We start from the raw sequence: 71,469 nt of genomic DNA, 5'->3' as shown, positions 1-71,469 counted from the left end.
TCTCTCTCTATTAAATGGAACACTTTCTGCTCTCTCTATTAAATGGAACACTTTCTGCACTCTCTCTCTCTATTAAATGGAACACTTTCAGCACTCTCGCCCTCTCCGTTAAATGGAACACTTTCTGCACTCTCTATTAAATGGAACACTTTCTGCACTCTCTATTAAATGAAACACTTTCAGCACTCTCGCCCTCTCCGTTAAATGGAACACTTTCTGCACTCTCTATTAAATGAAACACTTTCTGCACTCTCTCTCTCTCCGTTAAATGGAACACTTTCTGCACTCTCACCCTCTCCGTTAAATGGAACACTTTCTGCACTCTCTATTAAATGGAACACTTTCTGCACTCTCTCCCTCTCTATTAAATGGAACACTTTCTGCACTCTCTCCCTCTCCGTTAAATGGAACACTTTCTGCACTCTCTATTAAATGAAACACTTTCTGCACTCTCGCCCTCTCCGTTAAATGGAACACTTTCTGCACTCTCTCTCCCTCCGTTAAATGGAACACTTTCTGCACTCTCTATTAAATGGAACACTTTCTGCGCTCTCTATTAAATGGAACACCTTCTGCGCTCTCTCTCTCTCTCCGTTAAATGGAACACTTTCTGCACTCTCTCTCTCCCTGTTAAATGGAACACTTTCTGCACTCTCTCCCTCTCCGTTAAATGAAACACTTTCTGCACTCTCTATTAAATGAAACACTTTCTGCACTCTCTATTAAATGAAACACTTTCTGCACTCTCTATTAAATGAAACACTTTCTGCACTCTCTCTCTCCCTCTCTATTAAATGGAACACTTTCTGCACTCTCTCTCTCTATTAAATGGAACATTTTCTGCACTCTCTATTAAATGAAACACTTTCTGCACTCTCTATTAAATGAAACACTTTCTGCACTCTCTATTAAATGAAACACTTTCTGCACTCTCTCTCTCTCTCTATTAAATGGAACACTTTCTGCACTCTCTCTCTCTATTAAATGGAACACTTTCTGCACTCTCTCTCTCTATTAAATGAAACACTTTCTGCACTCTCTCTCTCTCTCTATTAAATGGAACACTTTCTGCACTCTCTATTAAATGAAACACTTTCTGCACTCTCTATTAAATGAAACACTTTCTGCACTCTCTATTAAATGAAACACTTTCTGCACTCTCTATTAAATGAAACACTTTCTGCACTCTCTCTCTCTATTAAATGGAACACTTTCTGCACTCTCCATTAAATGGAACACTTTCTGCGCTCTCTATTAAATGGAACACTTTCTGCGCTCTCTCTCTCCCTCTCCGTTAAATGAAACACTTTCTGCACTCTCTCTCTCTCTCTCCGTTAAATGAAACACTTTCTGCACTCTCTATTAAATGAAACACTTTCTGCACTCTCTATTAAATGAAACACTTTCTGCACTCTCTCTCTCCCTCTCTATTAAATGGAACACTTTCTGCACTCTCTCTCTCTCTATTAAATGAAACACTTTCTGCACTCTCTCTCTCTATTAAATGAAACACTTTCTGCACTCTCTATTAAATGAAACACTTTCTGCACTCTCTATTAAATGAAACACTTTCTGCACTCTCTATTAAATGAAACACTTTCTGCACTCTCTATTAAATGAAACACTTTCTGCACTCTCTATTAAATGAAACACTTTCTGCACTCTCTATTAAATGAAACACTTTCTGCACTCTCTCCCTCTCCGTTAAATGGAACACTTTCTGCACTCTCTCCCTCTCCGTTAAATGGAACACTTTCTGCACTCTCTATTAAATGAAACACTTTCTGCACTCTCGCCCTCTCCGTTAAATGGAACACTTTCTGCACTCTCTATTAAATGAAACACTTTCTGCACTCTCTATTAAATGAAACACTTTCTGCACTCTCTCTCTCTGTCTATTAAATGGAACACTTTCTGCACTCTCTCTCTCTATTAAATGAAACACTTTCTGCACTCTCTCTCTCTATTAAATGAAACACTTTCTGCACTCTCTATTAAATGAAACACTTTCTGCACTCTCTATTAAATGAAACACTTTCTGCACTCTCTATTAAATGAAACACTTTCTGCACTCTCTATTAAATGAAACACTTTCTGCACTCTCTCCCTCTCCGTTAAATGGAACACTTTCTGCACTCTCGCCCTCTCCGTTAAATGGAACACTTTCTGCACTCTCTCTCACTCCGTTAAATGGAACACTTTCTGCACTCTCTCTCTCTATTAAATGGAACACTTTCTGCACTCTCTATTAAATGGAACACTTTCTGCGCTCTCTATTAAATGGAACACTTTCTGCGCTCTCTCTCTCTCTCCGTTAAATGGAACACTTTCTGCACTCTCTCTCTCTCCCTCTCCGTTAAATGGAACACTTTCTGCACTCTCTCGCTCTATTAAATGGAACACTTTCTGCACTCTCTATTAAATGGAACACTTTCTGCACTCTCTATTAAATGGAACACTTTCTGCACTCTCTATTAAATGGAACACTTTCTGCACTCTCTATTAAATGGAACACTTTCTGCACTCTCTATTAAATGGAACACTTTCTGCACTCTCTATTAAATGGAACACTTTCTGCACTCTCTATTAAATGGAACACTTTCTGCACTCTATTAAATGGAACACTTTCTGCACTCTCTATTAAATGAAACACTTTCTGCACTCTCTCTCTCCCTCTCTATTAAATGGAACACTTTCTGCACTCTCTCGCTCTATTAAATGGAACACTTTCTGCACTCTCTATTAAATGGAACACTTTCTGCACTCTCTATTAAATGGAACACTTTCTGCGCTCTCTATTAAATGGAACACTTTCTGCGCTCTCTATTAAATGGAACAATTTCTGCGCTCTCTCTCTCTCTCCGTTAAATGGAACACTTTCTGCACTCTCTATTAAATGGAACACTTTCTGCGCTCTCTATTAAATGGAACACTTTCTGCACTCTCTATTAAATGGAACACTTTCTGCACTCTCTATTAAATGGAACACTTTCTGCACTCTCTCCCTGTTAATGGAACACTTTCTGCACTCTCTCTCTCTCCGTTAAATGGAACACTTTCTGCACTCTCTATTAAATGGAACACTTTCTGCGCTCTCTATTAAATGGAACACTTTCTGCGCTCTCTCTCTCTCTCTCCGTTAAATGGAACACTTTCTGCACTCTCTCTCTCTCTCTCCGTTAAATGGAACACTTTCTGCACTCTCTCTCTCTCTCTCCGTTAAATGGAACACTTTCTGCACTCACTCTCTCTATTAAATGGAACACTTTCTGCACTCTCTCTCTCTCTCTCCGTTAAATGGAACACTTTCTGCACTCTCTCTCTCTATTAAATGGAACACTTTCTGCACTCTCTATTAAATGGAACACTTTCGGCACTCTCTGTCTCTATTAAATGGAACACTTTCTGCACTCTCTCTCTCCCTGTTAATGGAACACTTTCTGCACACTCTCTCTCTATTAAATGGAACACTTTCTGCACTCTCTATTAAATGGAACACTTTCTGCACTCTCTATTAAATGGAACACTTTCTGCACTCTCTCTCTCTATTAAATGGAACACTTTCTGCACTCTCTATTAAATGGAACACTTTCGGCACTCTCTGTCTCTATTAAATGGAACACTTTCTGCACTCTCTCTCTCCCTGTTAATGGAACACTTTCTGCACACTCTCTCTCTATTAAATGGAACACTTTCTGCACTCTCTATTAAATGGAACACTTTCTGCACTCTCTCTCTCTATTAAATGGAACACTTTCTGCACTCTCTCTCTATTAAATGGAACACTTTCTGCACTCTCTATTAAATGGAACACTTTCTGCACTCTCTATTAAATGGAACACTTTCTGCACTCTCTATTAAATGGAACACTTTCTGCACTCTCTCTCTCTCTCTATTAAATGGAACACTTTCTGCTCTCTCTCTTAAATGGAACACTTTCTGCACTCTCTCTTAAATGGAACACTTTCTGCACTCTCTCTTAAATGGAACACTTTCTGCACTCTCTCTTAAATGAAACACTTTCTGCACTCTCTCTTAAATGAAACACTTTCTGCACTCTCTATTAAATGGAACACTTTCTGCACTCTCTATTAAATGGAACACTTTCTGCACTCTCTATTAAATGGAACACTTTCTGCACTCTCTCTCTCTCTCTCCGTTAAATGGAACACTTTCTGCACTCTCTCTCTCTATTAAATGGAACACTTTCTGCTCTCTCTATTAAATGGAACACTTTCTGCACTCTCTGTCTCTATTAAATGGAACACTTTCTGCACTCTCTCTCTCCCTGTTAATGGAACACTTTCTGCACACTCTCTCTCTATTAAATGGAACACTTTCTGCACTCTCTATTAAATGGAACACTTTCTGCACTCTCTATTAAATGGAACACTTTCTGCACTCTCTCTCTCTATTAAATGGAACACTTTCTGCACTCTCTCTCTCTATTAAATGGAACACTTTCTGCACTCTCTCTCTCTATTAAATGGAACACTTTCTGCACTCTCTATTAAATGGAACACTTTCTGCACTCTCTCTCTATTAAATGGAACACTTTCTGCACTCTCTCTCTCTATTAAATGGAACACTTTCTGCACTCTCTCTATTAAATGGAATACTTTCTGCACTCTCTATTAAATGGAACACTTTCTGCACTCTCTCTCTCTGTTAAATGGAACACTTTCTGCACTCTCTATTAAATGGAACACTTTCTGCACTCTCTATTAAATGGAACACTTTCTGCACTCTCTCTCTCTCTCCCTGTTAATGGAACACTTTCTGCACTCTCTCACTCTCCGTCAAATGGAACACTTTCTGCACTCTCTCTCTCTATTAAATGGAACACTTTCTGCTCTCTCTATTAAATGGAACACTTTCTGCACTCTCTCTCTCTATTAAATGGAACACTTTCTGCACTCTCTCTCTCTCTCTCCGTTAAATGGAACACTTTCTGCACTCTCTCTCAAATGGAACACTTTCTGCACTCTCTGTCTCTATTAAATGGAACACTTTCTGCACTCTCTCTCTCTATTAAATGGAACACTTTCTGCACTCTCTATTAAATGGAACACTTTCTGCACTCCCTTTCTCTATTAAATGGAACACTTTCTGCACTCTCTATTAAATGGAACACTTTCTGCACTCTCTCTCTCTATTAAATGGAACACTTTCTGCACTCTCTATTAAATGGAACACTTTCTGCACTCTCTCTCTCTATTAAATGGAACACTTTCTGCACTCTCTATTAAATGGAACACTTTCTGCACTCTCTCTCTCTATTAAATGGAACACTTTCTGCACTCTCTATTAAATGGAACACTTTCTGCACTCTATTAAATGGAACACTTTCTGCACTCTCTATTAAATGGAACACTTTCTGCACTCTCTCTCTCTATTAAATGGAACACTTTCTGCACTCTCTCTCTCCCTGTTAATGGAACACTTTCTGCACTCTCTCTATTAAATGGAACACTTTCTGCACTCTCTCTCTCTATTAAATGGAACACTTTCTGCACTCTCTATTAAATGGAACACTTTCTGCACTCTCTCTCTCTATTAAATGGAACACTTTCTGCACTCTCTCTCTCTATTAAATGGAACACTTTCTGCACTCTCTATTAAATGGAACACTTTCTGCACTCTCTCTCTCTATTAAATGGAACACTTTCTGCACTCTCTATTAAATGGAACACTTTCTGCACTCTCTATTAAATGGAACACTTTCTGCACTCTCTCTCTCTCTCCCTGTTAATGGAACACTTTCTGCACTCTCTCTCTCTATTAAATGGAACACTTTCTGCACTCTCTATTAAATGGAACACTTTCTGCACTCTCTCCCTCTCCGTTAAATGGAACACTTTCTGCACTCTCTCCCTCTCCGTTAAATGGAACACTTTCTGCACTCTCTCTCTCTCTCCCTGTTAATGGAACACTTTCTGCACTCTCTCCCTCTCCCGTTAAATGGAACACTTTCTGCACTCTCTCTCCGTCAAATGGAACACTTTCTGCACTCTCTATTAAATGGAACACTTTCTGCACTCTCTATTAAATGGAACACTTTCTGCACTCTCTATTAAATGGAACACTTTCTGCACTCTCTATTAAATGGAACACTTTCTGCGCTCTCTATTAAATGGAACACTTTCTGCATTCTCTCTCTCTCTCTATTAAATGGAACACTTTCTGCACTCTCTATTAAATGGAACACTTTCTGCACTCTCTATTAAATGGAACACTTTCTGCATTCTCTCTCTCTCTCTATTAAATGGAACACTTTCTGCACTCTCTATTAAATGGAACACTTTCTGCATTCTCTCTCTCTCTCTATTAAATGGAACACTTTCTGCACTCTCTATTAAATGGAACACTTTCTGCACTCTCTATTAAATGGAACACTTTCTGCATTCTCTCTCTCTCTCTATTAAATGGAACACTTTCTGCACTCTCTATTAAATGGAACACTTTCTGCGCTCTCTATTAAATGGAACACTTTCTGCACTCTCTCTCTCTCTATTAAATGGAACACTTTCTGCACTCTCTATTAAATGGAACACTTTCTGCACTCTCTATTAAATGGAACACTTTCTGCATTCTCTCTCTCTCTCTATTAAATGGAACACTTTCTGCACTCTCTATTAAATGGAACACTTTCTGCACTCTCTCTCTCTCTGTTAAATGGAACACTTTCTGCACTCTCTATTAAATGGAACACTTTCTGCACTCTCTCCCTGTTAATGGAACACTTTCTGCACTCTCTATTAAATGGAACACTTTCTGCACTCTCTATTAAATGGAACACTTTCTGCACTCTCTATTAAATGGAACACTTTCTGCACTCTCTATTAAATGGAACACTTTCTGCACTCTCTATTAAATGGAACACTTTCTGCACTCTCTATTAAATGGAACTCTTTCTGCACTCTCTATTAAATGGAACTCTTTCTGCACTCTCTATTAAATGGAACTCTTTCTGCACTCTCTCTCTCTCTCTGTTAAATGGAACACTTTCTGCACTCTCTATTAAATGGAACACTTTCTGCGCTCTCTATTAAATGGAACACTTTCTGCGCTCTCTATTAAATGGAACACTTTCTGCACTCTCTCCCTGTTAATGGAACACTTTCTGCACTCTCTCTCTCTCCGTTAAATGGAACACTTTCTGCGCTCTCTATTAAATGGAACACTTTCTGCGCTCTCTATTAAATGGAACACTTTCTGCGCTCTCTCTCTCTCTCTCCGTTAAATGGAACACTTTCTGCACTCTCTCTCTCTCTCTCCGTTAAGTGGAACACTTTCTGCACTCTCTCTCTCTATTAAATGGAACACTTTCTGCACTCTCTCTCTCTCTCTCCGTTAAATGGAACACTTTCTGCACTCTCTCTCTCTATTAAATGGAACACTTTCTGCACTCTCTATTAAACGGAACACTTTCGGCACTCTCTGTCTCTATTAAATGGAACACTTTCTGCACTCTCTCTCTCCCTGTTAATGGAACACTTTCTGCACACTCTCTCTCTATTAAATGGAACACTTTCTGCACTCTCTATTAAATGGAACACTTTCGGCACTCTCTGTCTCTATTAAATGGAACACTTTCTGCACTCTCTCTCTCCCTGTTAATGGAACACTTTCTGCACACTCTCTCTCTATTAAATGGAACACTTTCTGCACTCTCTCTCTCCCTGTTAATGGAACACTTTCTGCACACTCTCTCTCTATTAAATGGACACTTTCTGCACTCTCTATTAAATGGAACACTTTCTGCACTCTCTCTCTCTATTAAATGGAACACTTTCTGCACTCTCTCTCTCTATTAAATGGAACACTTTCTGCACTCTCTATTAAATGGAACACTTTCGGCACTCTCTGTCTCTATTAAATGGAACACTTTCTGCACTCTCTCTCTCCCTGTTAATGGAACACTTTCTGCACACTCTCTCTCTATTAAATGGAACACTTTCTGCACTCTCTATTAAATGGAACACTTCCTGCACTCTCTCTCTCTATTAAATGGAACACTTTCTGCACTCTCTCTCTCTATTAAATGGAACACTTTCTGCACTCTCTATTAAATGGAACACTTTCTGCACTCTCTATTAAATGGAACACTTTCTGCACTCTCTATTAAATGGAACACTTTCTGCACTCTCTATTAAATGGAACACTTTCTGCACTCTCTCTCTCTCTCTATTAAATGGAACACTTTCTGCACTCTCTCTCTCTCTTAAATGGAACACTTTCTGCACTCTCTCTTAAATGGAACACTTTCTGCACTCTCTCTTAAATGGAACACTTTCTGCACTCTCTATTAAATGGAACACTTTCTGCACTCTCTCTCTCTCTCTCCGTTAAATGGAACACTTTCTGCACTCTCTCTCTCTCTCTCCGTTAAATGGAACACTTTCTGCACTCTCTCTCTCTATTAAATGGAACACTTTCTGCACTCTCTCTCTGTCTCTCCGTTAAATGGAACACTTTCTGCACTCTCTCTCTCTATTAAATGGAACACTTTCTGCACTCTCTATTAAATGGAACACTTTCTGCACTCTCTCCATCTATTAAATGGAACACTTTCTGCACTCTCTCTCTCTATTAAATGGAACACTTTCTGCACTCTCTCTCTCTATTAAATGGAACACTTTCTGCACTCTCTCTCTCTCTCTATTAAATGGAACACTTTCTGCACTCTCTCTCTCTATTAAATGGAACACTTTCTGCACTCTCTATTAAATGGAACACTTTCTGCACTCTCTATTAAATGGAACACTTTCTGCACTCTCTCTATTAAATGGAACACTTTCTGCACTCTCTCTCTCTGTTAAATGGAACACTTTCTGCACTCTCTCTCTCTGTTAAATGGAACACTTTCTGCACTCTCTATTAAATGGAACACTTTCTGCACTCTCTATTAAATGGAACACTTTCTGCACTCTCTATTAAATGGAACACTTTCTGCACTCTCTATTAAATGGAACACTTTCTGCACTCTCTATTAAATGGAACACTTTCTGCACTCTCTCTCTCTCTCCCTGTTAATGGAACACTTTCTGCACTCTCTCACTCTCTGTCAAATGGAACACTTTCTGCACTCTCTCTCTCTATTAAATGGAACACTTTCTGCACTCTCTCTCTCTATTAAATGGAACACTTTCTGCACTCTCTCTCTCTATTAAATGGAACACTTTCTGCACTCTCTCTCTCTATTAAATGGAACACTTTCTGCACTCTCTCTCTCTCTCTCCGTTAAATGGAACACTTTCTGCACTCTCTATTAAATGGAACACTTTCTGCACTCTCTGTCTCTATTAAATGGAACACTTTCTGCACTCTCTCTCTCCCTGTTAATGGAACACTTTCTGCACTCTCTCTCTCTATTAAATGGAACACTTTCTGCACTCTCTATTAAATGGAACACTTTCTGCACTCTCTTTCTCTCTTAAATGGAACACTTTCTGCACTCTCTATTAAATGGAACACTTTCTGCACTCTCTCTCTCTCTCTCTCTCTCTATTAAATGGAACACTTTCTGCACTCTCTATTAAATGGAACACTTTCTGCACTCTCTCTCTCTATTAAATGGAACACTTTCTGCACTCTCTATTAAATGGAACACTTTCTGCACTCTCTCTCTCTATTAAATGGAACACTTTCTGCACTCTCTATTAAATGGAACACTTTCTGCACTCTATTAAATGGAACACTTTCTGCACTCTCTATTAAATGGAACACTTTCTGCACTCTCTGTCTCTATTAAATGGAACACTTTCTGCACTCTCTCTCTCTCTATTAAATGGAACACTTTCTGCACTCTCTCTCTCTATTAAATGGAACACTTTCTGCACTCTCTCTCTCTATTAAATGGAACACTTTCTGCACTCTCTCTATTAAATGGAACACTTTCTGCACTCTCTATTAAATGGAACACTTTCTGCACTCTCTATTAAATGGAACACTTTCTGCACTCTCTCTCTCTATTAAATGGAACACTTTCTGCACTCTCTCTCTCTATTAAATGGAACACTTTCTGCACTCTCTATTAAATGGAACACTTTCTGCACTCTCTCTCTCTATTAAATGGAACACTTTCTGCACTCTCTATTAAATGGAACACTTTCTGCACTCTCTATTAAATGGAACACTTTCTGCACTCTCTGGCTCTATTAAATGGAACACTTTCTGCACTCTCTCTCTCTCTATTAAATGGAACACTTTCTGCACTCTCTCTCTCTATTAAATGGAACACTTTCTGCACTCTCTCTCTATTAAATGGAACACTTTCTGCACTCTCTCTATTAAATGGAACACTTTCTGCACTCTCTATTAAATGGAACACTTTCTGCACTCTCTATTAAATGGAACACTTTCTGCACTCTCTCTCTCTATTAAATGGAACACTTTCTGCACTCTCTCTCTCTATTAAATGGAACACTTTCTGCACTCTCTATTAAATGGAACACTTTCTGCACTCTCTCTCTCTATTAAATGGAACACTTTCTGCACTCTCTATTAAATGGAACACTTTCTGCACTCTCTATTAAATGGAACACTTTCTGCACTCTCTATTAAATGGAACACTTTCTGCACTCTCTCTCTCTCTCCCTGTTAATGGAACACTTTCTGCACTCTCTCTCTCTATTAAATGGAACACTTTCTGCACTTTCTCTCTCTATTAAATGGAACACTTTCTGCACTCTCTATTAAATGGAACACTTTCTGCACTCTCTCCCTCTCCGTTAAATGGAACACTTTCTGCACTCTCTCTCAAATGGAACACTTTCTGCACTCTCTATTAAATGGAACACTTTCTGCACTCTCTGTCTCTATTAAATGGAACACTTTCTGCACTCTCTCTCTCCCTGTTAATGGAACACTTTCTGCACTCTCTCTCTCTATTAAATGGAACACTTTCTGCACTCTCTATTAAATGGAACACTTTCTGCACTCTCTTTCTCTATTAAATGGAACACTTTCTGCACTCTCTATTAAATGGAACACTTTCTGCACTCTCTCTCTCTATTAAATGGAACACTTTCTGCACTCTCTATTAAATGGAACACTTTCTGCACTCTCTCTCTCTATTAAATGGAACACTTTCTGCACTCTCTATTAAATGGAACACTTTCTGCACTCTCTATTAAATGGAACACTTTCTGCACTCTCTGTCTCTATTAAATGGAACACTTTCTGCACTCTCTCTCTCCCTGTTAATGGAACACTTTCTGCTCTCTCTCTCTCTATTAAATGGAACACTTTCTGCACTCTCTCTCTCTATTAAATGGAACACTTTCTGCACTCTCTATTAAATGGAACACTTTCTGCACTCTCTCTCTCTATTAAATGGAACACTTTCTGCACTCTCTCTCTCTATTAAATGGAACACTTTCTGCACTCTCTATTAAATGGAACACTTTCTGCACTCTCTATTAAATGGAACACTTTCTGCACTCTCTATTAAATGGAACACTTTCTGCACTCTCTCTCTCTCTCCCTGTTAATGGAACACTTTCTGCACTCTCTCTCTCTATTAAATGGAACACTTTCTGCACTCTCTCTCTCTATTAAATGGAACACTTTCTGCACTTTCTCTCTCTATTAAATGGAACACTTTCTGCACTCTCTATTAAATGGAACTCTTTCTGCACTCTCTATTAAATGGAACTCTTTCTGCACTCTCTATTAAATGGAACTCTTTCTGCACTCTCTATTAAATGGAACTCTTTCTGCACTCTCTATTAAATGGAACTCTTTCTGCACTCTCTCTCTCTCCCTGTTAATGGAACACTTTCTGCACTCTCTCTCTCTATTAAATGGAACACTTTCTGCACTCTCTATTAAACGGAACACTTTCTGCACTCTCTATTAAATGGAACACTTTCTGCACTCTCTATTAAATGGAACACTTTCTGCACTCTCTATTAAATGGAACACTTTCTGCACTCTCTCTCTCTCTGTTAAATGGAACACTTTCTGCACTCTCTCTCTGTTAAATGGAACACTTTCTGCACTCTCTATTAAATGGAACACTTTCTGCACTCTCTATTAAATGGAACTCTTTCTGCACTCTCTATTAAATGGAACTCTTTCTGCACTCTCTCTCTCTCTCTGTTAAATGGAACACTTTCTGCACTCTCTATTAAATGGAACACTTTCTGCGCTCTCTATTAAATGGAACACTTTCTGCGCTCTCTATTAAATGGAACACTTTCTGCGCTCTCTATTAAATGGAACACTTTCTGCGCTCTCTATTAAATGGAACACTTTCTGCGCTCTCTCTCTCTCTCTCCGTTAAATGGAACACTTTCTGCACTCTCTCTCTCTCTCTCCGTTAAATGGAACACTTTCTGCACTCTCTCTCTCTATTAAATGGAACACTTTCTGCACTCTCTCTCTCTCTCTCCGTTAAATGGAACACTTCCTGCACTCTCTCTCTCTATTAAATGGAACACTTTCTGCACTCTCTATTAAATGGAACACTTTCGGCACTCTCTGTCTCTATTAAATGGAACACTTTCTGCACTCTCTCTCTCCCTGTTAATGGAACACTTTCTGCACACTCTCTCTCTATTAAATGGAACACTTTCTGCACTCTCTCTCTCTATTAAATGGAACACTTTCTGCACTCTCTCTCTCTATTAAATGGAACACTTTCTGCACTCTCTCTCTCCCTGTTAATGGAACACTTTCTGCACACTCTCTCTCTATTAAATGGAACACTTTCTGCGCTCTCTATTAAATGGAACACTTTCTGCGCTCTCTATTAAATGGAACACTTTCTGCGCTCTCTATTAAATGGAACACTTTCTGCGCTCTCTATTAAATGGAACACTTTCTGCACTCTCTCTCTCTCTTAAATGGAACACTTTCTGCACTCTCTCTTAAATGGAACACTTTCTGCACTCTCTCTTAAATGGAACACTTTCTGCACTCTCTATTAAATGGAACACTTTCTGCACTCTCTCTCTCTCTCTCCGTTAAATGGAACACTTTCTGCACTCTCTCTCTCTCTCCGTTAAATGGAACACTTTCTGCACTCTCTCTCTCTATTAAATGGAACACTTTCTGCACTCTCTCTCTCTATTAAATGGAACACTTTCTGCACTCTCTCTCTGTCTCTCCGTTAAATGGAACACTTTCTGCACTCTCTCTCTCTATTAAATGGAACACTTTCTGCACTCTCTATTAAATGGAACACTTTCTGCACTCTATTAAATGGAACACTTTCTGCACTCTCTATTAAATGGAACACTTTCTGCACTCTCTCTCTCTCTCCCTGTTAATGGAACACTTTCTGCACTCTCTCACTCTCCGTCAAATGGAACACTTTCTGCACTCTCTCTCTCTATTAAATGGAACACTTTCTGCACTCTCTCTCTCTATTAAATGGAACACTTTCTGCACTCTCTCTCTCTCTCTCCGTTAAATGGAACACTTTCTGCACTCTCTCTCAAATGGAACACTTTCTGCACTCTCTATTAAATGGAACACTTTCTGCACTCTCTGTCTCTATTAAATGGAACACTTTCTGCACTCTCTCTCTCCCTGTTAATGGAACACTTTCTGCACTCTCTCTCTCTATTAAATGGAACACTTTCTGCACTCTCTATTAAATGGAACACTTTCTGCACTCTCTTTCTCTATTAAATGGAACACTTTCTGCACTCTCTATTAAATGGAACACTTTCTGCACTCTCTCTCTCTCTCTCTCTCTCTCTCTCTATTAAATGGAACACTTTCTGCACTCTCTATTAAATGGAACACTTTCTGCACTCTCTCTCTCTATTAAATGGAACACTTTCTGCACTCTCTATTAAATGGAACACTTTCTGCACTCTCTCTCTCTATTAAATGGAACACTTTCTGCACTCTCTATTAAATGGAACACTTTCTGCACTCTATTAAATGGAACACTTTCTGCACTCTCTATTAAATGGAACACTTTCTGCACTCTCTGTCTCTATTAAATGGAACACTTTCTGCACTCTCTCTCTCCCTGTTAATGGAACACTTTCTGCACTCTCTCTCTCTATTAAATGGAACACTTTCTGCACTCTCTCTCTCTATTAAATGGAACACTTTCTGCACTCTCTCTCTCTATTAAATGGAACACTTTCTGCACTCTCTCTCTCTATTAAATGGAACACTTTCTGCACTCTCTATTAAATGGAACACTTTCTGCACTCTCTCTCTCTATTAAATGGAACACTTTCTGCACTCTCTATTAAATGGAACTCTTTCTGCACTCTCTATTAAATGGAACTCTTTCTGCACTCTCTATTAAATGGAACTCTTTCTGCACTCTCTCTCTCTCCCTGTTAATGGAACACTTTCTGCACTCTCTCTCTCTATTAAATGGAACACTTTCTGCACTCTCTATTAAATGGAACACTTTCTGCACTCTCTATTAAATGGAACTCTTTCTGCACTCTCTATTAAATGGAACTCTTTCTGCACTCTCTCTCTCTCTCTGTTAAATGGAACACTTTCTGCACTCTCTATTAAATGGAACACTTTCTGCGCTCTCTATTAAATGGAACACTTTCTGCACTCTCTATTAAATGGAACACTTTCTGCACTCTCTCCCTGTTAATGGAACACTTTCTGCACTCTCTCTCTCTCCGTTAAATGGAACACTTTCTGCGCTCTCTATTAAATGGAACACTTTCTGCGCTCTCTATTAAATGGAACACTTTCTGCGCTCTCTATTAAATGGAACACTTTCTGCGCTCTCTATTAAATGGAACACTTTCTGCGCTCTCTCTCTCTCTCTCCGTTAAATGGAACACTTTCTGCACTCTCTCTCTCTCTCTCCATTAAATGGAACACTTTCTGCACTCTCTCTCTCTATTAAATGGAACACTTTCTGCACTCTCTCTCTCTCTCTCCGTTAAATGGAACACTTTCTGCACTCTCTCTCTCTATTAAATGGAACACTTTCTGCACTCTCTATTAAATGGAACACTTTCGGCACTCTCTGTCTCTATTAAATGGAACACTTTCTGCACTCTCTCTCTCCCTGTTAATGGAACACTTTCTGCACACTCTCTCTCTATTAAATGGAACACTTTCTGCACTCTCTCTCTCTATTAAATGGAACACTTTCTGCACTCTCTCTCTCTATTAAATGGAACACTTTCTGCACTCTCTATTAAATGGAACACTTTCGGCACTCTCTGTCTCTATTAAATGGAACACTTTCTGCACTCTCTCTCTCCCTGTTAATGGAACACTTTCTGCACACTCTCTCTCTATTAAATGGAACACTTTCTGCACTCTCTATTAAATGGAACACTTTCTGCACTCTCTCCCTGTTAATGGAACACTTTCTGCACTCTCTCTCTCTCCGTTAAATGGAACACTTTCTGCGCTCTCTATTAAATGGAACACTTTCTGCGCTCTCTATTAAATGGAACACTTTCTGCACTCTCTCTCTCTCTTAAATGGAACACTTTCTGCACTCTCTCTTAAATGGAACACTTTCTGCACTCTCTCTTAAATGGAACACTTTCTGCACTCTCTCTTAAATGGAACACTTTCTGCACTCTCTCTCTCTCTCTCCGTTAAATGGAACACTTTCTGCACTCTCTCTCTGTCTCTCCGTTAAATGGAACACTTTCTGCACTCTCTCTCTCTCTTAAATGGAACACTTTCTGCTCTCTCTATTAAATGGAACACTTTCTGCACTCTCTATTAAATGGAACACTTTCTGCACTCTCTATTAAATGGAACACTTTCTGCACTCTCTATTAAATGGAACACTTTCTGCACTCTCTATTAAATGGAACACTTTCTGCACTCTCTATTAAATGGAACACTTTCTGCACTCTCTCTCTCTCTCCCTGTTAATGGAACACTTTCTGCACTCTCTCACTCTCCGTCAAATGGAACACTTTCTGCACTCTCTCTCTCTATTAAATGGAACACTTTCTGCACTCTCTATTAAATGGAACACTTTCTGCACTCTCTCTCTCTATTAAATGGAACACTTTCTGCACTCTCTCTCTCTCTCTCCGTTAAATGGAACACTTTCTGCACTCTCTCTCAAATGGAACACTTTCTGCACTCTCTATTAAATGGAACACTTTCTGCACTCTCTGTCTCTATTAAATGGAACACTTTCTGCACTCTCTCTCTCCCTGTTAATGGAACACTTTCTGCACTCTCTCTCTCTATTAAATGGAACACTTTCTGCACTCTCTATTAAATGGAACACTTTCTGCACTCTCTTTCTCTATTAAATGGAACACTTTCTGCACTCTCTATTAAATGGAACACTTTCTGCACTCTCTCTCTCTCTCTCTCTCTCTCTCTCTCTATTAAATGGAACACTTTCTGCACTCTCTATTAAATGGAACACTTTCTGCACTCTCTCTCTCTATTAAATGGAACACTTTCTGCACTCTCTATTAAATGGAACACTTTCTGCACTCTCTCTCTCTATTAAATGGAACACTTTCTGCACTCTCTCTCTCTATTAAATGGAACACTTTCTGCACTCTCTATTAAATGGAACACTTTCTGCACTCTCTATTAAATGGAACACTTTCTGCACTCTATTAAATGGAACACTTTCTGCACTCTCTATTAAATGGAACACTTTCTGCACTCTCTGTCTCTATTAAATGGAACACTTTCTGCACTCTCTCTCTCCCTGTTAATGGAACACTTTCTGCACTCTCTCTCTCTATTAAATGGAACACTTTCTGCACTCTCTCTCTCTATTAAATGGAACACTTTCTGCTCTCTCTATTAAATGGAACACTTTCTGCACTCTCTCTATTAAATGGAACACTTTCTGCACTCTCTCTCTATTAAATGGAACACTTTCTGCACTCTCTATTAAATGGAACACTTTCTGCACTCTCTCTCTCTATTAAATGGAACACTTTCTGCACTCTCTATTAAATGGAACACTTTCTGCACTCTCTATTAAATGGAACACTTTCTGCACTCTCTATTAAATGGAACACTTTCTGCACTCTCTCTCTCTCTCCCTGTTAATGGAACACTTTCTGCACTCTCTCACTCTCCGTTAAATGGAACACTTTCTGCACTCTCTCTCTCTCTCCCTGTTAATGGAACACTTTCTGCACTCTCTCTCTCTCTCCCTGTTAATGGAACACTTTCTGCACTCTCTCCCTCTCCCGTTAAATGGAACACTTTCTGCACTCTCTCTCCGTCAAATGGAACACTTTCTGCACTCTCTATTAAATGGAACACTTTCTGCACTCTCTATTAAATGGAACACTTTCTGCACTCTCTATTAAATGGAACACTTTCTGCACTCTCTCTCTCTATTAAATGGAACACTTTCTGCACTCTCTCTCTCTATTAAATGGAACACTTTCTGCACTCTCTATTAAATGGAACACTTTCTGCACTCTCTATTAAATGGAACACTTTCTGCACTCTCTATTAAATGGAACACTTTCTGCACTCTCTATTAAATGGAACACTTTCTGCACTCTCTCTCTCTCTGTTAAATGGAACACTTTCTGCACTCTCTCTCTCTCTATTAAATGGAACACTTTCTGCACTCTCTCTCTCTCTATTAAATGGAACTCTTTCTGCACTCTCTATTAAATGGAACTCTTTCTGCACTCTCTATTAAATGGAACTCTTTCTGCACTCTCTATTAAATGGAACTCTTTCTGCACTCTCTATTAAATGGAACTCTTTCTGCACTCTCTATTAAATGGAACTCTTTCTGCACTCTCTATTAAATGGAACTCTTTCTGCACTCTCTATTAAATGGAACACTTTCTGCACTCTCTCTCTCTATTAAATGGAACACTTTCTGCACTCTCTATTAAATGGAACACTTTCTGCACTCTCTATTAAATGGAACACTTTCTGCACTCTCTCTCTCTGTTAAATGGAACACTTTCTGCACTCTCTCTCTCTCTCTGTTAAATGGAACACTTTCTGCACTCTCTCTCTATTAAATGGAACACTTTCTGCACTCTCTCTCTCTCTGTTAAATGGAACACTTTCTGCACTCTCTCTCTCTCTATTAAATGGAACACTTTCTGCACTCTCTCTCTCTCTATTAAATGGAACACTTTCTGCACTCTCTATTAAATGGAACTCTTTCTGCACTCTCTATTAAATGGAACTCTTTCTGCACTCTCTATTAAATGGAACTCTTTCTGCACTCTCTATTAAATGGAACTCTTTCTGCACTCTCTATTAAATGGAACTCTTTCTGCACTCTCTATTAAATGGAACTCTTTCTGCACTCTCTCTCTCTATTAAATGGAACACTTTCTGCACTCTCTATTAAATGGAACACTTTCTGCACTCTCTATTAAATGGAACACTTTCTGCACTCTCTATTAAATGGAACACTTTCTGCACTCTCTATTAAATGGAACACTTTCTGCGCTCTCTCTCTCTCCGTCAAATGGAACACTTTCTGCACTCTCTCTCTCTCTCTCCGTCAAATGGAACACTTTCTGCACTCTCTCTCTCTCTCTCTCCATTAAATGGAACACTTTCTGCTCTCTCTCTCTCTCTCTCCATTAAATGGAACACTTTCTGCACTCTCTCTCTCCATTAAATGGAACACTTTCTGCTCTCTCTCTCTCTCTCCATTAAATGGAACACTTTCTGCACTCTCTCTCTCTCTCTCCGTTAAATGGAACACTTTCTGCACTCTCTCTCTCTCTCTCTGTTAAATGGAACACTTTCTGCTCTCTCTCTCTCTCTCTCTCTCTGTTAAATGGAACACTTTCTGCTCTCTCTCTCTCTCTCTCTCTCTCTATTAAATGGAACACTTTCTGCACTCTCTCTCTCCCTCTTCGTCAAATGGAACACTTTCTGCACTCTCTCTCTCTCTCTCTGTTAAATGGAACACTTTCTGCACTCTCTCTCTCTCTCCGTTAAATGGAACACTTTCTGCACTCTCTCTCTCTCTCTCCGTTAAATGGAACACTTTCTGCACTCTCTCTCTCTCTCCGTTAAATGGAACACTTTCTGCGCTCTCTCTCTCTCTCTCTCTATTAAATGGAACACTTTCTGCGCTCTCTCTCTCTCTCCGTTAAATGGAACACTTTCTGCACTCTCTCTCTCTCTCCGTTAAATGGAACACTTTCTGCACTCTCTCTCTCTCTCCGTTAAATGGAACACTTTCTGCACACTCTCTCTCTCTCCGTTAAATGGAACACTTTCTGCACTCTCTCTCTCTCTCCATTAAATGGAACACTTTCTGCTCTCTCTCTCTCTCTCTCCATTAAATGGAACACTTTCTGCTCTCTCTCTCTCTCTCTCTCCATTAAATGGAACACTTTCTGCTCTCTCTCTCTCTCTCTCTCTCCATTAAATGGAACACTTTCTGCTCTCTCTCTCTCTCTCTCCATTAAATGGAACACTTGCTGCACTCTCTCTCTCTCTCCGTTAAGTGGAACACTTTCTGCACTCTCTCTCTCTCTGTTAAATGGAACACTTTCTGCACTCTCTCTCCCCATTAAGTGGAATACTTTCTGCACTCTCTTTGTCTGTTAAGTGGAATACTTTTAAGGCAGACGGGGAATAGATTTATTTTCAGATTCATTCACAAGGGGCAGCACTCTCTGGACAGGCCAACATTTATTGTCTATCCCTAACTGCCCAGAGGGTAGTTAAAAGTCACCTGTGGGTCTGGAGTTACACGTAGGCCAGTCCAGGTAAGGATGGCAGAGTTCCTTCCCTAAAGGATATTAGTTTGGGTTTATCCGACAATCGGCAATGGGCAGCATTAGTCTGTTAATTCCAGATTTTCTTTCTGTGGAGTTTTCAAACTGCACCGTCTGCCGTGGCAGATTTCGAACCCAGGTCCCTTTGGTCTCAGGATTAACAGCCCCGTGACAACAGCACTAGGCCATCAACTCCCCATTTCTTGCGGGGTGTGAGCCTGTGGAAACGTCTTCCACAGGAGACAGTGGAGGTCGGGTCACTAAATCTATTCAAAATAAAAATGAGACTGATAAGCTTTTAGAACAGCATTGAGATCGAGGAGAAGCCGAGGGTGCAGAAGGCACTTATCAGGATATTGGAAGGCTTGAGCCACAGGGAGAGGCTGAACAGGCTGGTGCGGTTTTCCCTGGAGCGTCGGAGGCTGAGGGGTGACTTGTTTATAAAATCATGAGGGGCACAGATAGGATAAATAGACAAAGTCTGTTCCCTGGGGTGGGGGAGACCAGAACTAGAGGGCATAGGTTTAGGGTGAGAGGGGAAAGATATAAAAGAGACCTAACGGGCAACTTGTTCACACAGAGGGTGGTACGTGTATGGAATGAGCTGCCAGAGGAAGTGGTAGATGGAGGTACAGTTACAACGTTTAAAAGAAATTTGGATAGGTGTGTGAGGGTTGAGGGGGATATAGGCCAAATGTAGGAAATGGGACTGGTTTAGATGAGGAAATCTGATTAGCATGGACAAGCTGGGCTGAAGGGTCTATCCTATGGAATGACAGAGCGAGTTTGACGGGCCGAACTGCCTGCTCCTATCTCTAGCTTGTGAGAGGCCAGCAGGAAGGTTGGGAAGGTGGGTTGGAGGATACACTCGGATCAGCGGAAGTGAAAGGGCAGAGCAGGCTCAAAGGGCCGTAGCTCCTGACTCGAGGTTATGGGAAGGGCAAGGAGGAAAGGGCTGCTCCGCATTGCCGACAGGCGAGTGGCTCAGGAGATTGCAAACCTGTGCTCCCTCGGCCCAGTGGAACGACTGCACCGTCACGTCCAGGCGAGTGATCAGCATCTGCCGGCGGCACATGTACTCAACACTCAGCGCTCGATGGATCTCCTTCAGGTTCTCCTGCGGCAAGGAATATGGCAGGGTTAGTGAGGATCCTTCTTCGCCCTTCATTCGTACCGGGGTGGGTGGGGGTGTGGGCATCGTTGGCAAGGCTGCCACCTCATGGACATCGCCATGATGGGCACTTGGGATAGCGTTACCTTCCGTTCCCTGTTTCCCCCACCCCCACTCAAACCGGGCAATGCCCAACTTCCACCTTGGCAACCGGCCAAGGTGGGCACTCAGTGGCACCCCAGGGGGCGGTATTCTCGTCTTGCCGCGCACCTCAGGTCAAGGGGCACCAACAACCCTCAGGCGAATGGCATCAGATGCCCTGCCCCTCCCCCAACTCAGACACAGCTAACAATCACCAGGAATGGAGCAAAGGGAATGGACTCACTCTCTTACCCAGGAGGAGCTGGGGTGGGGACGCTGGCTGGTGTTCATCCCCCACCCCGTGAGGTGGTGTTGGTGACTGGGAATGAGGAAATTCCCACCCGGGTAAGACTGCCCAGTGCAGGAGAGGGACTGGATGGGCGGGGGATTGGGGAGGGGGAGATAGCCCAGACAGTGTTGACCATCATTATGTGCGAAGGTTACAGAGAGACAGCCGGAGGCGACACCGTACCCATTGTTCCAGCCCCAGGCTCTTGCTCAGCAGGGCTTTTCCCACTCCGCCCTCCGGCAACCCGGCACTGACATCTCGGAGCTGGAAAACAAATATTCCAACGGGTTAGACACAGGGAGGATTCATTCATCACACACGTGCAGAGTTGGCCCCTTCCCAGCATGCATTTCTATGCCTCCTCATTGCACATGTCTGTGTCTACACACACAGACCTACAGCAGGTGTATTACACAGACAACTTCATACTGAAGACACCCTCACAGGTTACATTGCTCACTGTCCTGTGAAGCTCGGTTCTACCTCCTGAGAGAAACACAGCCGATTGCGAAGTGAACAATTCACGGGACACTTTCAAAGCTGCACAGAAACAGACCCTTCGGCCCAAAACCGTCCATGCTGACCAGGTTTCCTCAACATTACTGTTCCCATTTACCTATGTTTGGCCCACATCCCTCTAACCCTTCCTACTCATGCCCAAACGTCTTTTAAATGCTGTAATTGTACTAGCCTCCTCCATGTCCTCTACAGCTCATCCATTCACGCACCACCCTCTGTGTGAAAAGGTTGCCCCTTTTATACCTTTCCCCTCTCACCTTAAACCTATGTCCTCTAGTTTTGGACCCCACCCCCACCCCCGGCTCCCTAAGACCTTGGCTACTCACCCTATCCATGACCCTGCCTTGATTTTATAAACGTCAATAAGGTCATCCGTCAGCCTCCCACACTCCAGGGAGAAAGAGAGTCCCAGTATATCTAACCTCTCCTTATAACTCAAACCGTTAACGGTCTCGTTAACATCCTTGTAAATCTTTACGGTGCCCTTTCCAGTTTAACAACATCCTTCCTGTAGCAGGGTGACCAGAATTGTACGCAGCGCTCACCAATGTCTTGCCCAGTTATAGCAAGATGGCCCCGCGCCTGTACTCTATGCTCTGACCGATGAAGGCAAGTGTGCTGTCATCTGACAAACAAACTGAACTCTCAGCAAACAACAGATAAACGAGGGCTGAAACCTTTAAGGACATCAACCACAAATGTAACTTTTCGATGTTTCATATCATTTTAAATCGCAAGGGGCTTCTGACAGCTCCTCCGACGCCCCCCCCACCCCCAATGTCTCCAGGCTCCTTACTTTAGTTTCCAGGTCTCTAAAGAGTTGGGGCACAGGGGTGTCTTGGGTGGGTTCAGCCATACCCAGCGTCCGGCACAGAGGCTGCAGTTCTTTGAGGATCTCGTTGTAATCACCATCGCCAGCGTCCCTCGGTACCTGACACTGCGCCAAGGGTTTCCTGGCGTGTAAGATTCTAGCTGCCAGTAGCTCCGAGCCCAGGAACACTGAAACCAAAGTCAAAGTGACAGACATCAACTGGCGCCCAGTGGCACAGGAACACAGGTAACTGGAGCATGAGGAGGCCGTTCAGCTCTTCGGGCCTGCCCCACCAAACCCTGGGATCTGGGCTCAGCATCCAGCTCAGTCCCCTGTTCCCGCTTTCTCCCGGTCCCCTTTGATTCCTTTATCCCGAAGAACTCAATCTAACTCCTTCCTGAAAACGTTCAATGTTTTGGTCTGAACCATTTTCTATGGCAGAGAGTTTACAGGCTCCCCCACTCTCTGGGTGGGGACATTTATAGAGTTAAACATCACAGGAACAAACCTTTCGGTCCAACCCGTCCATGCCAACCAGATATCATAAATTAATCTAGTCTCATTTGCCAGCACTTGGCCCATATCCCTCTGAACACTTCTCATTCATATAACCATCCAGACACCTTTTAAATGCTATAATTGCCTCCACCACATCCTCTGGCAACTTATTCCATGCACGTACCACCCTCTGCGTGAAAAAAGTTGCCCCTTAGGTCCCTTTTAAATCTTTCCCTTCTCACCTTAAACCTATAACCTCTGGCTCTGGACTCCCCCACCCCAGGGAAAATACTTTGTCTATTTATCCTATCCATGCCCCTCATGATTTTATAAACCTTGTTAAGATCACTCCTCAGCCTCCGACACTCCAGAGAAAACAGCCCCAGCCTGTTCAACCTACCCCTCCATCCCTGGCAACATCTTTGTAAACCTTATCTGAACCCTTTGAGGATTGGCATATTTCTGAACACAAGGAGGCTAGAATTGAACTCAAGAATTCTAAAACTGGCCAAACCAATGTCCTGTACAGCCATAACATAATGATCCAACTCCTGCCCTCAATGCTCTGACCAATAAAGGAAAGTATACCAAACACCTTCTTCACTATCCTATCTACTTGCAATTCCACTTTCAAAGAGCTATGAACCTGCACTCCTAGGTCTCTTTGTTCAGCAACATTCCCTAGGACCTTACCATTAAGTGTATAAAGTCCTTCTCTGATTTGCCTTTCCAAAATGCAGCACCTCACATTTATCTAAATTAAACTCCATCTGCCACTTTGCAGCCCATTGACCCATCTCATCAAGATCACGTTGTAATCTGAGGTAACCTTTTTCACAGTGAACTACACCTCCAATTTTGGTGTCATCTGCAAATTTACTAACTATCCTTCTATGTTCACATCCAAATCATTTATATAAATGATGAAAAGCAGTGGACTCCTTGTGGCACTCCACTGGTCACAGGCCTCCAGTCTGAAAAACAACCCTCCACCACCACCCTCTGTCTTCTACTGTTAAGCCAATTTTGTATTCAACTGACTAGCATCCCTGGATCCCATGTGATCTAACCTCACTAACCAGTCTGCCATGCAGAACCTTGTCGAATACCTTGCTGAAGCCCAAATAGACAACAACTACTGCTCTGCCCTCATCAATCTTCTTTGTTATTTCTTCAAAAAACTCTATCAAACTCGTGAAACACGATTTTCCACGCACAAAGAGTAACAACATTGGCAAAGCTAGGGTGGAAGACCTGTTTGGGGATTATCAAGCACTAGGGAGGAAATTGAAGTACAGGTCCTCAAGGGTCATAATCTCTGGATTACTGCCCGAGCCACGTGCCAATTGGCATAGGGATAAGAAAATTAGGGAAGTAAATACATGGCTAAGGGATTGGTGTGGGAAAGAGGGAGTCCACTTCATGGGGCATTGGCATCAGTTTTGGAACGGGGGGGATCTGTACCGTTGGGACGGTCTCCACCTGAACCGATCAGGTACCAATGTTCTAGCGAAGAGGATAAATAGGGTGGTCAGTAGGACTTTAAACTTTTGAGTTGGGGGTGGGGAAGGGGGAATGGAAAGTGAAAGCGACAGGGAGTATGGGGTTAAATGGAAAGGTAAGAACAGGATAGCGTATGTGCAGGCGGATTTAAACTTGAGGCAGACTGGGAATGCAGCAAAAAGGAAGGATAACTTAGGACATCTTATGACTTCCAATATTTCTAATGATAAGAAAGTTAGCATTAAGGCACTTTACCTGAATGCTCATAGCATTCGTAACAAAGTAGATGAACTAATGGCTCAAATCATTGTAAATGATTATGATGTGGGAGGCCTCACAGAGACTTGGTTACAGGGGGGTCAGGACTGGCAGTTAAACATTCAAGGATTTTCAACTTATCAAAAAGACAGGGAGGTGGGCAGAGGGGGTGGGGTTGCCTTGTTAGTTAAGAACAAAATTAAATCTATGGCACTGAATGACATAGCGTCGGATGATGTGGAGTCTGTGTGGGTGGATTGAAGAACCACAAAGGCAAAAAAACCATAATTGGAGTTATGTACAGACCTCCTAACAGTGGTCAGGACCAGGGGCGCAACATGTACCGGGAAATAGAGAAGGCATGTCAGAAAGGCAAGGTCACGGTGATCATGGGAGACTTCAATGTGCAGGTGGATTGGGTAAATAATGTTGTCAGTGGATCCAAAGAAAGGGAGTTCGTGGAATGCTTACAGGATGGCTTTTTGGAACAGCTTGTCATAGAGCCCACAAGGGAGCAGGCTATTCTGGACCTAGTGCTTTGTAAAGAACCAGACTTTATAAAAAATCTTAAAGTAAGGGAACCCTTAGGAAGCAGCGATCATAATATGGTAGAGTTCAGTCTGCAGTTTGAAAGAGAGAAGGCAAAATCGGATGTAATGGTGTTACAGTTAGATAAAGGTAATTACGAGGGCATGAGTGAGGAACTGATGAAAATAGACTGGAAGCAGAGCCTAGCGGGGAAGACAGTAGAGCAAAAATGGCAAGGGTTTGTGGGTATAATTGAGGACACTGTACAGAGGTTCATCCCCAAGAAAAGAAAGATTATCCGGGGAGGGATTAGACAGCTATGGCTGACAAAGCAAGTCAGGAAATGTATTAAAGAAAAAGAGAGATCCTATAAAGTGGTCAAGAGCAGTGGGAAATCAGAAGATAGGGAAGGCTACAAAAACAAACTGTGGGTGGCACGGTGGCACAGTGGTTAGCACTGCTGCCTCACAGCACCTGAGACCCAGGTTCAATTCCCGCCTCAGGCGACTGACTGTGTGGAGTTTGCACATTCTCCGTGTCTGCGTGGGTTTCCTCCGGGTGCTCCGGTTTCCTCCCACAGTCCAAAGATGTGCAGGTCAGGTGAATTGGCCATGCTAAATTGCCCGTAGTGTTAGGTAAGGGGTAAATGTAGGGGTATGGGTGGGTTGCGCTTCGGCGGGTCGGTATGGACTTGTTGGGCCGAAGGGCCTGTTTCCACACTGTAAGTAATCTAATCTAAAAAAAACAAAGAGAGAAATAAGGAACGAGAGGATCAAATATGAAGGTAGGCTAGCCAGTAATATTAGAAATGAGAGTAACAGTTTTTTTCAATCCATAAGAAACAAACAGGCAAAAGTAGGCTTTGGACCACTTCAAACTGATGCTGGAAGCCTGGTGATGGGACATAAGTACTTTGCGTCAGTCTTCACAGTGGAAGACATGAGTAATATCCCAACAATAAAAGGGAGTCAGGGGGCTGAGTTGAGTATGGTTGCCATTACAAAAGAGAAAGTGCTAGAAAAGCTAAAAGGTCTTAAAATTGATAAATCTCCTGGCCCCGATGGGCTACATCCTAGAGTTCTGAGAGAGGTGGCTGAGGAAATAGCGGAGGCGTTGGTTGAGATCTTTCAAAAGTCCCTGGAGTCAGGGAAAGTCCCAGATGATTGGAAGATCGCTGTTGTAACCCCCTTGTTCAAGAAAGGATCAAGACAAAAAATGGAAAATTATAGGCCAATTAGCCTAACCTTGGTTGTTGGTAAAATTCTAGAATCCATCATTAAGGATGAGGTTTCTAAATTCTTGGAAGAGCAGGGTCAGATTAGAACAAGTCAACATGGATTTAGTAAGGGGAGGTCGTGCCTGACAAACCTGTTGGAATTCTTTGAAGAGGTGACAATAGGTTAGACCAGGGAAACCCAGTGGATGTGGTCTATATAGACTTCCAAAAGGCCTTTGATAAGGTGCCACACGGGAGGCTGCTGAACAAGGTGAGGGCCCATGGTGTTTGAGGTGAGCTACTGGTATGGATTGAGGATTGGCTGACTGACAGAAGGCAGAGAGTTGGGATAAAAGGTTCTTTTTCGGAATGGAAGCCGGTGACAAGCGGTGTCCTGCAAGGTTCAGTGTTGGGGCCGCAGCTGTTCACGTTATATATTAATGATCTGGATGAAGGGACTGGGGGCATTCTAGCGAAGTTTGCCGATGATACGAAGTTAGGTGGACAGGCAGGTAGTACTGAGGAAGTGGGGAGGCTACAGAAGGATCTAGACAGTTTGGGAGAATGGTCCAGGAAATGGCTGATGGAATTCAATGTGAGCAAATGCGAGGTCTTGCACTTTGGAAAAAAGAATACAGGCATGGACTACTTTCTAAACGGTGAGAAAATTCATAAAACCAAAGTACAAAGGGATCTGGGAGTGCTAGTCGAGGATTCTCGAAAGGTAAACATGCAGGTTGAGTCCGTGATTAAGAAAGCGAATGCAATGTTGTCATTTATCTCAAGAGGGTTGGAATATAAAAGCACTGTTGTGCTACTGAAACTTTATAAAGCTCTGGTTAGGCCCCATTTGGAGTACTGTGTCCAGTTTTGGTCCCCACACCTCAGGAAGGACATGCTGGCACTGGAACGTGTCCAGCGGAGATTCACACAGATGATCCCTGGAATGGTTGGTCTAACATACGAGGAACGGCTGAGGATCCTGGGATTGTATTCATTGGAGTTTAGAAGATTAAGGGGAGATCTAATAGAAACTTACAAGATAATACATGGCTTGGAAAGGGTGGACGCTAAGAAATTCTTTCCATTAGGTGAGGAGATTAGGACCCGTGGACACAGCCTTAGAAATAGAGGGGGTAAATTCAGAACAGAAATGCGGAGACATTTCTTCAGCCAGAGAGTGGTGGACCTATGGAATTCATTGCCGCGGAGTGCAGTGGAGGCCGGGACGCTAAGTGTCTTCAAGGCAGAGATTGATAAATTCTTGATGTCACAAGGAATTTAGGGCTACGGGGAGAATGCGGGTAAGTGGAGCTGAAATGCCCATGAGCCATGATTGAATGGCGGAGTGGACTCGATGGGCCGAATGGCCTTACTTCCACTCCTATGTCTTCTAGCCATGCTGACGATCCCTAATCAGACCTTGCCTTTTCAAATACATGTAAATCTCGTCCCCTCAGGATTCCCTCCAACAACTTGCCCATCACCAACATCAGGCTCACTGGTCTATAACTCCCTAGCTTGTCCTTACCACCCTTCTTAAATACTGACATCACATTAGCCAACCTCCAGTCTTCCGGCACCTCACCTGTAACTATCCATGATGCAAATACCTCAGCAAGGGGCCCAGCAATCAATTCCTAGTTTCCCACAAAGTTCTGGGAAATACCTGGCCAGGGAATTTATCCACCTTTATGCATTTTAAGACCTCCAGCACCTGTGACATGGACACTTTTCAAGACATCGTTATTTATTTCCCCCGAGCTTCCAAGCCCTTCTCCCCAGTAAATATTGAGGTGAAATATTCATTTCGTTTCTCACCCACCTCCTGTGGCTCCACAGAGAGATGGCGTCATTGATCTTTAAGGGGCCCTATTCTCTCCCTAGTTACCTTTTTGCCCTTAATGTATTTGTGGAATCTCTTTGGATTCACCTTAAATCCTATTTCCCAAAGCTATCTCATGTCCTATTTTTGCCCCTCTGATTTCCCAGAGTATTCTCCTGCTGCCGTTGTACTCCGAGAGATTCACCCAATCCCAGTTGTCTATAGCTGAGGGACACCTCCTTCCTTTTCCTAACCAGAACCTCAGTATCTCGAGTCATCCAGCATTCCCTCCACCTACCAGCTTTGCTCTTTAAATAACAGGAACTCTGAACTCAATATCATATCTCTTCATCTCAGTCCTAAACAAATGATCGAGTACCCTTCGACTGTGGCCCCATTGGGAACATCCTTCCTGTACCTAACCTGTTAGAATTTCACAGGTTTCCCTGAGAATCCCCCTCATTTTTCTAAACTCCAGTGTGTACAGTCCTAACCGACTCAAACGCTCCTCAGTGCTGCCGTCTGAGGGATCGGTCTGGTGACCCTCCGTCGCTGCACTCCCTCCATCACCAGAACATCCTCCTTCAGATAAGGGGACCAAAACTGACCACAATACTCCAGGACCAAGGTCCCGAGACAATTGCAGTGAGACATCCCTGCTCCTGGACTCGAATCCTCTCTCTGTGAAGGCCAACATCCTACTCACTGCCTGCTGCACACTTCCTTTCAGCGACTGGAGCACGAGGAGACCCAGGTCTTAGATTAGATTTCGATTACTTACAGTAGTGTAAGTACTTCGACCCTCCGAAGATCAACCCACCCAGACCCACTCCCCTACATTTACCCCATTCACCTAACACTACGGGCAATTTAGCATGACCAATTCACCCAATGTGCAGATTTTCTTTGGACTGTGGGAGGAAACCGGAGCACCCGGAGGAAACCCACACAGACAGTCGCCTGAGGCAGGAATTGAACCCGGGTCTCTGGCGCTGTGAGGCAGCAGTGCTAACCACTGAGCCACCGTGTCGTCTTGTTCCAGCTCACCACCATTCGGGTAATAGTCTGCCTTCCTGCTTTTCACCACCTGCCTTTGTCCACGTTATACGCCATCCGCCACTCACTCAAGTTGTCCAAATCAAGCTGAAGCATCTTTGCATCCCCTCCACAGTTCACCCAACTGTGTGTGAAATGCAAATGTGGAGAAATTATATGCACTTCCCTCACCTGCATCATGAATATATATTGGGAATAGCTGGAGTGCAAGCACTGATCGCTAAAGTGTCCTCCATACTGGGACTGTTTTCCCCGGAGCGTCGGAGGCTGAGGGGTGACCTTATAGAGGTTTATAAAATCATGAGGGGCATGGATAGGGTGAATGGCAGAAGTCTGTTCCCTGAAGGTATATTCAAGACTCGGGGCAGATTTTTAAGGTGAGAGGAGGGAGATTTTAAAAAGACCTGAGGGGCAATTTTTCTTTGTTTTAGAGATATACATAAATAATCTGGAAGAGGGCACTGTTGGTCTTAGAGTGATTTGCATGTGGAATGAAGTTCCAGAGGCAGTGGTGGATGCAGGCACAATTACAACATTTAAAAAGACATGTCATGAGTTCATGAACAAGAAAACTTGAGAGAGATATGGGCCAGGAGCAGGCAGGTGGGACGAGTTTAATTGGAAATTATGGTTGGTATGGACTGGTTGGACCGAAGGGTCTGTTTCCGTACTGTATGACTCTATGTCTAAGCAGCAAGTAATATTCGTGCCAAGCAAATGGTCACTTCTGACAAGAGAGAAGCAAGCCACATCCCCATGGCCTTCAAAATGGTATTCCCATCGGTGATTCCCTGATTGTATGCAGCGTATCTTATGGATGTCACACACTGCTGCTCCTGAGTGTCAGTGGTGGAGGGAGTGGATCTCTGTGGCCTCAGCTGGAGGATTGGACCTAACTCTGAACACCACAAAGGTCGTTCTGCTATAATGTGACCGTTCTGTTCCTCTGTCACCTCGTACTGTAGAAAATCACAGGACGGGAAACCACTACAAAAAAACAAAGAAAATTTACAGCCCAGGAACAGGCCCTTCGGCCCTCCAAACCTGAGCTGATCCAAACCCACTGTCCAAACCTGTCGCCCAATTCCTAAGCATCTGTATCCCTCTGCTCCCCACCTACTCATGCATCTGTCCAGACACATCTTAAATGAATCTACTGTGCCTGCCTCTACCACCTCTGCTAGCAACGTGTTCCAGGTACCCACCACCCTCTGTGTGAAGTACTTGCCGCGTGTATCCCCCTTAAACTTTTACCTCTCACCTTGAAAGCGTGACCTCTCGTTATGGAATCCCTCACCCTGGGAGAGAGCTTATGTCTATCCACCCTGCCTATACCCTCCATGATTTTGTAGACCTTAATCAGGTCCCCCCTCAATCTCCTTTTTTCTAATGAAAATAAACCTAACCTACTCAACCTCTCTTCATAGCCAGCACCTTCCATACCAGGCAACATCCTCGTAAACCTTCTCTGCACCCTCTCCAAAGCATCCACATCCTTTTGGTAATGTGGCGCCCAGAACTGTACACCGTATTCTAAATGCAACCGAACCAAAGTTTATCATGACCTGCCAACTCTCATACTCAATACCCCATCTGATGAAGGTAAACATACCATATGCCTTCTTGACCACTCTATCCACCTGTGCAGCAACCTTCAGGGTACAATGGACCTGAACTCCCAGATCTCTCTGCTCATCAACTTTTCCCAAGGCTCTTCCGTTTACTGTATAATTTGCTCTAGAATTAGACTTCCCAAAATGTATCACCTCACATTTGCCCGGAATGAACTCCATCTGCCACTTCTCTGCCCAACTCTCCAGTCTATCTACATTCTCCTGTTTTCTTTGACAGTCCCCTGTGCTTTCTGCTACTCCACCAATCTTCGTGTCATCTACAAACTTACTGATCAGACCAACAGTGCCCTCTTCCAGATTATTTATGTATATCACAAACAGTGGCCCCAGCACTGATCCCTGTGGAACATCACTGGTCACCTTTCTCCATTTTGAGAAACTCCCTTCAACTACTACTCTCTGTCTCCTGTTGCTCAACCAGTTCTTTATCCACCGAGCTAGAACACCCTGTACACCATGTGACTTCACTTTCTCCATTAGTTTACCACGGGGAACCTTATCAAACGCCGTACTAAAGTCCATGTATATGCAATCTACAGCCCTCCCTTCATCTATCAACTTGGTCACTTCCTCAGAGAACTCTGTTAAGTTGGTAAGGCACGATCTCCCCCCGCACAAAACCATGCTGCCGTTCACTGATAAGCTACAGAAAATCACGCCACGGGAAACCACGAGAAAATCACTCTGTGGAAGATTGCTATAGAAAATTGCGACACTCCCCATTGAGTAGAACGTTCATGGTTATCCAAACCACGTCCACAATTCATCAATCGCGTTATGGCTCATTCGTGCTGACGAAACGAGCGTTATAGCAGAAAGACCTGTACTTCAGGAAGGATGAGAAGCCACTGGGGAGGGGTGAACGGCAACTTTCAAGAGAAAATTGGATAAATACCCGAAAAAAAAGCGCGCACAGATCACAGGAGAGGGGGCTGGGGTTGGGAGGGGGTATGTGGGAGCAGTGAATATGAGATTCACGAGCTAGCACGGGCACGACAGGCGTATGGCGCCGTGGTTCACTGCCTCGATTACGAGCTGAGGAACACATGGTCACTGCGGGGGAATCTGAACTATGCAGGGAGTCACATACATTAATATTGACCAACACGTCTGAAAGAGGAAAAAAAAATTGCATTGAGTCAGCACCGCCAGGAGTCCCAAAACACTTCACGACAAAATCAAAGTGTTTTACGAGAGTGACGCGTAGGAAGCCTGGCCGCAACCCCACAAACGAGGATCTGGATATGGATTTGGCCGTGTGCTTTTCCTGACGGTGCCTGGGACTGTTGGAGCTCCCTTGATCCTTTTAAGCAGCCCCTTGAGATCTTTTATAAACTCACATGACGGACATCGGGGCCTTTTCTCGTTCAAACAAAAAAAATTAAGCGGATTCTGCGAACAATGAAACAGACAAAAGTAGTTGTGCCCGTGCAGTGCTCCCTCAGGCCTGCCTCTTGGGATTCTCAGCCTAGGCTCCCGAGTACCTGGAGTGGGATTTGAACCCTTTTCTGTCTCTGGAGCTGGTCTAACGTAACCTTTACACTTTGAGAAGGAAGAACAAGCAAGGAGAAAAGGGGAACGGAAGAGTTTGGTTCAGGAGCTAGCTCTGGAATGGCTGGCTAATCCGTGTTATTGCTCCTTTTAGTTACTAGGCCTCAGGCTCGGCAGATTAGGCCTCAGTGTGTCTGTCCAGGATGAACTCCAGGGTGGGTATTGTGCTACAGTCAGTGTGGACACTCTCCACCACCACCACTGGCAATCCCACACGTACCCCCCATCTCCATTACACAGTGGGATCTAGCTTCTCCCCCTCACACCCTGTCTCTCCAACACATCGTCAGATACTTACACAGCAGCTGGAGACAGCTCTCTCTGTTGTTCAGCCTGGAGGTCACATCGCCTGTGGTGAGTGACGGATAGGGGCAGCGCAACTCATTCACCAAGCCGCTGGCTTCCAGTTGGAAGGTTTCCGAATCTTCAGGGCCTACAGAGCGGAAACGGAGCCTGTGAGCGAGTTGGATTGGATCCACCAAAGGCCACCCAACCCACACTGCCTGTGCCACGTGCCACATAGCAACCAAATTGGGGTGAGGCATGGAGGGGGTGGCGGGTGAGATAAGGGAATGGGAAACAGCCATTCAGCCCATCGAGTGGGCTCTGCTATTTAACCTGATCAGAATGCTGCCTCAATTGTGTTTACCTGTCTTCCACCTGCCTCCTCCACCTCCCCCCATCAACAACACTAATGTTCCTTGTGGATCGCTTCAACTTTTCTTTCAGAGACCAGCCTCTTGTTGCGTGGGGGGGGTGGGGGAGAGTGTCCCACAGGTCAGTGCCCATCTGATGCCTTTGTTATTATCCTGCAAGCACTGACTGACAGACATGTTCAGACCCACTCCCTTCACCGAATCTCCCCACGTTACTCCAGAGCTCCGACTGCTCAATGATTCCCCAGACGGAATTGTCACTAACCGCCCTGCGTTACCCTGAAGGAGCACTGGAGAGCCCCTCCCCTCCCCCACCACGCTGTCCTTCGGTACGGGCAGAATCACCACTGGCACATTCACACATGACGGCGCTGGCACGCCCCAATGCCATCGTCACGTGGTCGCGTGGCACTGCCGCTGGGCGTCTATCAGCCTTTCCTCACCTCTACCCTCGCTGACCAGCTGACTGCATCACTCGGGGGGGGCGTAGGGGAGGGGTTAAGGGGCAGTGGTGGGGGGAGCAGAAAGAGCACTCCACTGGGTCAACCACTTTCTACCACATTTCAGGGGCACCAGGTCACGTATGTTACATGTGAGACCATCAAGGCAGTGCCACAGAATGCCACTGGTAGGAGCATCAAGCTGCACAGGTAGCGAGTGCGCCCAGCTGGCATCTCCCCTTCACTCTCTCCCCACCCCCCAAAACTGCCCCCCCCCCCACACACTCTATAATCTGCAGCAAATGTCCTGAGGGTGGGATGTATGGCCTAGGGGAGCTGTCTCTCAGGGGGTTGGGGAGCCGGAGTCCCCAGATCCCATCACGAGAGGCCTGACTGAGGCGTGTAGCACAACAACAAATTCCATTCCCATAGCTGCCTCTGTACAGCCCCTGCAGGATGTGGGCACCCATTGGTACAACCAACACATGCTGCCCACCCCTTCAGCAAGTGCGTTCCACTTGGGTCATTCCAGGGGGCAGTTAAGAGTCACTGTGGGTCTAGAGTCACATGACAGAACGGGAGCAGAGTTACTGGGCAGCAAGAGGCCATTCGGCCCATCAGCTGGTGTAAATGAGCGTACTGACTTAGTGCAACTCCCCTGCTTTCTCCTCATAACCTTAAACGTTTCTATTTGAATAATCATCCAGTGTCATATTTACGCCCTATGTAAGCCAGACCAGGTAAGGATGGCAGATTTCCTTCCCTGAAGGGTCAGATGGGGTTTTTACAACAACTGGTTGTTCTGATCACCATCACCATAACTACCTTTCAATGTCAGGTTTATTTCTTAAATTTGGATGCCCTGGTGGGATTTGAACCTCAGAACTTAAGCCTGGGGCCTCTGGTTAGCGATTCCAACATCAGTATCTCTTTCCCGAAACATCAGTGAAATATTCTGAGGCACACCTTCACAGGCAGTTTAGAGTCAGAGAAAAACTGTCTACCTTGTCTGCACCAGGAAGGAGAGGGGATGTTTGTGAGTGTGGTTCCAATCATGCGGGGGGCTGCTTTGTCCTGGACGGTATTGAGCTTCTTGAGTGTTGTTGGAGCTGCCCCCATCCAGGGGGAAGTGGGGATTATTCCATCACACTCCTGACTTGGGCCTTGTAGGTGGTGGACAAGCTGTGAGGAGTCAGGAGGTGAATTACTCACTGCAGTATACCTAGCCTCTGACCTGCTCTTGTAACCATGGTATTAATTTGGCAAGTCCAGGTCAGCTTCTGGTCAATGGTAACCCTCAGGATGTTGATAGTGGGGGAATTTGGTGATTGTCAACGAGTGGTGATTAGATAGTCTATGATTGGTGATTTGTAGCCTGGCATTATGTGGCATCTACTTGTCACATTTTCAGCTCTGATCTCCAGCATCTGCAGACCTCACTTTTTACTCTACTTGTCAGCCCAAGTCTGGATATCCACATTTCCCCTCCCCCCCCACATTATCCCAGTCCCCAAGCCTCCAACTCGGCACTGCCCTCCAGACCCGTCCATCACTGCCCCCTCTGACCCTATCACCTTCACCCCCTCTCATTTATCTCTCAGCCCCGGCCCACAAACCTCATTCCTGATGAAGGCCTTTTGCCCGAAATGTCGATTCTCCTGCTCCTCGGGTGCTGCCTGACCCGCTGTGCTTTTCCAGCACCACACTCTCCACTCAAGCCTGGATATTGTCCAGATCTTGGTGCATTTGAACACGGACTGCTGCAGTACCGGAGGGGTCAGGAATGGTGCTGAACATTGTGTAATCATTGACGAGCATCCTCACTTCTGGAAGGTCATTGATGAAGCAGCTGAAGATAGTTGGGGCCTAGGACACTACACCTGAGGGACTCCTGCAGAGATGTCCTGGAGCTGAGATGACTGACCTCCAACAACCACCACCATCTTCCTGTGTGTCACATATGGCTCTAATCAGCAAAGTGTTCGCCCCTCCCCAATACCCATCAATTCCAGATTTAATAGTTTTTTTTTCTCCAGATTGCAGACATCCCTGACTGCTAGAATTTCAATCCAGGCAGGGATTGGCCAACTTTCAAGGTGGCATTGGACGATTATTTGGACGGAGATGGTGTGTGTTGAGAGGGCAGGAGAGTGGCACTCTGGGTAATAGAGCCAGGCACGGTGGGCCGAATGGCCTGCACTGTAACGATTCTGTGATGGAGGGGATGGGGTTGACAATTAGGAGATGGCCTGAAGGAACCTTGCTGTGATTTTTACGGACAACCGTGAGGCCTTTCCTTCCTCTTGATCCCAAATAAAGAGGACCCCGCGCTCGCTCACCCGTCGTCGGGGTGATGCACTCCTCCAGAGGGCTTATGGACTTCAGCTCAGACGCCAGCCAGGAACACAAGGCGGTGAAGTGGAGGGAGCATGGACCCTCGCTCGCTGCCTGGCAAAGCATGCCCTCTTCGACCAGCGGCCCGGGGGACCTGAAATGCACAGGGCGGGAAACAAGAGACTTGAGAACGTGACCAGCGATACTCCTCACCGATCACACAACCCCTAAGGTGTAGGAAGAGACCACTCGGCCCTTTGAGTCCACACCGACCCTCCAAAGGACATCCCACCCAAACCCAGCCTCTTACCCTACCCCTGTAACCCTGCATGTCCCATGGCTAACCCGCCCAACCTGCACATCCCTGGACACTATGGCCTTTGCACCTCATCTTTGGACTGTGGCAGAAAACCCGGAGGAAACCCACGCAGACACAGGGAGTACGCGCAAAGGCAACTTCACTCCAACTTAGCTGAAAATAATTGCAACAGATCGTATCCCCTGCCTGAGCGTCTCCAACAAAGTGAAATAGAGAGAATGCTGGAGAAACTCAGGTCTGCCAGCCTCTGAGGAGAGGGGACGCAGAGTGAATGTTTCATGTGCAGGAAGATAGGATTAGTTTGGAATGGCATTACGGTCAGCACAGACACAGTGGGCCGAATGGCCTGTACTGTTCGAAGCTTACATGCTGCCGGGTCTGCTGAGCTTCCCCAGCACCCTCAGGTCTCAGATTTCCAGCATCCGTGGTACTTCTTAAAAGTTTTGTTCCGGCACTTTCTGTTTCAGATCAAAAGCTCTCGCCAACTGTGCCTTTCTGGAGGCTTTGAGTTTTCACGAGAGGCTGAACAGGCCGGGGCTTTAATCCCTGGAGTGTCGGAGGCCGAGGGGCGACATTAGAGAAGTTTATAAAACCACCAGGAGCGTGGAAAGGGTGAATAGCCAAGGTGTTTTCCCCAGGGGAGTCCCGAACTAGAGCTTAAGGTGAGAGGGGAAAGATTTAAAAGGGACCTATGGGGTAATTTTTTTAAAGAGAGGGTGGTGCGTGTATGGAAAGAGCTGCCAGAGGAAGTGATTGAGGCTGGTACAATAACAACATTTAAAAGGCATCTGGATGGGTATATGAATAGGAAGGGTTTGGAGGGATATGGGCCGGGTGCTGGAAAATGCAACTAGATTAATTTAGGATATCTGATTGGCGTGGACAAGTTGGACCGAAGGGTCTGTTTCCGTGCTGAATGGTTCTACGACTCTATGACTTACCCCAAGGCTCTGAGAGTCTGCACCACATTCCCTTCCATCCACACACACTGTGCGTCCCTCTCTGTCTCTGACTCCATTCTCTCTGTGTCTCTGTCTGTGTCTCCCTCTGTCTCTATTCTCTCTCTCTCTGTGTCCGTGTCCCCCACTCTCTCCATCTGTGTGTCCCCCTCTGTCTCTGTCACTGTCTCCATTCGCTCTCTGTCCCTTCCTCCCTCCTTCCGTGTCTCTCCCTCTGTCTTTGAGTCCATTCTCTCTCTCTCCGTGTCTGTGTCCCTTTCACTCTCCCTCTGTGTGTCCCCCTCTGTCTCTCTATCTGTGTCCCTCACTTTCTCCCTCTGTGTGTCTCCCTCTGTTACTGACTCCATTCTCTATCTTTCTCTCTCTCTCTCTCTGTCCTTCACTCTTTCAGTCTGTCTCTGTTGCTGTCTCCCTGCCCCTCACTCTTTCTGTCCCCCTCTCTGTCCCTCTGTCTCCCTCTCTGTTCCTGTCTCTGTCTCTGTCCCGCTGTCTCCCTTTCTGTCTCTGTCCCTCTCTGTCCCTGTCCCTGTCCCTGTCCCTCTCTCCCTCTCTGTCCCTGTCCCTCTCTCCCTCTCTGTCCCTGTCCCTCTGTCTGTCTCCCTCTCTGTCCCTGTCCGTCTCTGTCTCTGTCCCTGTCCCTCTCTCCCTCCCTGTCCCTGTCCCTGTCCCTCTCTCTGTCCCTGTCCCTGTCCCTGTCCCTCTCTCTGTCCCTGTCCCTGTCCCTCTCTCCCTCTCTGTCCCTGTCCCTGTCCGTCTCTCTGTCTCTGTCCCTCTCTCCCTCTCTGTCCCTCTCTCCCTCTCTGTCCCTCTCTCCCTCTCTGTCCCTGTCCCTCTCTGTCCCTGTCCCTCTCCCTCTCCCTCTCCCTCTCTCCCTCTCTCTGTCCCTGTCCCTGTCCCTCTCTCCCTCTCTGTCCCTGTCCCTGTCCCTCTCTCCCTCTCTGTCCCTGTCCCTGTCCGTCTCTGTCTCTGTCTCTGTCCCTCTCTCCCTCTCTGTCCCTCTCTCCCTCTCTGTCCCTGTCCCTCTCTGTCCCTGTCCCTGTCCCTGTCCCTGTCCCTCTCCCTCTCCCTCTCCCTCTCCCTCTCCCTCTCCCTCTCTCCCTCTGTCTGTCCCTGTCCCTATCCCTGGAGCAGGTCCTCTCCCACCCCCTGGAGGAGAGGGCGGGGCATCAACCGTACTTCCGGGGGCGGGGCATCGACGGTGACGCGAGACTAATGGGTGTCTCCAGGGTCCTAGAGCCCTGGGAGGAACAGAGAGAGAGAGAGAGAGGAGGGGAGAGGGCCTCCAGACCCCCAGACCCCAACAGGCAACTGCCACTCTTAAAAACAGTCCTTTCTAGCCTGTGGGTGTGGAGAATGTGGAGCTGGCTGTTGTTAAAATGAACAGCACAGTGGTAGTGTCCCTATCGCTGGACAGGGAGGGCCGGGTTCAGGTTCCCCCCTCCCCCGTTCCAGAGGGTGTGTAATAACAACTCCCTGAACATGGTGATTAGCAAATCAGGATCAAGCAGACGGAGGGTTACAATGATGAACCTGAATGAGCAATGGGGAGGGGATAGGACCACGCATTGGCTGGGCCGAATGGTCTTTTTCTAGAATAGGGGAGTCCAGAACTAGAGGGCATAGATTTAGGGTGAGAGGGGAAAGATATAAAAGAGACCTAAGGGTAAACTTTTTCACCCAGAGGGTGGTACGTGTATGGAATGAGCTGCCAGAGGAAGTGGTGGAGGCTGGTACAATTACAACATTTAAGAGGCATTTGGATGGGTATATGAATAGGAAGGGTTTGGAGGGATATGGGCTGGGGGCTGGCAGGTGGGACTAGATTGGATTGGGATATCTGGTCGGCATGGACGGGTTGGACCAAAGGGTCTGTATCTGAAAGTGCTATTTGACTCTGTTCTTGATCCTGAGTAATTTATCGTGCTTTCCTGTCTGAGTGATGTCTGCCTTCAGCTGAAGGGGTGCCTCAGGGTGAAGGACACCTTGTAGTGAATGGGTAGCTGCTGTTCCATAGGTTGGGATCTGTGATGAAGGGCTTATGCCCGAAATGTTGACTCTCTTGCTGCTCGGATGCGGCCTGACCTGCTGCGCTTTTCTAGCGCCACACTCTTCAACTCTGACTCTCCAGCAGCTGCAGTCCTCACTTTCTCCAGGGACCTGCGATTGTCAATGTTTGAAATTCACTGCTAAAGTGAGCTGTGGAAGCTCGGTCTTTGTGTACATTCAAGGTCAGAAACTGATAGATTTCTGTTTAGTATCCAGTGAGAGGTGAAATGAGGTCCCAAGGGAACAGCCTGAGTGAAGGGACAACCTTTTAGAACTGAAGTGAGGAGGAATTTTGTAACAAATCTGTGGAACTCAGGGTGTGGAGGCCAAGTCATTGAGTATATTGAAGATCTGACCACGGTAGAGGGTGGAATTTGAATTCAAATAAGAAAAGAACTGGAATTATCAATTTAAGAATCATACAACCATCGTTGGAAAACCCATCTGGTCAACGAATGCCCTTCACGGATGGAAATTTGCCATCCTCACCTGGTCTGGCCTAAGTGTGACTCTCAGTGGCGTAGCAAGCCGTTCAGTTGTACTGGTGGAATCACCCCTCACCCCTCACCCCCCAACCTGCATTGACCATCCCCCAGTCCACCCTTCTATTTATCTTTGAACACCTCTCTCTCTCTCACGTTCCTGATGAAGGGCGTATGCCTGAGATGTCGATTCTCCTGCTCGTTGGATGCTGCCTGACCTGCTGTGCTTTTCGAGCACCACTCTCTTTGACCTCTGACTCTCCAGTCCTCACTTTCTCTGACTCGAAGAAATGAAGCTGAACAGCTTACCTAGCATCAACGTAGACACTGGAAAAGACAACAGCAGAAACAGCCCTGTCGACCCTGTAGGATCTGACAGTGGTTAGCACTGCTGCCTCACAGCGCCTGAGACCCGGGTTCAATTCCTGACTCAGGGGACTGACTGTGTGGAGTTTGCATGTTCTCCACGTGTCTGTGTGGGTTTCCTCCGGGTGCTCCGGTTTCCTCCCACAGTCCAAAGATGTGCGGGTCAGGTGAATTGGCCATGCTAAATTGCCCGTAGTGTTAGGTAAGGGGTAAATGTAGGGGTATGGGTGGGTTGCGCTTCGGCGGGTCGGTGTGGACTTGTTGGGCCGAAGGGCCTGTTTCCACACTGTAAGTAATCTAATGTAAAAAATCTAATCTAATGTAAAAATTCCTGTGGGCCCTGGGTGACTCAGCCTGGTTGGGAATATCCCTGGAGGTTTGCTCAGAACCCTGCACCGCCTCACCCAGTCGAATAACTTGGATGTAAAGTTAACAATCGCACAACACCAGGTTATAGTGGAACAGGTTTAACTGGAAGCAAATTCACACCTTACACAGAAACAACTTAACAAAACCGATCAGCTGGAAATTTTTAAAAAATTTTGTTTTTGAAAGTTACATTTGATATGTTTGTTCTGGAGAGAGTGGGGATATTCTGGGAGGGTGTGTGTGTGTGTGTGAGGGGGGGGGACATTCCTGGGAGGGTGTGTGTGTGTGTGTGTGTGTGTGTGAGGGGGGGGACATTCCTGGGAGGGTGTGTGTGTGTGTGTATGTGAGGGGGGGGACATTCCTGGGAGGGGGTGTGTGTGTGTGTGTGTGTGTGTATGTGAGGGGGGGGACATTCCTGGGAGGGTGTGTGTGTGTGTGTGTGTGAGGGGGGGGACATTCCTGGGAGGGTGTGTGTGTGTGTGTGTGTGTATGTGAGGGGGGGGACATTCCTGGGAGGGTGTGTGTGTGTGTGTGTGTGAGGGGGGGGGACATTCCTGGGAGGGTGTGTGTGTGTGTGTGTGTGTATGTGAGGGGGGGGACATTCCTGGGAGGGTGTGTGTGTGTGTGTGTGTGTGAGGGGGGGGACATTCCTGGGAGGGTGTGTGTGTGTGTGTGTGTGTGAGGGGGGGGACATTCCTGGGAGGGTGTGTGTGTGTGTGTGTGTGTGTGAGGGGGGGGACATTCCTGGGAGGGTGTGTGTGTGTGTGTGTGTGAGGGGGGGGACATTCCTGGGAGGGTGTGTGTGTGTGTGAGGGGGGGGACATTCCTGGGATGGTGTGTGTGTGGGGGGACATTATTGGGAGGGTGTGTGTGGGCCCCACCAGTTCCCTGTCTGACCCTTTTAAGAGGGGGAGCCCTTCCCAAGATGGCGGCGTTGGCAGCCGTTGGCCGGGCCGGCCGGCCGGCGCGCTGACGTCATGTCCGGTGATGTGATGTGGTGTCGTGAAGCGGGCGGTTGCCCTGGGAGATTGCCGTCAGTGAGTTGCGGAGTCACCATGGCCGGGCCCCTGGAGCAGGCGGTCTCCATGTTGGAGCAGCTCCGCAGCGAATGGAGCCGCAAGAACCCGAACCTCCGCAAGTGCGAGGAGCTGCTCGGGAAACTGAAGGTGGGGGTGGGGGAGAGAGAGACCCCCCCCGGGAGAGAGAGAGAGAGAGACCCCCCGGGAGAGAGAGAGACCCCCCCCCCCCCCAGGGGAGAGAGAGAGAGACCCCCCCCCCCGGGGAGAGAGAGAGAGAGAGACCCCCCGGGAGAGAGAGAGAGCCCCCCCCCCCCCCAGGGGAGAGAGAGAGAGAGAGACCCCCCGGGAGAGAGAGAGACCCCCCCCCCCAGAGAGAGAGAGAGACCCCCCCCCCCAGGGGGGGAGAGAGAGAGAGAGAGAGACCCCCCGGGAGAGAGAGAGACCCCCCCAGGGGGAGAGAGAGAGAGACCCCCCCCCAGGGGAGAGAGAGAGAGAGAGAGACCCCCCGGGAGAGAGAGAGACCCCCCCCCCCCAGGGGGGGAGAGAGAGAGAGAGACCCCCCGGGAGAGAGAGAGAGAGACCCCCCGGGAGAGAGAGAGACCCCCCCCCCCAGGGGGGGGGGGAGAGAGAGACCCCCGGGAGAGAGAGAGAGACCCCCCCCCCCCAGGGGAGAGAGAGAGAGAGAGAGACCCCCCGGGAGAGAGAGAGACCCCCCCCCCCAGGGAGAGAGAGAGAGAGCCCCCCCCCCCCAGGGGGGGAGAGAGAGAGAGAGAGAGACCCCCCGGGAGAGAGAGAGACCCCCCCCGGGGGAGAGAGAGAGAGACCCCCCCCCAGGGGAGAGAGAGAGAGAGAGAGACCCCCCGGGAGAGAGAGAGACCCCCCCAGGGGGAGAGAGAGAGAGACCCCCCCCCAGGGGAGAGAGAGAGAGAGACCCCCCGGGAGAGAGAGAGACCCCCCCCCGGGGGGGGGGGAGAGAGAGAGAGAGACCCCCCCCCAGGGGAGAGAGAGAGAGAGACCCCCCGGGAGAGAGAGAGACCCCCCCCCCCCCAGGGGAGAGAGAGAGAGAGAGAGAGAGAGAGAGACCCCCCGGGAGAGAGAGAGACCCCCCCCCCCCAGGGGGGGAGAGAGAGAGAGAGACCCCCCGGGAGAGAGAGAGACCCCCCCCAGGGGGGGGGGGGAGAGAGAGAGAGAGACCCCCCCCCAGGGGGGGGGGAAGAGAGAGAGAGAGACCCCCCCAGGGGGGGGGAGAGAGAGAGAGAGACCCCCCCCAGGGGGGGGGAGAGAGAGAGAGAGAGAGACCCCCCCCAGGGGGAGAGAGAGAGAGACCCCCCCCCCCAGGGGGGGGGGGAGAGAGAGAGAGAGACCCCCCGGGTGAGAGAGAGACCCCCCCCAGGGGGAGAGAGAGACCCCCCCCCCCAGGGAGAGAGAGAGAGAGAGAGACCCCCCGGGGGGAGGGAGAGAGAGAGACCCCCTCGGGGGGAGGGAGAGAGAGACCCCCCCCCCGGGGAGAGAGAGAGAGAGAGAGAGACCCCCCCCCCCCAGGGGGAGGGAGAGAGACCCCCCGGGAGAGAGAGAGACCCCCCCCGGGGAGGGAGAGAGAGAGAGACCCCCCCCCCCCCCCCAGGGGGAGAGAGAGAGAGACCCCCCCGGATGGAGAGGGAGAGAGAGAGAGAGAGACCAGGGAGAGAGAGAGAGAGAGACCAGGGAGAGAGAGAGAGAGAGACCAGGGAGAGAGAGAGAGAGAGACCCCCCCCAGGGGGAGGGAGAGAGACCCCCCGGGAGAGAGAGAGACCCCCCCCCCCCAGGGAGAGAGAGACCCCCCCCAGGGGGAGAGAGAGAGAGACCCCCCCCAGGGGGAGAGAGAGAGAGACCCCCCCCGGGGGGAGAGGGAGAGAGAGAGACCCCACCCCCGGGGGGAGAGGGAGAGAGAGAGAGACCCCACCCCCCGGGGGAGAGAGGGAGAGAGACCCCCCCCCGGGGGGAGAGGGAGAGAGACCCCACCCCCCGGGGGGAGAGGGAGGGAGACCCCACCCCCCGGGGGGAGAGGGAGGGAGACCCCACCCCCCGGGGGGAGAGGGAGAGGGAGGGAGACCCCACCCCCCGGGGGGAGAGAGAGAGAGAGGGAGACCCCACCCCCCGGGGGGAGAGAGAGAGACCCCCCCGGGGGGAGAGGGAGAGAGAGAGACCCCACCCCCCCGGGGGAGAGAGAGAGAGAGAGAGAGACCCCCCGGGGGGAGAGAGAGAGAGACCCCCCGGGGGGAGAGGGAGAGAGAGACCCCCCCAGGGGGAGAGAGAGAGACCCCCCGGGGGGGAGTGAGAGAGACCCCCCCCAGGCTAAATTTCCAAGGCTGGGGAGGGGGCGAAAGAGAGAGACGTACACAGAGACCCCAAGGGGTGGGGAAGTTGAACAGAGGTTCACAGGGGGTGGGGGCAGAGAGACCTCAGGGGGTGGCAATCGGAGAGGCTGACCCTGGGTCTGTGGGTAGATAAACAGACTGTGGGGTGTGGGTGGAAGAGAGCCCCTGGGGGTGTGGGTGGGACAGGGATTGACCCTCCAGGGGGTGGGGAGAGGGGGAGGGAGCCTGGGGATGGGTGAGGGGGGAGGGGAGCCCTGGGGATGGGTGAGGGGGGAGGGAGCCTGGGGATGGGTGAGGGGGGAGGGAGAGACCCTGAGGGTGAGAGGTGGTTGGTGGAAAAAGACAAGAGAATCATGAAAGAGGGAGCCCAGTGCAGTTGGGGGGCTGGATTGACAAGAGGGACATGAGTGGGGGGGGACTTCAAATCCTAAACCCACCCACTGCCCTCTTCCCAATCCTGATGTGATGCCCTGGCCCCCTTTGCCCCAGTTTGTGTCTGACCTGCTGGGTACTGCAGCTGTCCTCACGCTGGTTATGGCAGGTTGTAGTTGGCAGTACCGAGTGGTTTGGTCTTGATGCCAATGTTCCCATCTCTCTTTCCCCCCCCAATCACATTCTCTTGCCAGCTCTGTTCACCCCTGCTCTGACACACTTCTCATTTCAGGTGGCTCTGCTGGAATTGAACTTCCTGCCCACATCAGGCTCCAAGCTAACCAAGCGCCAGCTCATTCTAGCCCGTGAGTATCATTGACCTGGCAAAGTGACCCCTACAGAGCTAAATTTCCAAAAAATGTACAATAAAACCAAGTGCTGGAGAAACTCACTGTGTCAGACACCATCTGTGATGTGCGAAACAGTTCGTGTCCAATATGACTCCTCATACAAAAGAAAGATATTTTTGCTTTTGTGCTGAACTGCTCAATTCACTCTGATACATGATGGTTTCCTTCCTTTCAGTTTGTGTAAGTTAGCTTAGATTCACTACAGTGTGAAAACAGGCCCTTCGGCCCAACAAGTCCACACCGACCCTCCGAAGTGTGATCCATCCAGACCCATTCCCAATATTTACCCCTGACTAATTCACCTCACGCTATGGGAAATTTAGCATGGCCAATTCACCCTAACCTGCACAGCTTTAGATTGTGGGAGGAAACCAACGCGGGCGCGGGGAGAATGTGCAAACTCCACACAGACAGTCGTCTGAGGCTGGAATCAAACCCAGGACCCTGATGCTGTGAGGCAGCAGTGCTAGCCACTGAGCCACAGTGCCACGTAGAAAATACTTTTTTGCAATTTTGAGTGAACAGTTTTCCTTTCTTTCTTTTTTGGTGACGTGTAATTAGTTTGCTTTTTCCTGTAGCTTAAAAACCGCTGCACAGCGTTTACATTCGAGCTAGTGTGCAGAGTTGAGAAAGCACTGTGTTTAATAACGTCTCTCCTGGTTTTTGTTTTGGGGAGGGTCGAGAATCTGACAGACTTTGTTTCTGAACAAGCCCATCCCTCCCTCTTTCCTCAGACTTTTCACTGTTGCTGTGGGGCCAAATGGTTACCAACAACTTTTACCTACTTGCCTACATCCTCCAAAGCATGGATAACTTGTTGACAATAAGGTGTTCAAAGTTGCTCTGTCTTAAATGTCTGACCCAAGTGAGTGACCTTGGTGTTTGACCCAAACGTTTTGCCTAACACGATCGGGTAACCGTGATTGTGACTTGTAGAACTGCAGAGTGCGTCACGTTAGAGATTTTGTTTGGAGGACAATGGCCTGAAATCCCAATCACTACAATTTGGAATTGCCCTGGGAGTGACAAAGAGATGTCACGTGATGAGTAATCCAGACGCCTAGGCTGATGTTCTGAGGAGTGGCGATGTGTCGGTCCACTCCAGTGTTATTAAGAAAGAGCTGTGTGTCTCTGACGGGTGATTTCGATCCCAGAGCCTGCAGGAGTGGCTGTGTCGCGGTGAACTGTTACAACCTGTGATCTACAAGTGCAGCGGCCACTTTGACAGCTCCTGTTGTAGGATAAAGTCATGCAGGAGATCGGAATCAAAACATGTGATGCTGGAAAAGCACCGCTGGTCAGGCAACATCCGAGGAGCAGGAGAGTCAATGTTTCAAGAATAAGCCCATCATTAGGGACCTGGGGAGGAAGAGAACTTCGAGGTGGGCATCCTTGGGAAGAGGCTTTGCAGTGAAGTTATAAACAACCAGGAGAATCTTCCTGATGAAGGGCTCATACTCGAATCATCGACTCTCCTGCTCCTCAGATGCTGCCTGACCGCCTGTGCTTTTCCAGCACCACAGCTCCTGTTAAGGGCAGACTGAGATGTAGGACGTACTGGTGATGGCGAAAGTGAGGACTGCAGATGCTGGAGATCAGAGCTGAAAATGTGTTGCTGGAAAAGCGCAGCAGGTCAGGCAGCATCCAAGGAGCAGGAGAATCGGCGTTTCGGGCATGAGTCCTTCTTCAGGAAAAAGCGCTTCCTGAAGAAGGGCTCATTCCCGAAACGTCGACTCTCCTGCTCCTTGGACGCTGCCTGAACTGCTGCGCTTTTCCAGCAACACATTTTCAGCGACATACTGGTGATGTTTAGTTGAGAGATGATCGGTTGGTTTAATGGCTACCTCGGGAGTTAAACTAGATTTTTAATTGTCTTAACATTTCTTCAGTAACACTTTATTTACCTGCAGCAGAACCCTCTAAGTTTGCAGATTTTAAAGGAGATTTTTGGAGGGTTCCAAGTATTAGTAGATTACCACACAGTTCCTTTGGAGTCTGCAACAATGGGGGTTCTGCAGGGATCCCATTGTGCAGCTGCGACACCACTGTCTGGGCCATCAGAAAATCCGGGTTCTGGTTTCGAATCTCACAGTATCAGGTGGTGACATTTAAATTCACTGAATAAAAAATATGGAATTGAGAACAGTTATGGGCAGTTGTGAAAGAAACCCATCTGGTTCACTCCTGCCTTTCAGGAGAGAAAATCTCACCAGCATGAGTTCAGATCCACAGCAGCACTGTTGACTCTTAAGTGCCTTCTGAAATAGTTGTGGGGAGAACGTGCAAACTCCACACAGACAGTCGCCCAAGGCTGGATTTGAAATTGGGACCATGGTACTGTGAGGCAGCAGTGCTAACTACTGAGCCACCGTACCACCCATTGTGTCCTGATGAATGCCAGACCAAAGACAAAGTCTGAATAGCACTATTTTAAATTGAATATTCAAGTTCTTCTAGTTAATAGGAAGGTTTAAAACAGTATTTCCCCTGAATGTGGGTTGTAGTTAGACTGGCATGTGTAATGACACCATGGTGCATCATCAGTGCACCATAATATAATATTCCTTAACTTTCTCGGATTAGTTTTGTAGTTTTGAACAGTCTCTATTTAGCTGTCCATTGTAAATGCACCTGTAGGTGAGTCAGCCCGTGAATGTTTCTATCGTGCTGCTGTGTCGTGTGGATCTGGGTGTATAGTGTGACGATCGGGGGGCTGAGCAGACGAGCAGTGCTTCTGGGATTCTCATTTCTCTGTGACTCCCTTGGTTATGAAACAGAACTTGTGTCTGAGTGACTTTTATTTTTTCTCTTTTAAAGGAGACGTTTTGGAGATTGGAGCTCAATGGAGCATCCTGAAGAAGGATATCCCGTCGTTTGAACGTTACATGGCACAGCTCAAGTGTTATTACTTCGACTACAAGTAGGTGATGCTGAACAGCACTGCGTCTGAATGGGTTACACTGTGGGGCCCGGGTTGTCAAGACCAGATTTGGGTTGACTTGAATGTAGAGGATGAAACGGTGGTCTAGTTGAGCTGTTAATGATGATGCAGAGCGTGACTCAGGTTGGTGGAGAGGAGATATTTACCAGATTTATCCCTGGAACGGACTGATTATATTAGATTCCCTACAGTGTGGAAACAGGCTGTTCGGCCCAACGAGTCCACACCGACCCTCCGAAGAGTAGCCCACCCATTTCCCTCTAACTAACGCACCTAACACTATGGGTAGTTTAGCATGGCCAATTCACCTGACCTGCATATCTTTGGACTGTGGGAGGAAACTGGAGCACTCGGAGGAAACCCGTGCAGACACGGGGACAATGTGTAAACCCCACACAGAGGCAGGAATTGAACCCGGATCCTGTCGCTATGAGGCAACAATACTAGCCACTGTGCCGCCCAAGGGTTTGTGTCGGGTATGAGGTCTAGTTAGTGTTCTTGTATCAATCCCACCTCATTAATTACCCCTTACACTCCAATGGTGTCCATCACATCTGATCTCCCAAACCCCAAAATACTGAAGGTAACAAGTACAGACATTGCTGGGGCAGTGGAGGAGGGGGAGCAAGCATTGGGAGTGTGAGGGGATGGGGGTATGGTGGCTGCACTGCAGTTCTGAAGTGGGCATGTCAGTGATTGCCAGTGATCTGCTCGCCTGACCAATCCATTACTATCCTTCTGTAATCTCAGGCCTGTTTCCTCATTGTTTAACACCCAGCCAAACTTCACTCCATCCACAAACCTGCTTATTGTCCCTGCTATGTTTCCTTCTATTCCATTTTTATACGTATCACGAGCAGTAAAGGACCAGAACTGATCCCTGTGCTCCAGTCTCTCAAACAGCCTTTCAGCATCACCTCCTGACTCCTACCACTAAACCAATTTCAGGTCTAACTTGCCGCGTTACCCTGGATTCCACGTACCTTTACCACCTTTACCAGTCTCCGGTGTGGGACTTGCTGAAATCACAACTGCCCGACCCTCATCGACACAGCTGTTCACCTCCTTGACCAATTCAGTCAGATTTGTTGGGTCTGACCTCTGACACAGCCGTGCTGAGTATCCCTGATCAAACCTGGCCGCTCCGCGTGGAGGTTAATCCTCTCCTCTAGAATTTTCACCAGTAGTTCCCCTGCCGACGACAAGACTCACCGATCTGTAATTCTCTCCTGCCCTTCTATAAAAGCTGAGTTCTGCTGTTTAGCAATGTAATTATGGTGTCCAGCAGCTGTAATGGCAGTTTGGATCCTTGGTCATTTATCCGGTCCAGAAATGTCACTGCAACGCCAAGGTAGCCTACAGCAGTTGCTGCGTTCTTGATGCCTACCTGCCTGGAGATTTGATGGCTGTCGTTTTTAGGTTTTTTTTTGCCGTTGCAGGGATGAATTGCCGGAGTCCGCCTACAAGCACCAGCTTCTGGGTCTGAACCTGCTCTTCCTTCTGTCTCAGAATCGTGTGGCCGAGTTCCACACGGAGTTGGAGCGACTTCCTGCCAGAGACATCCAGACAAACGTCTACATCAAGCACCCGGTGTCGCTCGAGCAGGTCCGCGCGGGGCGGGTGGGGAAGGCGGGGTGGGGTATGTCAGGCTGAAGCTTCGATGCCTCTTCAGTGAGGACGCTCTGACAGGGCTGTGGGTGCCCGTGGATGGCCGGCATTTGTTGTCTTTGGTGCAAAGACAAGCAAGCTGCTGGAAGCGAGGCTGAAACCCAGCGCAGCCAGATCCTGGTCATCCGAACACCTCTCAGGGCCAGGCCAGGCCCAAGGCAGAGTGCTTGACCAATTCTGAAAGCCAAAGCACGTGAAGTCATTCAGTTATAGAGATGTACACCACAGAAACACTCCAACTTGGCCATGCTGACCAGGTGTTCGGCGCGGTGACTCAGTTGTTAGCATGCCTGCCTCACGGTGCCAGGGTTCAATTCCAGCCTTCGGTAACAGTCTGTGTGGAGTTTGCGTAAGATCGGGTTGAGGCCGTTCAGCCCGTTGAGCAGCAGAGGCGGCTCAATCAGGTCTCAGTTGACCTGAATGCTGCCTTCCCGCACTGTCTCCATACCCCAGAAATGAATTGTTGCAAACCCTCCCGGTTAACACCTGGCAGGCAGTAGGAAGCGAATGGAAACGTGCCTCGATGGAGATTGAAGCTTGCAGAGGCTGAGTCTCCTCTGTGTAAATACAGAGGGGGAAATCACTGTCCCCTTCAGCTGCTGCTTTGGCAATCACTTCAGAACGACAGTGTCGGCATCTTAAATAATGACAGTGATGGCTGAGGGAAATATCAGATGCTGGATGGCACGGTCCTAGATAGTGTATTTTTTTCAAATACAGAGCAAGCTTGATTATCCAGCAAGACCGCTAGGTCTCGGTGCTTGGCTAAACTATGTTATCTGGCATTCGATTATCAGGAATTAGATTAACCGAACAAAATACTCCCCGTCTGTATCCTTTGGATAATCAAGGTTCCTCTGTACTTCTGTTTTCAGGATGTAAATGTTTATTGGTTTGTGTTTGAATCACTGATCTGGTTTGTACCTAATGGACCATTACATCTTAGGAAACAAAATATTTGTACTTCCTCTGCGTTCCCATTGACTTAGGTTCCCGTGACTGATGATAGCTGGATGGTGAGGGAGGGACGGAGGATCATATGACGAAAGATCAGGTTTGCTGTCCCTGTGCCCGGCAGAGTTGAGGTGATTTGGCAGAAACACGAGATCTTTGGCAGTGCGAATGCTGAGAGGATGTTCCCCCTTGTGGGAAAGGTCAGAACTAGGGGCCATAATTCGGAATCTAGCGGGGTCTTCCATTTTAAAATAGAGAGGAGTTTGTACTTGAAGATTTGGAATCTGTACAATTGTGTTTCCAGAGAGCATGTGGAGGCCAGATTGTTAAATATTTTCAAAGGTGGGGGGGAATAGATTTTAGCCTGACTTGAGTGAGGGTAGGGACAGAGTTTATCATGAGTAGGCAGGGACATTGAGGCCACTATTGCACCAAGCAGCAACCTTATTGGATAAAGGAGCAGACTTTACACAACAAGTGAAGCGATGGGGTTGGACCAGTAGGTGATCCAGAGATGTATCTTTTGCTCCCCTAAGTAGTCCACCCACCAATAAAGTTTGCGAACCACTGCCCTCAATGACATTATGCATGTTATTTGCTGCTGGTGTTCAGACCCTAATCCAGAATCTCGTCGAAATTCAGTGAAATCCTCAGGTGTGGCAGAAGAGCTTTACCAAGATGTTGTTGGGTATGGAAGGTTTGAGTCATAACGAATGGCAGTGAAGTGTAGGAGGTTGAGAGGTGATCTTTTAGAGCTTTATGAAAATTGTGAGGGGTATACACCGGGTTAATTAACAGTGTCTTTTCCCCCGTGGTGCAGTATTTCAATGCTGGGAGGGGGTTATATTTTTACGGTGAGTGGAGGAAGATTTAACAAAAACATGGGGGGGGGGGGGCAACTTTTTTTTCGGAGGGTGTTTTGCATGTGGAATGATCTTCCTGAAGAAGTGGTGGCTGTGGGTACAGTTACAATGTTTAAAAGACCTTTGGATAAGTACATAAATAGGAAAAGTTTGGATGGATATGGGTCAGGAGCAGGGCAGGTGACAAGAAGATTGAGAGGTGACTTAGTTGAGACGTATAATCAGAGAGTTAGGTAGGGTGGACAGGGAGAGCCTTTTTCCTCAGCTGGTGATGGCGAGTACGAGGGGGCATAGCTTTAAATTAAGGGGTTGATAGATATAGGACAGATGTCAGAGGTAGGCTCTTTACTCAGAGTAGTAGAGGCATGGAATGCCCGACTTGCAACAGTAGACTTGCCATCTTTAAGGGCACTTATATGGTTATTGGATAGACATGGATGAGAATGGAATAGTATAGGTTAGGTGGGCTTCAGATTAGTTCCACAGGTCAGCGCAACATCGAGGGCCGAAGGGCCTGTACTATGCTGTAATGTTTGATGTTAGTTGCTTAGTTTGAGAGAGCGTTCAGCATGGACTGGTTGGACCCGAGGTGCTGTGTGACCCTGTGCCAAAAGGCTTGATGCTTTGAAGTGGCTGTTTCAGTAAAAAGTTGCCCCTCCCCCGCACCCCCGAGAGTGTGTGTAATGTTCCTGCCTGTTTTATTCCAGTATCTAATGGAGGGCAGCTACAACAAGGTCTTCCTGGCAAAGGGGAACATTCCTGCTGAGAGCTACACCTTCTTCATAGACATCCTGCTTGATACCATCCGGTGAGTTCCAACCCACGTCACCTGGGGGGAGCACTGTTTCGTTTGGTGCGTTCCTCATGGTCTGAAATTCAAGACCGTACAACCAGAAAATAATGATTTGATTTGATTTATGACTGTCACGTGTACTGAGGTGCAGTGAAAGGTGCTGTCTGTCTTGCTTTGCAGACAGGCCGTACTATACAAGTGCATCAGAGCGGAGTGCAGCGTGCAGCTCCTGCTGAGATACGTTAACATTAAGGAGGTCCATTTAAAACAGGATAACAGCAGGGAAGCTGCTCTTAAATCTGTTCACATGTGTATACAAACTTTTATATCTTCTGCCTGACGGAAGGGGTTGGAAGAGAGTCTAACCGGGGTCTTTGATGATGTTGGCTGCCTTCCTGAGGCAGTGGGCAGTGTAGATGGAGTCAGTGGGACAGAGCAAAAGTGAGGCCGGCAGATGCTGGAGGTCAGAGTCGAGAGAGTGGCGCTGGCAAAGCACAGCAGGTCAGGCAGCATCCGAGGCGCAGGAGAATCGACGTTTCGGGCAAAAGCCCTTTATCGTGGTTATGTCACTGGGCTAATAATCTAAAAGCCTGGGCTGAGAATCTATGGACGTGAGTTAAAACCCTACCATGGCTGTTGGTAATTGAGCTTAACTTTGGATTTTAATTGTAATTTAATAAATTTTAATTACGGTATCATGCCTTAAGAGCATAAAAGCTGGGAGTAGGAGGGCAGCCGTTCTGCCCTTCGAACCTGCTGCTCGATTTGATATGATCATCTGCTTGCACCCATAACCCTTCAACCCGTTGCTAATTACATATCTGTCGATCTCCTCCAATTTACTCAATGTCCCAATATCTGCCACTGTAAATTTCACAGAGTTGTGACACTGCAATTCATTTCCACTGATGTCTGTTAAATTTATCACCCCTTATCCTCAATCTACAACCTCTCGTTCTGGATTGCCCCGGGAGGGGGGGGGGCGGTGGGAGCATCCTCTTTACGTCTATTTTGTCAGTCCCTGGTAGCATCTAGTATACCTCAATTAGGTCTCCTCGCATTTTTGTAAATTCCAGAGAGTGTCGGTCTCAGCAGCTTAATCTCTCATCATAAAACAAACCCCTTGTCTCTGGAATGAATCTGATTAACCTCCTCTGAATCACCCTTTATTGCAACTGCATCCCTTCTCAACGGGACCAAAACTGTAGGCAGTACTCCAGGTGAGGTCTCACTAATACCTTGTACAGTTGCAGCAAGACCTGTCCTGGAATGCTTTCCAAGTGGTTTTCCAATATTTAGCCAGAGAACAGACCTGTTCTGTGTATGATGAGTGGAGACCGTTTAAAGGTTTCCTCAGTGGTTTCTCAGCGAGAGTTTTCTCAGAATGGCATTGTTACTCTTGGGTTTTAAATCAACAAAAGATCGAGAAGGGCGATGAAGAAAATAATTTTGCGCCCGGAGTTGTCAGGAACACTCTGCTCACGGAAGTGACTGGAGCTGATTCTGTCAATAATTATTAAAAACGAGTCAGCCTCAAAGGTGAGGTTCTGAGCAAAGGATGTGACGTGGGATTAAGAGGAAAGAGGAAAAAGTGAGGTCTGCAGATGCTGGAGATCAGAGCTGAAAATGTGTTGCTGGTTAAAGCACAGCAGGTCAGGCAGCATCCAAGGAACAGGAAATTCGACGTTTCGGGCATAAGCCTTCCTGATGAAGGGCATATGCCTGAAATGTCGAATTTCCTGTTCCTTGGATGCTGCCTGACCTGCTGCGCTTTAACCAGCAACACATTTTCAGCTCCTCTTTCAAAGAGACAGCAGGTTAAATGGTCCCGCCGTGCTGTAGCTGCCAGTGACTCTAACTGGAAATGCTGAGAGCCTTTTTGATTTCTGTCGGCCAGATTGAAGGTTAGTGAAGGTAGGTGCTTCATAAAGGCACCTTACCGTAATTCATTGCAAAATGCTGTCCCATGCACTGCTTGAACCTGTCATGAATGGGAAGATTGGGACCTGAAGGCAGTCTCTGTTCTCACGGTCTGTCGTGTCCCTTCCACCTTGTAGCACCTTTCAGTTCAGTGTTTTACTCTGACTGTCTCTATCCACACTTGCATTTGCTTTAAGGATAACTGAGTGGAGAGTCTGGCATCTTGGATGCTGCCTGACCGGCTGTGCTTTTCCAGCATGCACTCTTTCGACTCTGATCTCTGGGCAGCACGGTGGCTGAGTGGTTAGCACTGCTGCCTCACAGCACCAGGCCGCTGGATTCAGTTCCAGCCTCGGGCGACTGTCTGTGTGGAGTTTGCATGTTCTCCCCAGGAATGTGTGGGTTTTCTCTGGGTGCTCCGGTTTCCTCCCATGACCCAAAAATGTCCATGTCAGGTGAATTAGCCGTGTTAAATTGCCCATGATGTCAGGTGCATTAGTCAGAGGTAAATATAGGGGAGGGAAATGGGTCTGAGTGGGAGCTCTTTGGAGGGACAGTGTGGGCTTGTTGGGCTGAAGGGCCTGTTTCCACACTGTAGGGAATCTAATCTGCAGTCCTCACTTTCTCCTCTAGGGATAACTGTCTGGAAACATTCAGCATCTGTAACAACAGAGATGGAATTGGCATTTTTTGTGATCTGTTCATGAAGCTTTTCTCTTCCATTTTCCCTAAATGGCTATCAAGATCTGAGTTAACGTTGGGCATGTTAATCTTCAAAAGGCCTTTGTTGAGTTGTATAAACTCGACTCCTCCTTGTGCTAGAATCCTGTGAGGTTGGAGAATGGATCTAAAGTTCAGCCTGTGTATAAATGCCACACTAACGTGTGAGTTAGTATAGTTCGGTAACGCGGCTGTGTGGTTCTGAATGAGCGTCATCGCCACTCTGAGTTTGATTCTGGTTCAGGCAGAGATACTCATGTATCATTTGCCTTCCACTCTCTGGTGCTTTGACATGTCAAAGCATCCCTACCACGTTCCAGAGGAAACACTTCAGCATGAAACCTCTGCAGGCAATGAACTAAGGACTTGCCTCCAGGCAGTGCTTGTATCATGCATTCATCTATTAGATGACAGTGCCAACGAGAAAGGCACTGTATCATAGAGCTGTGCTCAATGTGAGAAGCTTGCTCTGCACGTTAGAAGAGAATTGTTGAGATTCACTGCACACATACAGCTGGACAAATTCCAAGCTGTAAAGCACATCCGAACGGTAGCGAAGGTCCTCGCCACCTTGTTTGATTATTTTTAAGAGCTGTGGAGGGAATTTTCACACGGTGCCCATGTGCACATTAAAACATACAACCGGTCTGGCAGTAGGAGTAGGTCACTCAGCTTGCTCTGTATCAGTAAGATGCTGGCTGTTCTGTGTGAATCCGCAGTAATCACAAGGGTGGTTTGAGGCGCAATCTTTTCTTCCCTCATTGTCAGGTTCCGAAGGATTGCACAGCACTCCAGGACCCGTCTGCATTGATCAGGGATTCCCACAGTCATCCTGTCTACACTTCCTTGCAGATCCATGCCCTGATTTCCCTGTAGACACCGAGGATTAGATGTCCTCCTATTCCCTAATAACCTCTCACCTACCCCCTCGCTACAATCATTCAAGCGAGTCTGCTCCCACTGTCTACTGAATTCCCCAATGCCTGCTCACCCTCTGAGACAGAAACTTCTGACTTAACCAGGTGGCCTCTTTGTCTTTACAGTGACATTTAGTTTTAGGTTCTCCCACAGGAGAAAACATCTTTTCCACATTCTTCTTGTCAAGAGATCCCTTCAGGTTTCAGTGAAGTTGTCTCTCGCTTTTCCAGACTCCAGGAAGTACAATCCTTGCCTGTCCAACTTTCCTCTTAAGCTGGCTCACTCGTTCCAGCTATCAGTCTGGTAAACCACCCCTGAACTGTTTGCAATGAATTTACATCCTTAAACAGGGTGACCCAGTTATATGGTCTCTCCGTGTCCAGTATGCTGAAATATAACCTCCTACTTTGGTGTGTAATTTCTAATTGCAATAAATTCTAATCTATTGGCTTTCCTAATTACTTGCTGGACTGTGTGCTAACCTTCTGTAATTCATACAGTACGACACCCAGGCCCCTCTATCTGAAATAATATGCTTCCTTTTTATTCTTCCTGCTAAAACAGACAATTTTGCATTCATTCCACTAACTCCATTTAGTGTCAGTCAAACAGCACAGAAACAGACCCTTCAGTCCAACTCATCCATACTGACCAGATATCCTAAATTAATCTAGTCCCATTTGCCAGCATTTGGACCATATCCCTCTAAACCCTTGCTATTCATATACCCATCCAGATGCCTTTTAAATGTTGTAATTGTACCAGCCTCCACCACTTCCTCTGGCAGCTCATTCCATACATGCACCACCCTCTGTGTGAAAAAACTGCCCCTCAGGTCCCTTTTATATCTTTCCTCTCTCACCTTAAATCTGTGCCCTCTAGTTCTGGACTCCCCCACTGTGAGGAAAAGACCTTGGCTATTCACCCTATCCACGCCCCTCATGATTTTATAAACTTTTATAAGCTCACCTCTCAGCCTGTGACGCTCCAGGAAAAACAGCCCCAGCCTATTCAGCCTCTCTCTGTAGGTGAGACTCTCCAACATCCTTGTAAATCTTTTCTGAACCCTTTTTCAAGTTTTACAACATCTTTCCAATAGCAGGGAGACCAGGGTTGAACCAGTATTTCAAAAGTGGCCTAACCAACATCATGTACAGCCGCAACCGATCTCCCAACTCCTGTATTCAATGCACTGACCAATAAAGGCAAGCATACCAAACACCGCCTTCACCATCCCACCTACTTGTGACTCCACTTTCAAGGAACTATGAACCTGCACTCCAAGGTCTCTTTGCTCAACAACACTCCCCAGGACCTTACCATTAAGTGTATAAATCCTGCCCTGATTTGCCTTTTCAAAATGCAGCACCTCACATCTATCTAAATCGAATTCCATTTGTTGGATCTGTGCCCACTCACACCCGATGTGTTGGAGCCTCACATCCACTTCACAACGTGCCTCCTTGCCTATCTCTGTGCTGTGACATCGGTGTTCCATGTTCTTGTTTCTTCTGTCCACCTTAATGAACTTTAATTTCATCTCAGGGATGAAATTGCTGGCTGCATTGAGAAGGCCTATGAGAATATATTATTCAATGAAGCTTCAAGGACGCTGTTTTTCACTACACCCAAGAAGATGACGGAGTACGCCAAGAAGGTTGGTATCTGTTGTTCTCTTTCACTGCTACAGAGCTGCACTGCAGGCTGTGGGTGACAAATGTAACATTGAGTGCCTGGTTCCAATGTTGAGGGTTCCCCGCATGCATGTTGCAAAGATTATTAGTTCATTAGAGAGAGGTATATTCCTGAGCCATTCAGTATTTGTACTGAAACTGAACAGAGTGCTGTTTGAATGTCACAATGGCTCAACCCCGACCAAAGAAAACTGGTCTGAGATGAATTGCAGCCCGAAAGGGTGACTACAGCCAGATGGAGAGGTTTGTTAACTGGGAAATGGTTGAGCTGGTGCTCGTGTGTTAATGGGCAGGGACAAGCAGACTAGGTGGTATATGAAAGGGTGAGGAAGGGAGATAAATTAGACTAGGATGTGGAAAGTGAGGAAAGAAGGATTGGCCTTTACAGTTGGTTTCATTTAACTCCCTGTCTGTTTATTGAACAGTTCCTGTCACATTGATACTGTGTTCGTTTTACGAAGTACTGGACTCATCCCCATTTAATATATCACCGAGACACCCACGTACACAGGTAGTGGACACTGTAACAGGCAGCTGAGGTGGAATGGTTTAATCTTGATAGTAAAGGTTGATGTTATCCTGTTGGTGTAAAGCAGGAGCATTCCTATAGAATAGGGCAGCACTGCCTCACAGCGCCAGGGCCCCAGGTTTGACTCCAGCCTCAGGCGACTGTCTGTGTGGAGTTTGCACGTTCTCCCCGTGTCTGCGTGGGTTTCCTCCGGGTGCTCCGGTTTCCTCCCACAGTCCAAAGGGGTGCAGGTCAGGGTGAATTGGCCGTGCTAGATTGCCCGTAGTGTTAGGTGCATTAGTCAGGGTTACAATACGGGGCATGGGTCTGGGTGGATTGCTCTTCAGAGGGTCGGTGTGGACTTGTTGGGCCGAATGGCCTGTTTCCACACTGTAGGGAATCTAATCTAAGTATTGGGACTCTTTCCCTGGTAGGGAGAAGGGTTGTGTGGGGAACAGCTATGTTTTGGATGGGGATGGGCATTGGATTGGGTGGGATATTAAAGGGCTTGACAACACAGTTAGATCATGGGACTATTAAGCATCGGAGGTGAGCAAAGGGGTGCTACTGGGTGGGATGTGAAAGGGCCTGGAGTGTGGGACAAGTGAGTGGAGGAGTGGGTGCTGGATTCTTTTTCCCCAAGAACTGATGTCATTTTTATTCAGAAAAAGTGTCTCCGTTAAACTGCTAACCGCCTGTCATCCCTTCCTGGTTCCTTGGCTAGTATTGTTTGTAATTCGTTTGCTTCAGCTCTGATCCTTGATTAGTTATGATGTCGTCATGCTTTTTTTTTTGGCCCCTCTGAAATAACTCCACAAAGGCCGGTATCCCATCAGCAAGTCGCCCTTTATAACCCATGCATATGACTTGACACTGGTCCAGCTAGCTCAGAGCCAGCTCTGAGTGAACAGAACCTCTGACACTCCTGTTTATTTTATTAACCAACACAAGTTACTAGCGAACAGTTAACCTGAGAGCCGTATACAAGAGACAGCAATTTACAGAAGAAAGAGGTTGCAAAGCCAGACCTCAAACTCCACTGTTCAACCAGTTTTCAGGGAAATGAGGACCCTCCTGTTTACTTTATGTTTTGGAACCTCTGACATTCCAGTTCTTTTGTTTTTTTTTCTTTACCCCCACACTCCCGCCTAACAGCAGTAGTGCTTGTTATTTTTTCCCCCGCACCCCTGTTGTGTGTGTGCAAATGTGAGATGCAGTGAAGGACACAAGGTGCACGAATCTTTCTTCAGTTCTCACCACCAGGAAGAAAGGAAACACCTGAGTGGCCAGTGACAAGCAGTGCCCTTCACATCAAAGGACAGTGCTGTGTGATCAAACAGTGAAGGGGAGGACAGGGACTAAATCAGAATAGAGTTGGAGGGGGATCCTCCTGTTTATCTCCGTAGCCAGGGCTCCCTGATTGGACCAGGTTAACAGCACCAATCGGGCGACTCCTGTTTTATTCTGACCTCTGTAATCACTACATCCTTTGTCCTTGCACACTGTTGCCATCCTCTCTCTCTGTCAAAGCCCATGAGCGTGTCATCACCTCCCACATCTGTGCACCTTTCCTGGAAGACATGTGTTTGCATCTCTCCAGTCAGGTGTCCCATAGTGAGCCTGGTTACAATCCATCTGTGAGCCTTATCACCTCATAGAGTCATAGAGATGTACAGCATGGAAACAGAGCCTTCGGTCCAACCCGTCCATGCCGACCAGATATCCCAACCCATTCCAGTCTCACCTGCCAGCACCCGGCCCATATCCCTCCATACCCTTCCTATTCATATACCCATCCAAATGCCTCTTAAATGTTGCAATTGTACCAGCCTCCACTACCAGCTCATTCCATACACCTCCCACCCTCTGTGTGAAAAAGTTGCCCCATAGGTCTCTTTTACATCTTTCCCCTCTCACCCTAAACCTATGCCCTCTAGTTCTGGACTCCCCGACCCCAGGGAAAAGACTTTGCCTATTTACCCTATCCATGCCCCTCATAATTTTGTGAATCTTGGTTGGCCATCCCCTTCTGATGCATCTCACTGTCATGCAGTTACATGGGGTGGTGATCCCAATGGGTTCCATTCTTATCTACCTAATGATATGAGGGCATTGCTTCTGTTCCCAGCACCCTCCCCACTACATCACCTTTGGGCCACCCAAGGATTCTTGTCCTCCTGTAACTTGTCTCTTGCAGACATCTTTCTAAAATATTGTTTAGTTTTCACCTTGTTTTGTGAAGATTGGCTCAATGTCCCCACCCACTTGTTTTATGCCTCCACATACGTGACTCGAGCTTCCTATCCAACGCTCAGCACTGGTTGCACCGAGGAAATTCTTATCACCTAAATATTAGGAAGACCCACATCATGGTCTCCTGGCCCCTCTACGATCTGCATTCTCTGTCTCCTTACCCAGACAGCTGTCTGAGGCCGAACTGATTTGTCTGTGTCAGTTTGACTCTGAAGTAAGCTTTCAATAGCACCATCACCCAGATGCTATGTTTCTAACTGTCTAGCCCTGCCACAGCTCATCTACCGAAGGCCTCGGTCATGCCTTTCTCACCCCTAGGCTTGACTGTTCCAGCTGTCCTCTGACCACCCTCTTCCCAGTCTGTCTGTGAAGGTACAGGTTCAGCTGATCTTTCCCCAGTCCTTACCTCTCCGCCCGCTCCAGCCCCCCATTGCCAAACCTCATTTCCCCCTCACCCCTTTGCTTACTGAGCTTCTTCTTTTCAAGAAGCTACTCGTTTTTAATGTTCCTTTCAATCAAATCCATGCCTGTCCTTGTGTTCCTCCTCCTTTTCCCTCACCCCACCACCTCCCCCAATATTCTCCAGCTCCATGATGTCTGAAGTCCGTCCTAGTCTCCTAAGCATCCCCGGTTTCAGTTGTTTCACTGGTGGTTTCACTTCCATCTACTTTGCCCTGAACTACTTGCATTCCCTCCTTTCAAGGTGTTTTGGAGCAGCACTCCCAAAGCTAGTGCTTCCCAATAAACCTGTTGGACTATAACCTGGTGTCGTGTGATTTTTAACTTTGTCCACCCCAGTCCAACACCGGCATCTCCAAATCGTGACTTCCTGTAACCTACCACTGGCTTAACTTTGGCTTTCTGCTTTAACATTGCCGCATCTACCTTGCCCAGTTTTGTTTCAGACTGCTTCTAGAGCTGTGAGGAGTTTTGAACAGGCGTTCACAAGCCTGTGGAGCAGGATCTGTGGAAAGGAATAGTTCAGATTGTCAATCAGAATGTTTTATTAACTTAAAAGGTCTCGACCAACATAAGCTGCTGTTGGAACGAGACTGTGGATATAAAACGGTTAAGGTCTGCAATGATCTCCCATTAGAAGCTGAAATGGTGTTAGCTCCTCCAAGTAATTTGGATCCAGTGAGTCATCTCTGCAGTCGATGATATTGTACACTTGGCAGAACGATGTCAGCCCTCTTACTCATTGTGGCTGTTTGTGTGTCTCTTTCTCCCTCAGCGCGGCTGGCTCCTGGGTCCTGACAACTATTACTCATTTATCAGTCAGCAACAGAAGCCAGAGGAGGTGACAATCCCATCCACAGAACTGGCCAAGCAAGTCATCGAATACGCCAGGCATCTCGAAATGATTGTCTAATAGAGAGGACGGACTGTTTATGGGCTGTGGGGTGGGTGGGAAAGCTGGTTAGGGGGTGGCGGAATGGAGGGTGGTGTTTTTTTTTCTCTCTGTTTGGGATTGGGAGGAATGTCTGGTTCACAATGTTGAAGAACGTCCTTGGATCTGCTCTGTCCTGAGCCGAGATACTGCTGGGGAGGTTCCGGCAGTGGAAAACGTGACTGAGCTGGACGGACCGTGCCAGGAACTGATCGAGTTGGGTCACCAAGTATCCAGTCTGCACATGGTGTGTTTTGATATCTGTACCGTTAGAATATGATGGTCATGTGGGACTTGTTTTTTTTTTAAATTTTTTTGGTCTTCAACTTGCAAAAGAATTCTGCTTTCTCTGAGGTTTTACTGCCACCCTTAGGCATCGATGTCAGTGTTTTATTTTTAAACTCGTTCAGTTCTCCCCCAGGCCGAATATAGTGAGTTATAGTTACTGCTGAGTTTTATCTGTGTATGATCAGAGGGGCATCACCTACTGTCCAAATTAAACCCAAACTATTATTGCACAATTCTTGTGTTGATGCTTGCTTGATTTGGTGGGAACGTTGTGTTGCAAAGATTAAATGTCTAGGAGGGAAAGCCCCAGTGCTAACGATGTACCCGTTGGACTGGAAAGTGGGATTGACACCACAATTGGATTGGGTTTGGAGGGAGTTGGGTCAGGAGCAAGCAGGCGGGGCTAGTTTACTTTGGGATTATGTTCAGCGTTGGACAGAAGGGTCTGTTTCTGTGCTGCGTGACTCTGAGGGGCGTAGATAAAGTGAATAGCAGGTGTCTTTCCTCTAAGGTAGGGGAGTGCAAAACAACGCCGCCTTTTTAAGGTGAGGGGAGAGAGTTTTTAAAAGCACATTTTGAGACCGAAAGGTTTGTTTCTGTGCTGTATGACAGGTTCTGTCTGTTAAACGCCTGTTTAAAATGGAGCATTGTTAAGTTTCTAACTTCCAGAGTATTGGCTGATTCCTGGGATGAAAGGGCTTGCTATTGGTGGGATGATTGAGCCGAGTGGAGTTTAGGAGAATGAGCGAAGATCTGATTGAAATGTAAGATTCCAAGGGGGCTTGACAGACAGGATGCGGTTTCCCCACGTTGGGGAGCCTAGAATTAGGGGACAAAGTAAGGGGTCTCCAATTTAAGGTGTTAAGGTGAGGTATTTCTTCTTTCAGACAGTTGCGAGGGTTTCGGAGTTGTGTTTCCTGGAGAGAAGTGCATGCTGGGTGATTTCCAAGATGGCAGATCGGCAAGGAGTCGTGTGTGGTGGGGGATAAACAACAGTGGTGATGAAGCTTTGTCACATCACCCATGATCAGATTGACTGAGGGGGGCTGAATGGCTTACTCCTGGACCTGACCTGTCCCAATACCCTGCTGGTATTTTATTAGGGGCATTTCTGGCAAAACCTTTAACTGCCTTATGAAGGCAGTGGCTGGAAATCTCCCTGAGCCTCCAGTGATGGTTTTGTTAACGGTGTGTCTTTGGTGGACCATTTCAGAGGGAAGCTAAGAGTCGACCACACTGGTGTAGGACTGGTATCAGGCCCAGGCCAGACCAGGCAGATTTCAGGATACGGGTGAAGCATTTGCCAATCTGATCCCTTTGTGGTTGTGTTTCCTACTGTCCATTAATCTAATCCCACCCCCTCACATCTGACTTGCGCATTGAACATTGTGGTTTTGATGGAAGGATTTAGTTGCAAAATTGATTTTATCACCAAAATATCTACAATGACAGGCTATCCTTTCCAAAAGAGAGCTATCTGATCTTTTAGTTATATGTGGAGTTTTGCTGTGTGTAAATTGGCTAATCAGCTTGGCCATGCGTGAGTGCACTTCAGAAGTAAGCCACAGCGTCTACAGAATCATCGAATCCCAACAGTGTGGGAGCAGGCCATTCGGCCCATGGACCCTCAGAAGAGCATCCCACCCCTGTACCCTGTCCCTAAAGCCCTGCATTTCCCATGGCTAATGTCAGACCTGCCTAAGGAGGCGAGGACACCGTGTGAATAAAAGTGCTTTCTTTTTTCAGATTAGATGGTTCTCTACAGTGTGGAAACAGGCCCTTCAGCCCATCAAGTCCACACTGACCCTCCGAAGAGTAACCCACCCAGAACCACTAATGGGCAATTTAGCACGGCCAATTCACCTAACCCACACATCTTTGGATTGTGGGAGGAAACTGGAGCACCCGGAGGAACCCACGCAGACACGGGGAGAATGTGCAAACTCCACACAGTCACCCAAGGTGGGAATCGAACCCGGGTCCCTGGTGCTGTGAAGCAGCAGTGCTAACCATTGAGCCACTTTCTTCACGTGCTTTTACATGTGATTTTCACAGGAGTCGTACAGCACCGAAACGGACCCTTCGGTCCAACCAGTCCATCCCCAACGTAATCCCAAACTAAACCAGTTGCTGCTTGAAGGTTTCCTCAGAGCTTGTGGGAACTCACTGATACAGGTCTGGGAAAATCCGCACCCCCCACACATCCTCCCCATTCCACAAGCCTCATTTTCATGAAGATAAATTTTATTTTAAACCAGCTACTGTGCTTACTCCAGCAGTAAATCGGGGCTGAATCTGCACTCCCAAGTCCCGTATGCTTTTAGACGTGTTATATTGTGAGAGCTAAAACAGAAATAAACTTCTTGTAAATGGTCATAGTATATTTCATATTGTTTTATATATTTATTATGGGTTGCCTCCTCCCTTAAAGCTGACTGTTCACCAACAGAACATTCTAAACCATAAAAGTTCCCAAATTTTTAATTCATTTAATACTAAGTTGGTGAATTGTCTTGTGTGAACCCAGTTGGTCCATCAGACTGGGCTGTGACATTGAAATTAATGCGATCTCAGATTGATTATTAAAGTAAGTACTGTTCTTTAAACTTCCTCTCTCCCTTGCTTTAAGCGCCAATGCTCACGTTCAGCTGACGGTGTTGTTGGTCTTGAGGTGATCCATACAGAACTTGGTGCCAGCTACCAACGATCCAGCCAACAGTGCTGTCCGAACCCAGGGCGTCTCGCAGAATGGTTCCTTCACTGAGTTGGTCCTGGGGATCGGGACGAGGAAAAAGCAGCAGCAAATGACTAGGTTAGCCTGAGAGGTCGCTGTAGTGGTCCTAACAGTGTGGAAACAGGCTGCTTAGCCCACTGAGTCCACAGCAACACTCCAAACAGCACCCCACCCAGGCCCATCTCCCTATTCGATCCCTGTAACCTTGCATTTCCTACGGCTAACCCACCCTAACCTGCACACACTTGAACACTCAAGGGCAGTTTCATGTGGCCTATCCACCCTAACCTGCACACACTTGAACACTCAAGGGCAATTGCGTGTGGTCTATCCACCCTAACCTGCACATCTTTGGACTGTGGGAGGAAACCGGAGCACCCGGAGGAAACCCCTGCAGACACAGAATGTTTAAACTCCACGTCGATGGTTGCCTGAGGGTGGAATCGAACCGGGTCCTTGGTGCTGAGAGGTAGCAGGGCCAACCACTGAGCCACTCACTGGATGTTTGAGGGCAGCCTCACTGTGCAGTGCCAGTCATCGCCACCTGTCCTGATGATGGGTGAAGCTTAGTGGGTGTTGAGAAACATTGGGAGCTGAAATGAGTTTCATGCTCTCTCTTGGAACAGGGAGCATCACTCGCAAGATCAGTATTTGCTGCTGTCTCTAATTGCCCTCAAATTTAGTGACTCATTCACACATTTCAGAGGGCAATTAAGAGCCCACCATATTGCTCATGGGTTCTGTAGACATCAGACCATAAGACATAGGAGTGGGAGTAAGGCCATTTGGCCCATTGAGTCCACTCCGCCATTCAATCATGGCTGATGGGCATTGCAACTCCGTTTACCCACATTCTCCCCATAGCCCTTAATTCCTTGTGACACATGTAGGCCAGACCAGGTAAAGATGGCAGATTTCTTTCTCGAAAGAGAACTTATAAGAATCAATAGTTTCACTTTGTCACCATCAATAAGTCTAGTTTCCAATTCCAGATTTTATACTTTTTCCATCTGTTTTTTTAACCTGGTAACCACCAGTAAATCCCCATAGTTTCCCATTGATTAAATTCTACACAAAACCCATTGTGAACAATGCAGATTCCCAAAGGTGTGTGTGAGAGAGAGGAGGGAACTCAATCAAAGTGGAGTTGGAAGCAGATATAAAGCACCCCAGTCCCTGTGGTCTCCACCACCCACCCCGGGCAATAAGGGTATAGTTGGAAACAATATGCTCGCCCGTGCGCTCTCCAATGACACCCCGGGCACTAGCATAGCCACAGAAAAGTGTTAGTTTAAAAACAACAACAAAAAATTTAGAATTGAGCAATTAACCACCACCAGTAACTCACCCAAGCAGCCAATCAGAAATTTAAAGCCCAATCCGTTGCGGGCATTGTGAGCCGTCGAAAGTGAGGGGGGAAGCGAGAGGAGATAGAGAGCAGGAAGGAACATGAAGTTTGAGCAGAAGGTAGAGCACTGTATCCCCTCCCCTAACTAAAGGCATTGAGAATTGGTGTGCACTTGTGTTGTCCTTCTCCAGGGAGACCTGGGCACAAATGTAGCCACAGAAGGAGGGGTGGGGGGGGTGGGGGGTGGGCAGACAGGTCTCCAGACCCATCCCTGCATCTGCCTGACATAATTTTCTCATCAGTCTGTTTGGGAGTGTTATTACACACAGGTGGGACTGAAACCCAGGCCTTCTGGTCCAGGCATAGGAATACTACCACTGCACCACACGACGGCCTCCTGAGTCAGCTTTACATTTTTGTTCCCTATCTTTATCCATAAGACCATAAGACATAGGAGTGGAAGTAAGGCCATTCGGCCCATCGAGTCCACTCCGCCATTCAATCATGGCTGATGGGCATTTCAACGCCACTTACTCGCATTCTCCCCGTAGCCCTTAATTCCTTGTGACATCAAGAATTTATCAATGTCTACCTTGAAGATATTTAGTGTCCCGGCCTCCACTGCACTCTGCGGCAATGAATTCCACAGGCTCACCACTCTCTGGCTGAAGAAATGTCTCCGCATTTCTGTTCTGAATTGACCCCCTCTAATTCTAAGGCTGCGATCCTTTTGTTTTTCTCCTATTTAACCTATTTCCCTAATCAACCTGTTCAGAGAGGTTATTAAACACTGCCTTGAACCCTGGGAGTCTCATTTCAGCGGGAGGGGCACGATCACTGTGTCCCAAGATGGCCGCCTGGAGCCACCTCCACTAGTTAAAAACACCCGCGTCGCCAACTGAGTCCAAGCCGAGCCCGTTCTGGCCAATGCAGTGAGGGGAGTAGGCAGGGAGGGAGTTGAAGTGGGAGGTAAAGCACTGTATCCCCTGCGGTGCCCACCTCTCTCGAAAAGCCTTGAGAATCGATGGGCACTGTGTACTGTCCCCCACCTCCAAAAACACCTGGGCACAAATGTAGCTGCAGAGCAGGGGCAGGTGGTTCTGTTCGCGATGTGATGGATTGAATTTGAATTCAATCAGTTGCTATGGTACAATGACTCAGAGCAGCAAGTCGAGGACTTCTGTGTTGCAGTGATAGTGTCCCCATGTCTGAGCCAGCTTCACGTCCTAGCGGCCGGCCCCCAGACGTGTCACAACATGACGGTTAGAAAGGGTGCTCCCCCTCCCCCATGGCGGTGATGTTAGGGTGTACCCCCTCCCCCTGGTGATGATGTTAGGGTGTACCCCCTCCCCCTGGTGGTGATGTTAGGGTGTACCCCCTCCCCCCTGGCGGTGATGTTAGGGTGTACCCCCACCCCACGGCGGTGATGTTAGGGTGTACCCCCTCCCCCCCCGGCGGTGATGTTAGGGTGCTCCCCCTCCCCCCTGGTGATGATGTTAGGGTGTACCCCCTCCCCCCCCGGCGGTGATGTTAGGGTGCTCCCCCTCCCCCCTGGCGATGATGTTAGGGTGCTCCCCCCCTCCCCCCTGGCGATGATGTTAGGGTGCTCCCCCTCCCCCCGGCGATGATGTTAGGGGGTACCCCCTCCCCCTGGCGGTGATGTTAGGGGGTACCCCTCCCTCCGGCGGTGATGTCATGGTGCTCCCCCCTGGGTGTTGGTGTGAAGGGTGTGCTGGTCCTAGGTACCCCCCCGCCCTGATGTTGGCGCCGGGGCGATCACCACCTCATTTCCACTTGCCCCCCCCCCCCCCCCACCGCCACCAGGTCGGGTGCCCTGCGGTAACAAAGTGGTCACACTTGCTCACTCACCAGCGGGCTATGTTCCTGGGCAGCTGTGAGCTCCCCTTGGCCTCTCGGTGTCGGCACTGGCACTTCCTGTTGCACGTCCTGTCGATCTGAAAGGCCGACCAGCGTCCCGTTGGCCTCTGCGCTGGTTGCTTGCTCTCAGGGTCCGGCTCTGGCTCGGCCTGCACTCTGAGGGGCTCGGGTCTCACTACAGGCGCGGGTTGTGGCACAGGCAGCTGACTGAGTGAGGAGCCTGAGGCCTTCCTCCCAACCTTGGCCTGTGCCGGTGGCTTGCCCTTGGCCGAGGCCTGGCCTGGAGCAGGAGCAGCAGCCTTGGGTGCCAGTGGGGATATCAGGAGTGGTACGAGGGGCTCCTGTTTTGGAGGCCTGGCCTGCGCTGAGGATGGGGCCTGGGGTTGGGAGCCAGCAGTGGGCTGCAGGCCTCTCGCTGAGGCCTGGGCTACGGTTTGTTTTGGGGATTCCAACTTGGCCGGGGGTGGAGGTGGAGTGGGTGGTGTGGTAAGCTGCTGCTGCTGGATGTTGCTGGTGGCCTGGGGAGGAAGGGGGTTTGAGGACGGGGCTTGAGGTTGTGGGGCCTGGGCTTGCGGGCGAGGTGGGATCTCATTATGCACCGGGGGCCTGAAGGGGGTGGGCTGCCCGAGCTCCCTGGGCTGGGGGCTAAGCTGCTGGGGTGGCGCAGGGGGTAGCAGTGGCAGGGGGCCACAATATAGCGAAGGGGCTAAAGCCACGGGCCTGCTGCAGGGTCGGGCCTGGTCTTGTTGCTGCTGCCTCAGCCAGGTCTGTGCCATCCTGGTCCCGGTAACGGGCCCCTGGGGTTGTTGGGGGCTGGAGGCCACCGCACCGGAGGGCCCAGAGGTGAGGCTGAAGGCCCGGGCCTGCTCTTGAGCTCCGTTCCTGTTCCCGCTCTGGAACTGGAAGACAGGGAGCTGTTGCTGGGCCTGAGGCTGAAACCGCTGAAGGGCTTTGGGATCGGACTTTCCCTTGGCTGTCTGCTGGGGCGCCTCAAAGTGGAAGGAGGATGGGGATGGGAGGAGTGGAGGTTGTGGCGGCTCCACCTGGGCCTGGGCCTGGGCCTGGGGGATGGTGAGCGGCAGAGGTTTGGCTGAAGTGATTGGTCCCTCCAGCGGGCAGTGACCCTTGGTTGGTTTGGGAGGGCTGGCTTCCTCCCGGGCCTGACCCTGCCTCTGCGGCTTTGTGCCTTTCTGCTTCTGGGTCTGGTTTTTCAGGCTGGCCAACAGCTGCTCGTAGAAGGGCAGCTTCTTCTTTGACCCCGTCGCTGCTGCCACCACACCATCTTGCCCTGGCGCTGCATCGCCAAGTTCCCGGGGGCCTGGCTTGGCCTCGATGGGTGGGGAGCCTGGGGATATCCTCAGCTCCAGCACCGGGGCGTATCCGCTGCCCGTCCCCGGTGAGGCCCGGTGAGATCCGGCTGTCTTGGCACCGGGAGGCAGGGGCTTCCTGTTGCCTGCTAGGCCCAGCTCCTCCGGTTGGGCCCCCCTCTCGAGATGGAGCGGTTGGGCGCTCAGCTGGGGGGTGTAGGCCCTGGGTGCTGCAACCCGACCCTGGTCCGGGCCCCGTTTGGAGCCGTCCAGGCCTGCGCCTCCCTCCTCACCTGGGCAGGCAACCGACGCCTCTTGCTGCCTCGCGCACTCCCTGCGGCTGGGGTCTGGGGTCCTCAGCGGCAACCCAGCCTGGCCCATGGTCCGCTCGCCCACCTTACCGCCGGAGTGGCACAGCTCTTTCTCCGAAGGCCTCCCCTTCCCTCCCTGGGCATTGTCCGTGCAGCCTGGCCCTTCAGCCTTGGTGTCCATGCTGGTCTCCTGAGGCCCGGGGTGGGCCCTTGACCGTGCGGGTGACTCCTTTTCGTTTGCGGCCTGCCCCTCGCCTGGCGCCGGCTTGCCCTGGGGGGCCAACAGGGAGCAGGTGAACTGGGCTCTACTGCCTGCTTTGGCAGTGACCGTACTCCGGCCCAGGAGAGGGAGAGAATGGGCTGTACCTTCCCCAGGCTCCTGGTGCCCTCCATGCTGTGGGCTGGTGCCCAGCACAGAGGGTGCCACATTAGCCTTCTCTCTACCGCCAACGCTTGACTGTGGTTGGTGTTGCGACGGCGGCTCTTTCGCTTGGTGGCTCGGGACAAGGGCGGGAATGGCCATGACCCTCCCATCCCCCGCCCCGGGCAAGTGGGCCCCAACCGACGACTGGCGTCTCTCTCCCATCGACCTGTCCGCAGCCTCCTGTGCCGTTGCTTGACCAGACGTCCATTTCCGCGCCTTGGCGATCTTCCTCTTTTTACCCTGGTTTGGTTTGACCCTCTGGTCTAAGATGGCGGCCGCAGTGTCCCGAGGGCCGCTGGCACTGACCGGGGAAGTCAGTTCTCGGTCTGGCTGCGTGTCCGTGACACACGCGGGGCCGAAGGTCGCAGAGACGGCCACTCTCTGCTGCTCCTCTTTGCTGGAGAGGTTTGACCTCCGACCTATCTTCTCGTCCTCCCGGTCCTTTCGGTGCACTTCCACCATCTGCGGCGGCAGCTCCCGATCCCTCTGCGCGGGGGCCTCGGAATGTGTGTTTCCCATGGTCAGCGAAAAGAGCGGTCTCTCGGGTCACCTGTAAAATATCAACGTCTGTGTGCTTTAACTGAGCACAGGAGACAAGATGGCAGCCTCTTTCACAACCTCAAAACATCCCCATAACCAACCTCCTGAAAACAACCATTCAGTATCGTAGGGACTAGGTACAATAAACACAGGAAGGATCTTTCCCATGACTTGGGGGGGTTCCAGAACCCGTGGGAGAGGAGGAGGACTGAGATGAGGAGACAAGTGGCTCAGTGGTTAGCACTGCTGCCTCACAGCACCCAGAGACCAGGGTTCGATTCCGGCCACTGTCTGTGTGGAGTTTGCACATTCTCCCCGTGTCTGCGTGGGTTTCCTCCGGGTGCTCCAGTTTCCTCCCACAGTCCAAAGATGTGCAGGTCAGGTGAATTGGCCATGATAAATTGCCCGTAGTGTTAGGTGAAGGGGTAAATGTAAGGGGGGAGGGTTGTGCTTCGGCGGGTCGGTGTGGACTTGTTGGGCCGAAGGGCCTGTTTCCGCACTGTAAGTAATCTAATCTAATCTTCACTACTACAGAAAGCAGTTGAGACCGAAACACTGAGTTTTCAAGGAAGATTTTGCGATGGTTCTTATGGGAGAAAGTGTGAACAGGAGTCTGAGTTGGACGATCATCTTGAATGGCCTAGCAGGCTCAGAGGGTTGAATGGCCTACGTCTGCTCCTATCTTCTAGGTTGACTTTTTGACAGTAAAGCAGGCAACACATCAGACAACTTGCACGTGGCACGGTCCCACGGCCAACGAGCCAAGAATGACAGGGCTCGTGCTGTCCTCTCTGTGGTGAGGTTGGGGGTAAATGTTAGCAGGGCGCCCCCTTCCCCGGGCCCTTGCCATCCATCGGAGAGGTACAACTCTCTGCACTTTGGCACCTTGCGTGGAAGCTGGCATCTCTGACTGTGCTGCACTCCCCGAGTACTGCCCAAGTTTGTTGGGTGACAAGTGATAACTGAGGGTATGGGTGATGTCATGCACGTGGGGAAACCCCTTGGCACTGTTGCTCTTGACTCCACCAGCATTGACCACCCTCTCTCTTAACCCTACCCTTGGTATGTGCTCAGTCCAGATGACCAACCCACCACTGATTTTCCACCCACTACCCCTTCCCTCAGTGGACCCTGAATCTCCCATCTAACACCCTGCGGGTTAAGCTCCGAAATGATCCCATGATTAGATTACTTACAGTGTGGAAACAAGTCCACACCGACCCACCGAAGCGCAACCCACCCATACCCCTACATTTACCCCCTTACCTAACACTACGG

The 71,469-nt window shown here is 47.9% G+C and overlaps 2 protein-coding genes across 3 annotated transcripts in view; one reads left to right on the top strand and one right to left on the bottom strand.

Annotated features, from left to right (window-relative positions):
* The window catches only part of LOC132836758 (protein FAM98A-like), a 48,381-nt gene extending 10,678 nt beyond the window's left edge, over nucleotides 1-37,703 (bottom strand). Inside the window, exons 1-6 of one of the 2 annotated variants that reach the window (XM_060856200.1) lie at nucleotides 37,301-37,703; nucleotides 36,046-36,194; nucleotides 32,909-33,043; nucleotides 22,527-22,729; nucleotides 21,395-21,475; nucleotides 20,671-20,787 (exon numbers count right to left, since the gene is read on the bottom strand). In XM_060856200.1, the coding sequence (XP_060712183.1) occupies nucleotides 20,671-20,787; nucleotides 21,395-21,475; nucleotides 22,527-22,729; nucleotides 32,909-33,043; nucleotides 36,046-36,194; nucleotides 37,301-37,665 (1,050 nt within the window). In that variant the 5' untranslated portion in view covers nucleotides 37,666-37,703. The remainder of the gene's footprint in view (nucleotides 1-20,670; nucleotides 20,788-21,394; nucleotides 21,476-22,526; nucleotides 22,730-32,908; nucleotides 33,044-36,045; nucleotides 36,195-37,300) is intronic. The other variant, XM_060856201.1, reaches the window with a different exon arrangement.
* A 3,896-nt stretch (nucleotides 37,704-41,599) lies between these two features.
* psmd8 (proteasome 26S subunit, non-ATPase 8) lies at nucleotides 41,600-61,882 on the top strand. The gene is made up of 7 exons (XM_060856114.1): nucleotides 41,600-41,747; nucleotides 44,622-44,694; nucleotides 47,557-47,659; nucleotides 49,120-49,285; nucleotides 51,873-51,973; nucleotides 57,062-57,173; nucleotides 61,206-61,882. The coding sequence occupies exons 1-7, from the start codon at nucleotides 41,637-41,639 to the stop codon at nucleotides 61,341-61,343; spliced, it is 804 nt and encodes a 267-aa protein (XP_060712097.1). The 5' UTR covers nucleotides 41,600-41,636; the 3' UTR covers nucleotides 61,344-61,882.
* The last annotated feature ends 9,587 nt before the right edge of the window (nucleotides 61,883-71,469 follow it).

This window comes from Hemiscyllium ocellatum, chromosome 47 (assembly GCF_020745735.1).
Source record: "Hemiscyllium ocellatum isolate sHemOce1 chromosome 47, sHemOce1.pat.X.cur, whole genome shotgun sequence".
In the NCBI taxonomy this organism is placed as follows: Eukaryota; Metazoa; Chordata; class Chondrichthyes; order Orectolobiformes; family Hemiscylliidae; genus Hemiscyllium; species Hemiscyllium ocellatum.
Note: the sequence above shows the minus strand (reverse complement) of the source record. Positions and strands in the feature narration are given on the sequence as shown.

Excerpts from the sequence above, each read along its gene's own strand:
- psmd8 (XM_060856114.1), top strand. The coding sequence starts at position 41,637 with ATGGCCGGGCCCCTGGAGCAGGCGGTCTCCATGTTGGAGCAGCTCCGC. Across the intron at positions 41,748-44,621 it reads AGCTGCTCGGGAAACTGAAG|GTGGCTCTGCTGGAATTGAA; the intron begins GTGGGGGTGGGG and ends TTCTCATTTCAG. Across the intron at positions 47,660-49,119 it reads TGTTATTACTTCGACTACAA|GGATGAATTGCCGGAGTCCG; the intron begins GTAGGTGATGCT and ends TTGCCGTTGCAG.